At 61.6% G+C, this 69,374-nt stretch overlaps 2 protein-coding genes across 2 annotated transcripts; both read right to left on the bottom strand.

Annotated features, from left to right (window-relative positions):
• Positions 1–40,625: 40,625 nt before the first annotated feature.
• Positions 40,626–50,712, bottom strand: LOC147096414 (uncharacterized). The gene is made up of 2 exons (XM_085975182.1): positions 49,607–50,712; positions 40,626–41,348 (listed from the first exon to the last, which is right to left on the bottom strand). Exons 1-2 carry the CDS (start codon positions 50,245–50,247, stop codon positions 41,018–41,020), a joined length of 972 nt encoding a protein of 323 aa, XP_085831308.1. The 5' UTR covers positions 50,248–50,712; the 3' UTR covers positions 40,626–41,017.
• Positions 50,713–51,515: 803 nt separating this feature from the next.
• LOC147096413 (NACHT, LRR and PYD domains-containing protein 3-like) lies at positions 51,516–63,433 on the bottom strand. Its single transcript, XM_085975180.1, has 5 exons — positions 61,255–63,433; positions 53,571–53,657; positions 53,259–53,429; positions 52,950–53,117; positions 51,516–52,777 (listed from the first exon to the last, which is right to left on the bottom strand). The coding sequence occupies exons 1-5, from the start codon at positions 62,658–62,660 to the stop codon at positions 52,690–52,692; spliced, it is 1,920 nt and encodes a 639-aa protein (XP_085831306.1). The 5' UTR covers positions 62,661–63,433; the 3' UTR covers positions 51,516–52,689.
• Positions 63,434–69,374: the final 5,941 nt, after the last annotated feature.

The following is a 69,374-nucleotide window of genomic DNA, read 5'->3' as shown; positions in this document are numbered from 1 at the left end:
CAGTCTCGGCCATCAGGACTGGTCGGGGGAGGGGCGGGGACATTCTCGGCCATCAGGACTGGTCGGATCGGGGGAGGGGTGGGGACAGTCTTGGCCATCAGGACTGGTCGGGTCAGGGGAGGGGCGGGGACAGTCTCGGCCATCAGGACTGGTCGGGTTGGGGGAGGGGCGTTGACAGTCTCGGCCATCAGGACTGGACGGGTCGGGAAAGGGGTGGGGACAGTCTCGGCCATCAGCACAGGACGGGTCGGGGGAGGGGTGGGGACAGTCTCGGCCATCAGGACTGGTCGGGTCGGGGGAGGGGCGGGGACAGTCTCGGCCATCAGGACTGGTCGGGTCGGGGGAGGGGCGGGGACAGTCTCGGCCATCAGGACTGGACGGGTCGGGAGAGGGGTGGGGACAGTCTCGGCCATCAGGACTGGTCGGGTCGGGGGAGGGGCGGGGCCAGTTTCGGCCATCAGGACTGGACGGGTCGGGAGAGGGGTGGGGACAGTCTCGGCCATCAGGACTGGTCGGGTCGGGGGAGGGGCGGGGACAGTCTCGGCCATCAGGACTGGTCGGGTCGGGGGAGGGGCGGGGACAGTCTCGGCCATCAGGACTGGTCGGGTCGGGGGAGGGGCGTTGACAGTCTCGGCCATCAGGACTGGTCGGGTCGGGGGAGGGGCGGGGACAGTCTCGGCCATCAGGACTAGTCGGGTCGGCTCGGGGGAGGGTCGGGGACAGTCTTGGCCATCAGGATTGGTCAGGTCGGGCGAGTGGCGGCGACAGTCTCGGCCATCAGGACTGGTCGGGTCGGGGGAGGGGCGGGGACAGTCTCGGCCATCAGGACTGGTCGGTCGGGGGAGGGGCGGGGACAGTCTCGGCCATCAGGACTGGTCGGGTCGGGGGAGGGGCGGGGACAGTCTCGGCCATCAGGAATGGTCAGGTCGGGGGAGGTGCGGGGACAGTCTCGGCCATCAGGACTGGTCGGGTCGGGGGAGGGGCGGGGACAGTCTCGGCCATCAGGAATGGTCAGGTCGGGGGAGGGGCGGGGACAGTCTCGGCCATCAGGACTGTTCGGGTCAGGGGAGGGACAGTCTCGGCCATCAGGATTGGTCAGGTTGTGTCGGGGGAGGGGCGGCGCCAGTCTCGGCCATCAGGACTGTTCGGGTCGGGGGAGGGGCGGGGACAGTCTCGGCCATCAGGACTGTTCGGGTCGGGGGAGGGGCGGGGACAGTCTCAGCCATCAGGACTGGTCGGGTCGGGGGAGGGGCGGGGACAGTCTCGGCCATTAGGACTGGTCGGGTCGGGGACAGTCTCGGCCATCAGGACTGGTCGGGTCGGGGGAGGGGCGGGGACAGTCTCGGCCATTAGGACTGGTCGGGTCGGGGGAGGGGTGGGGACAGTCTCGGCCATCAGGACTGGTCGGGTCGGGGGAGAGGCGGGGACAGTCTCGGCCATTAGGACTGGTCGGGTCGGGGGAGGGGCGGGGACAGTTTCGGCCATCAGGACTGGTCGGGTCGGGGGAGGGGCGGGGAGAGTCTCGGCCATCAGGACTGGTCGGGTCGGGGGAGGGGCGGGGACAGTCTCGGCCATCAGGGCTGGTCGGGTCGGGGGAGGGTCGGGGACAGTCTCAGACATCAGGACTGGTCGGGTCGGGGGAGGGGAGAGTCTCGGCCATCAGGACTGGTCGGGTCGGGGGAGGGGCGGGGACAGTCTCGGCCATCAGGACTGGTCGGGTCGGGGGAGGGGAGAGTCTCGGCCATCAGGACTGGTCGGGTCGGGGGAGGTGCGGGGACAGTCTCGGACATCAGGACTGGTCGGGTCAGGGGAGGGGCGGGGACAGTCTCGGCCATCAGGACTGGTCGGGTCGGGGGAGGGGCGGGGACAGTCTCGGCCATCAGGACTGGTCGGGTCGGCGGAGGGGCGGGGACAGTCTCGGCCATCAGGACTGGTCGGGTCGGGGGAGGGGACAGTCTCGGCCATCAGGACTGGTCGGGTCGGGGGAGGGGCGGGGACAGTCTCGGCCATCAGGACTGGTCGGGTCGGGGGAGGGGACAGTCTCGGCCATCAGGACTGGTCGGGTCGGGGGAGGGGCGGGGACAGTCTCGGCCATCAGGACTGGTCGGGTTGGGGGAGGGGACAGTCTCGGCCATCAGGACTGGTCGGGTCGGGGGAGGGGCGGGGACAGTCTCGGCCATCAGGACTGGTCGGGTCGGGGGAGGGGCAGGGACAGTCTCGGCCATCAGGACTGGTCGGGTCAGGTCGGGGGAGTGGCGGGGACAGTCTCGGCCATCAGGACTGGTCGGGTCGGGGGAGGGGCGGGGACACTCTCGGCCATCAGGACTGGTCGGGTTGGGGGAGGGGCGTGGGCAGTCTCGGCCATCAGGACTGGTCGGGTCGGGGGAGGGGCGGGGACAGTCTCGGCCATCGGGACTGGTCGGGTTGGGGGAGGGGCGTGGGCAGTCTCGGCCATCAGGACTGGTCGGGTTGGGTGGGGGGAGGGGCGGGGACAGTCTCGGCCATCAGGACTGGTCGTGTCGGGGGAGGGGCGGGGCCAGTCTCGGCCATCGGGACTGGTCGGGGGAGGGGCGGGGACAGTCTCGGCCATCGGGACTGGTCGGGTCGGGGGAGGGGCGGGGACAGTCTCGGCCATCAGGACTGGTCGGGTCAGGGAAGGGGTGGGGACAGTCCCGGCCATCAGGACTGGTCGGGTCGGGGGAGGGGCGGGGACAGTCTCGGCCATCAGGACTGGTCGGGTCGGGGGAGGGGCGGGGACAGTCTCGGCCATCAGCACAGGACGGGTCGGGGGAGGGGCGGGTATAGTCTCAGCCATCAGGACTGGTCGGGGGAGGGGCGGGGACAGTCTTGGCGATCAGGACTGGTCGGGTCGGGTGAGGGGCGGGGACAGTCTTGGCCATCAGGACTGGTCGGGTCGGGGGAGGAGCGGGGACAGTCTCGGCCATCAGGACTGGTCGGGTCAGGGAAGGGGTGGGGACAGTCCCGGCCATCAGGACTGGTCGGGTCGGGGGAGGGGCGGGGACAGTCTCGGCCATCAGGACTGGTCGGGTCGGGGGAGGGGCGGGGACAGTCTTGGCCATCAGCACAGGACGGGTCGGGGGAGCGGTGGGGACAGTCTCGGCCATCAGGACTGGTCGGGTCGGGGGAGGGGCGGGGACAGTCTTGGCCATCAGCACAGGACGGGTCGGGGGAGGGGTGGGGACAGTCTCGGCCATCAGGACTGGTCGGGTCGGGGGAGGGGCGGGGACAGTCTCGGACATCAGGACTGGTCGGATCAGGGGAGGGGCGGGGACAGTCTTGGCCATCAGGACTGGTCGGGTCAGGGGAGGGGCGGGGACAGTCTTGGCCATCAGCACAGGATGGGTCGGGGGAGGGGCGTTGACAGTCTCGGCCATCAGGACTGGACGGGTCGGGAAAGGGGTGGGGACAGTCTCGGCCATCAGCACAGGACTGGTCGGGGGAGGGGCGGGGACAGTCTCGGCCATCAGGACTGGTCAGGGGAGGGGTGGGGACAGTCTCGGCCATCAGGACTGGTCGGGGGAGGGGCGGGGACATTCTCGGCCATCAGGACTGGTCGGATCGGGGGAGGGGTGGGGACAGTCTTGGCCATCAGGACTGGTCGGGTCAGGGGAGGGGCGGGGACAGTCTCGGCCATCAGGACTGGTCGGGTTGGGGGAGGGGCGTTGACAGTCTCGGCCATCAGGACTGGACGGGTCGGGAAAGGGGTGGGGACAGTCTCGGCCATCAGCACAGGACGGGTCGGGGGAGGGGTGGGGACAGTCTCGGCCATCAGGACTGGTCGGGTCGGGGGAGGGGCGGGGACAGTCTCGGCCATCAGGACTGGTCGGGTCGGGGGAGGGGCGGGGACAGTCTCGGCCATCAGGACTGGACGGGTCGGGAGAGGGGTGGGGACAGTCTCGGCCATCAGGACTGGTCGGGTCGGGGGAGGGGCGGGGACAGTTTCGGCCATCAGGACTGGACGGGTCGGGAGAGGGGTGGGGACAGTCTCGGCCATCAGGACTGGTCGGGTCGGGGGAGGGGCGGGGACAGTCTCGGCCATCAGGACTGGTCGGGTCGGGGGAGGGGCGGGGACAGTCTCGGCCATCAGGACTGGTCGGGTCGGGGGAGGGGCGTTGACAGTCTCGGCCATCAGGACTGGTCGGGTCGGGGGAGGGGCGGGGACAGTCTCGGCCATCAGGACTAGTCGGGTCGGCTCGGGGGAGGGTCGGGGACAGTCTTGGCCATCAGGATTGGTCAGGTCGGGCGAGTGGCGGCGACAGTCTCGGCCATCAGGACTGGTCGGGTCGGGGGAGGGGCGGGGACAGTCTCGGCCATCAGGACTGGTCGGTCGGGGGAGGGGCGGGGACAGTCTCGGCCATCAGGACTGGTCGGGTCGGGGGAGGGGCGGGGACAGTCTCGGCCATCAGGAATGGTCAGGTCGGGGGAGGTGCGGGGACAGTCTCGGCCATCAGGACTGGTCGGGTCGGGGGAGGGGCGGGGACAGTCTCGGCCATCAGGAATGGTCAGGTCGGGGGAGGGGCGGGGACAGTCTCGGCCATCAGGACTGTTCGGGTCGGGGGAGGGACAGTCTCGGCCATCAGGATTGGTCAGGTTGTGTCGGGGGAGGGGCGGCGCCAGTCTCGGCCATCAGGACTGTTCGGGTCGGGGGAGGGGCGGGGACAGTCTCGGCCATCAGGACTGTTCGGGTCGGGGGAGGGGCGGGGACAGTCTCGGCCATCAGGACTGGTCGGGTCGGGGGAGGGGCGGGGACAGTCTCGGCCATTAGGACTGGTCGGGTCGGGGACAGTCTCGGCCATCAGGACTGGTCGGGTCGGGGGAGGGGCGGGGACAGTCTCGGCCATTAGGACTGGTCGGGTCGGGGGAGGGGTGGGGACAGTCTCGGCCATCAGGACTGGTCGGGTCGGGGGAGAGGCGGGGACAGTCTCGGCCATTAGGACTGGTCGGGTCGGGGGAGGGGCGGGGACAGTTTCGGCCATCAGGACTGGTCGGGTCGGGGGAGGGGCGGGGAGAGTCTCGGCCATCAGGACTGGTCGGGTCGGGGGAGGGGCGGGGACAGTCTCGGCCATCAGGGCTGGTCGGGTCGGGGGAGGGTCGGGGACAGTCTCAGACATCAGGACTGGTCGGGTCGGGGGAGGGGAGAGTCTCGGCCATCAGGACTGGTCGGGTCGGGGGAGGGGCGGGGACAGTCTCGGCCATCAGGACTGGTCGGGTCGGGGGAGGGGAGAGTCTCGGCCATCAGGACTGGTCGGGTCGGGGGAGGTGCGGGGACAGTCTCGGACATCAGGACTGGTCGGGTCAGGGGAGGGGCGGGGACAGTCTCGGCCATCAGGACTGGTCGGGTCGGGGGAGGGGCGGGGACAGTCTCGGCCATCAGGACTGGTCGGGTCGGCGGAGGGGCGGGGACAGTCTCGGCCATCAGGACTGGTCGGGTCGGGGGAGGGGACAGTCTCGGCCATCAGGACTGGTCGGGTCGGGGGAGGGGCGGGGACAGTCTCGGCCATCAGGACTGGTCGGGTCGGGGGAGGGGACAGTCTCGGCCATCAGGACTGGTCGGGTCGGGGGAGGGGCGGGGACAGTCTCGGCCATCAGGACTGGTCGGGTTGGGGGAGGGGACAGTCTCGGCCATCAGGACTGGTCGGGTCGGGGGAGGGGCGGGGACAGTCTCGGCCATCAGGACTGGTCGGGTCGGGGGAGGGGCAGGGACAGTCTCGGCCATCAGGACTGGTCGGGTCAGGTCGGGGGAGGGGCGGGGACAGTCTCGGCCATCAGGACTGGTCGGGTCGGGGGAGGGGCGGGGACACTCTCGGCCATCAGGACTGGTCGGGTTGGGGGAGGGGCGTGGGCAGTCTCGGCCATCAGGACTGGTCGGGTCGGGGGAGGGGCGGGGACAGTCTCGGCCATCGGGACTGGTCGGGTTGGGGGAGGGGCGTGGGCAGTCTCGGCCATCAGGACTGGTCGGGTTGGGTGGGGGGAGGGGCGGGGACAGTCTCGGCCATCAGGACTGGTCGTGTCGGGGGAGGGGCGGGGCCAGTCTCGGCCATCGGGACTGGTCGGGGGAGGGGCGGGGACAGTCTCGGCCATCGGGACTGGTCGGGTCGGGGGAGGGGCGGGGACAGTCTCGGCCATCAGGACTGGTCGGGTTGGGTGGGGGGAGGGGCGGGGACAGTCTCGGCCATCAGGACTGGTCGGGTCAGGTCGGGGGCAGTCTCGGCCATCAGGACTGGTCGGGTCGGGGGAGGGGCGGGGACAGTCTCGGCCATCAGGACTGGTCGGGTTGGGGGAGGGGCGTTGACAGTCTCGGCCATCAGGACTGGACGGGTCGGGAGAGCGGTGGGGACAGTCTCGGCCATCAGGACTGGTCGGGTCGGGGGAGGGGCGGGGACAGTCTCGGCCATCGGGACTGGTCGGGTCGGGGGAGGGGCGGGGACAGTCTCGGCCATCAGGACTGGTCGGGTCGGGGGAGGGGCGTTGACAGTCTCGGCAATCAGGACTGATCAGGTCGGGTCGGGGGCGGGGCGGGGACAGTCTCGGCCATCAGGACTGGTCAGGTCGGGGCGGGACAGTCTCGGCCATCAGGACTAGTCGGGTCGGGTCGGGGGAGGGGCGGGGACAGTCTCGGCCATCAGGAATGGTCGGGTCGGCTCGGGGGAGGGTCGGGGACAGTCTTGGCCATCAGGATTGGTCAGGTCGGGCGAGTGGCGGCGACAGTCTCGGCCATCAGGACTGGTCGGGTCGGGTCGGGGGAGGGGCGGGGAGAGTCTCGGCCATCAGGACTGGTCGGGTCGGGCCGGGGGAGGGTCGGGGACAGTCTTGGCCATTAGGACTGGTCGGGTCGGGGACAGTTTCGGCCATCAGGACTGGTCGGGTCGGGGGAGGGGCGGGGAGAGTCTCGGCCATCAGGACTGGTCGGGTCGGGGGAGGGGCGGGGACAGTCTCGGCCATCAGGACTGGTCGGGGCGGGACAGTCTCGGCCATCAGGACTGGTCGGGGCGGGACAGTCTCGGCCATCAGGACTAGTCGGGTCGGGTCGGGGGAGGGGCGGGGACAGTCTCGGCCATCAGGACTGGGCGGGTCGGGAGAGGGGCGGGGACAGTCTCGGCCATCAGCACAGGACGGGTCGGGGGAGGGGTGGGGACAGTCTCGGCCATCAGCACAGGACGGGTCGGGGGAGGGGCGGGGACAGTCTCGGCCATCAGCACAGGACGGGTCGGGGGAGGGGCGGGGATAGTCTCAGCCATCAGGACTGGTCGGGGGAGGGGCGGGGACAGTCTTGGCCATCAGGACTGGTCGGGTCGGGTGAGGGGCGGGGACAGTCTTGGCCATCAGGACTGGTCGGGTCGGGGGAGGAGCGGGGATAGTCTCGGCCATCAGGACTGGTCGGGTCAGGGAAGGGGTCGGGACAGTCCCGGCCATCAGGACTGGTCGGGTCGGGGACAGTCTCGGCCATCAGGACTGGTCGGGTCGGGGGAGGGGCGGGGACAGTCTCGGCCATCAGCACAGGACGGGTCGGGGGAGAGGCGGGGATAGTCTCAGCCATCAGGACTGGTCGGGGGAGGGGCGGGGACAGTCTTGGCCATCAGGACTGGTCGGGTCGGGTAAGGGGCGGGGACAGTCTTGGCCATCAGGACTGGTCGGGTCGGGGGAGGGGTGGGGACAGTCCCGGCCATCAGGACTGGTCGGGTCGGGGGAGGGGCGGGGACAGTCTCGGCCATCAGGACTGGTCGGGTCGGGGGAGGGGTGGGGACAGTCTCGGCCATCAGGACTGGACGGGTCGGGGGAGGGGCGGGGACAGTCTTGGCCATCAGCACAGGACGGGTCGGGGGAGCGGTGGGGACAGTCTCGGCCATCAGGACTGGTCGGGTCGGGGGAGGGGCGGGGACAGTCTTGGCCATCAGCACAGGACGGGTCGGGGGAGGGGTGGGGACAGTCTCGGCCATCAGGACTGGTCGGGTCGGGGGAGGGGCGGGGACAGTCTCGGCCATCAGGACTGGTCGGATCAGGGGAGGGGCGGGGACAGTCTTGGCCATCAGGACTGGTCAGGTCAGGGGAGGGGCGGGGACAGTCTCGGCCATCAGGACTGGTCGGGTCGGGGGAGGGGCGGGGACAGTCTCGGCCATCAGGACTGGTCGGATCAGGGGAGGGGCGGGGACAGTCTTGGCCATCAGGACTGGTCGGGTCAGGGGAGGGGCGGGGACAGTCTCGGCCATCAGGACTGGTCGGGTCGGGGGAGGGGTGGGGACAGTCTTGGCCATCAGCACAGGACGGTTCGGGGGAGGGGTGGGGACAGTCTCGGCCATCAGGACTGGTCGGGGGAGGGGCGGGGACAGTCTCGGCCATCAGGACTGGTCGGGGGAGGGGCGGGGACAGTCTCGGCCATCAGGACTGGTCGGGGGAGGGGCGGGGACAGTCTCGGCCATCAGGACTGGTCGGGGGAGGGGTGGGGACAGTCTCGGCCATCAGGACTGGTCGGGTCAGGGGAGGGGCGGGGACAGTCTCGGCCATCAGGACTGGTCGGGTTGGGGGAGGGGCGTTGACAGTCTCGGCCATCAGGACTGGACGGGTCGGGAGAGGGGTGGGGACAGTCTCGGCCATCAGGACTGGTCGGGTCGGGAGAGGGGTGGGGACAGTCTCGGCCATCAGGACTGATCAGGTCGGGTCGGGGGCGGGGCGGGACAGTCTCGGCCATCAGGACTAGTCGGGTCGGCTCGGGGGAGGGTCGGGGACAGTCTTGGCCATCAGGATTGGTCAGGTCGGGCGAGTGGCGGCGACAGTCTCGGCCATCAGGACTGGTCGGGTCGGGGGAGGGTCGGGGACAGTCTTGGCCATCAGGATTGGTCAGGTCGGGCGAGTGGCGGCGACAGTCTCGGCCATCAGGACTGGTCGGGTCGGGTCGGGGGAGGGGCGGGGACAGTCTCGGCCATCAGGACTGGTCGGGTCGGGGGAGGGGCAGGGACAGTCTCGGCCATCAGGACTGGTCGGGTCAGGTCGGGGGAGGGGCGGGGACAGTCTCGGCCATCAGGACTGGTCGGGTCGGGGGAGGGGCGGGGACACTCTCGGCCATCAGGACTGGTCGGGTTGGGGGAGGGGCGTGGGCAGTCTCGGCCATCAGGACTGGTCGGGTCGGGGGAGGGGCGGGGACAGTCTCGGCCATCGGGACTGGTCGTGTCGGGGGAGGGGCGGGGCCAGTCTCGGCCATCGGGACTGGTCGGGGGAGGGGCGGGGACAGTCTCGGCCATCGGGACTGGTCGGGTCGGGGGAGGGGCGGGGACAGTCTCGGCCATCAGGACTGGTCGGGTTGGGTGGGGGGAGGGGCGGGGACAGTCTCGGCCATCAGGACTGGTCGGGTCAGGTCGGGGGCAGTCTCGGCCATCAGGACTGGTCGGGTCGGGGGAGGGGCGGGGACAGTCTCGGCCATCAGGACTGGTCGGGTTGGGGGAGGGGCGTTGACAGTCTCGGCCATCAGGACTGGACGGGTCGGGAGAGGGGTGGGGACAGTCTCGGCCATCAGGACTGGTCGGGTCGGGGGAGGGGCGGGGACAGTCTCGGCCATCGGGACTGGTCGGGTCGGGGGAGGGGCGGGGACAGTCTCGGCCATCAGGACTGGTCGGGTCGGGGGAGGGGCGTTGACAGTCTCGGCAATCAGGACTGATCAGGTCGGGTCGGGGGCGGGGCGGGGACAGTCTCGGCCATCAGGACTGGTCAGGTCGGGGCGGGACAGTCTCGGCCATCAGGACTAGTCGGGTCGGCTCGGGGGAGGGTCGGGGACAGTCTTGGCCATCAGGATTGGTCAGGTCGGGCGAGTGGCGGCGACAGTCTCGGCCATCAGGACTGGTCGGGTCGGGTCGGGGGAGGGGCGGGGAGAGTCTCGGCCATCAGGACTGGTCGGGTCGGGCCGGGGGAGGGTCGGGGACAGTCTTGGCCATTAGGACTGGTCGGGTCGGGGACAGTCTCGGCCATCAGGACTGGTCGGGTCGGGTCGGGGGAGCGGCGGGGAGAGTCTCGGCCATCAGGACTGGTCGGGTCGGGCCGGGGGAGGGTCGGGGACAGTCTTGGCCATTAGGACTGGTCGGGTCGGGGACAGTTTCGGCCATCAGGACTGGTCGGGTCGGGGGAGGGGCGGGGAGAGTCTCGGCCATCAGGACTGGTCGGGTCGGGGGAGGGGCGGGGACAGTCTCGGCCATCAGGACTGGTCGGGGCGGGACAGTCTCGGCCATCAGGACTGGTCGGGGCGGGTCGGGGGAGGGGCGGGGACAGTCTCGGCCATCAGGACTGGGCGGGTCGGGAGAGGGGCGTGGACAGTCTCGGCCATCAGCACAGGACGGGTCGGGGGAGGGGTGGGGACAGTCTCGGCCATCAGCACAGGACGGGTCGGGGGAGGGGCGGGGACAGTCTCGGCCATCAGCACAGGACGGGTCGGGGGAGGGGCGGGGATAGTCTCAGCCATCAGGACTGGTCGGGGGAGGGGCGGGGACAGTCTTGGCCATCAGGACTGGTCGGGTCGGGTGAGGGGCGGGGACAGTCTTGGCCATCAGGACTGGTCGGGTCGGGGGAGGAGCGGGGACAGTCTCGGCCATCAGGACTGGTCGGGTCAGGGAAGGGGTGGGGACAGTCCCGGCCATCAGGACTGGTCGGGTCGGGGACAGTCTCGGCCATCAGGACTGGTCGGGTCGGGGGAGGGGCGGGGACAGTCTCGGCCATCAGCACAGGACGGGTCGGGGGAGGGGCGGGGATAGTCTCAGCCATCAGGACTGGTCGGGGGAGGGGCGGGGACAGTCTTGGCCATCAGGACTGGTCGGGTCGGGTAAGGGGCGGGGACAGTCTTGGCCATCAGGACTGGTCGGGTCGGGGGAGGGGTGGGGACAGTCCCGGCCATCAGGACTGGTCGGGTCGGGGGAGGGGCGGGGACAATCTCGGCCATCAGGACTGGTCGGGTCGGGGGAGGGGTGGGGACAGTCTCGGCCATCAGGACTGGACGGGTCGGGGGAGGGGCGGGGACAGTCTTGGCCATCAGCACAGGACGGGTCGGGGGAGCGGAGGGGACAGTCTCGGCCATCAGGACTGGTCGGGTCGGGGGAGGGGCGGGGACAGTCTTGGCCATCAGCACAGGACGGGTCGGGGGAGGGGTGGGGACAGTCTCGGCCATCAGGACTGGTCGGGTCGGGGGAGGGGCGGGGACAGTCTCGGCCATCAGGACTGGTCGGATCAGGGGAGGGGCGGGGACAGTCTTGGCCATCAGGACTGGTCAGGTCAGGGGAGGGGCGGGGACAGTCTCGGCCATCAGGACTGGTCGGGTCGGGGGAGGGGCGGGGACAGTCTCGGCCATCAGGACTGGTCGGATCAGGGGAGGGGCGGGGACAGTCTTGGCCATCAGGACTGGTCGGGTCAGGGGAGGGGCGGGGACAGTCTCGGCCATCAGGACTGGTCGGGTCGGGGGAGGGGTGGGGACAGTCTTGGCCATCAGCACAGGACGGTTCGGGGGAGGGGTGGGGACAGTCTCGGCCATCAGGACTGGTCGGGGGAGGGGCGGGGACAGTCTCGGCCATCAGGACTGGTCGGGGGAGGGGCGGGGACAGTCTCGGCCATCAGGACTGGTCGGGGGAGGGGCGGGGACAGTCTCGGCCATCAGGACTGGTCGGGGGAGGGGTGGGGACTGTCTCGGCCATCAGGACTGGTCGGGTCAGGGGAGGGGCGGGGACAGTCTCGGCCATCAGGACTGGTCGGGTTGGGGGAGGGGCGTTGACAGTCTCGGCCATCAGGACTGGACGGGTCGGGAGAGGGGTGGGGACAGTCTCGGCCATCAGGACTGGTCGGGTCGGGAGAGGGGTGGGGACAGTCTCGGCCATCAGGACTGATCAGGTCGGGTCGGGGGCGGGGCGGGACAGTCTCGGCCATCAGGACTAGTCGGGTCGGCTCGGGGGAGGGTCGGGGAGAGTCTTGGCCATCAGGATTGGTCAGGTCGGGCGAGTGGCGGCGACAGTCTCGGCCATCAGGACTGGTCGGGTCGGGGGAGGGGCGGGGACAGTCTCGGCCATCAGGACTGGTCGGGTCGGGGGAGGGGCGGGGACAGTCTCGGCCATCAGGACTGGTCGGGTCGGGGGAGGGGCGGGGACAGTCTCGGCCATCAGGAATGGTCAGGTCGGGGGAGGTGCGGGGACAGTCTCGGCCATCAGGACTGGTCGGGTCGGGGGAGGGGCGGGGACAGTCTCGGCCATCAGGAATGGTCAGGTCGGGGGAGGGGTGGGGACAGTCTCGGCCATCAGGACTGGTCGGGTCGGGGGAGGGACAGTCTCGGCCATCAGGATTGGTCAGGTTGTGTCGGGGGAGGGGCGGCGCCAGTCTCGGCCATCAGGACTGTTCGGGTCGGGGGAGGGGCGGGGACAGTCTCGGCCATCAGGACTGTTCGGGTCGGGGGAGGGGCGGGGACAGTCTCGGCCATCAAGACTGGTCGGGTCGGGGGAGGGGCGGGGACAGTCTCGGCCATTAGGACTGGTTGGGTCGGGGGAGGGGCGGGGACAGTTTCGGCCATCAGGACTGGTCGGGTCGGGGGAGGGGCGGGGAGAGTCTCGGCCATCAGGACTGGTCGGGTCGGGGGAGGGGCGGGGACAGTCTCGGCCATCAGGGCTGGTCGGGTCGGGGGAGGGGCGGGGACAGTCTCGGCCATCAGGACTGGTCGGGTCGGGGGAGGGGCGGGGACAGTCTCGGCCATCAGGACTGGTCGGGTCGGGGGAGGGGTGGGGACAGTCTCGGCCATCAGGACTGGTCGGGTCGGGGGAGGGGCGGGGACAGTCTCGGCCATCAGGACTGGTCGGGTCGGGGGAGGGGCGGGGACATTCTCCGCCATCAGGACTGGTCGGGTCGGGGGAGGGGCGGGGACAGTCTCGGCCATCAGGACTGGTCGGGTCGGGGGAGGGGAGAGTCTCGGCCATCAGGACTGGTCGGGTCGGGGGAGGTGCGGGGACAGTCTCGGCCATCAGGACTGTTCGGGTCGGGGGAGGGGCGGGGACAGTCTCGGCCATCAAGACTGGTCGGGTCGGGGGAGGGGCGGGGACAGTCTCGGCCATTAGGACTGGTTGGGTCGGGGGAGGGGCGGGGACAGTTTCGGCCATCAGGACTGGTCGGGTCGGGGGAGGGGCGGGGAGAGTCTCGGCCATCAGGACTGGTCGGGTCGGGGGAGGGGCGGGGACAGTCTCGGCCATCAGGGCTGGTCGGGTCGGGGGAGGGGCGGGGACAGTCTCGGCCATCAGGACTGGTCGGGTCGGGGGAGGGGCGGGGACAGTCTCGGCCATCAGGACTGGTCGGGTCGGGGGAGGGGTGGGGACAGTCTCGGCCATCAGGACTGGTCGGGTCGGGGGAGGGGCGGGGACAGTCTCGGCCATCAGGACTGGTCGGGTCGGGGGAGGGGCGGGGACATTCTCAGCCATCAGGACTGGTCGGGTCGGGGGAGGGGCGGGGACAGTCTCGGCCATCAGGACTGGTCGGGTCGGGGGAGGGGAGAGTCTCGGCCATCAGGACTGGTCGGGTCGGGGGAGGTGCGGGGACAGTCTCGGACATCAGGACTGGTCGGGTCGGGGGAGGGGCGGGGACAGTCTCGGCCATCAGGACTGGTCGGGTCGGGGGAGGTGCGGGGACAGTCTCGGACATCAGGACTGGTCGGGTCGGGGGAGGGGCAGGGACAGTCTCGGCCATCAGGACTGGTCGGGTCGGGGGAGGGGACAGTCTCGGCCATCAGGACTGGTCGGGTCGGGGGAGGGGCGGGGACAGTCTCGGCCATCAGGACTGGTCGGGTCGGGGGCGGGGACAGTCTCGGCCATCAGGACTGGTCGGGTCAGGTCGGGGGCAGTCTCGGCCATCAGGACTGGTCGGGTCGGGGGAGGGGCGGGGACAGTCTCGGCCATCAGGACTGGTCGGGTCGGGGGAGGGGCGTTGACAGTCTCGGCCATCAGGACTGGACGGGTTGGGGGAGGGGCGTTGACAGTCTCGGCCATCAGGACTGGTCGGGTCGGGGGAGGGGCGGGGACAGTCTCGGCCATCGGGACTGGTCGGGTCGGGGGAGGGGCGGGGACAGTCTCGGCCATCGGGACTGGTCGGGTCGGGGGAGGGGCGGGGACAGTCTCGGCCATCGGGACTGGTCGGGTCGGGGGAGGGGCGGGGACAGTCTCGGCCATCGGGACTGGTCGGGTCGGGGGAGGGGCGTTGACAGTCTCGGCAATCAGGACTGATCAGGTCGGGTCGGGGGCGGGGACAGTCTCGGCCATCAGGACTGGTCGGGTCGGGGCGGGACAGTCTCGGCCATCAGGACTAGTCGGGTCGGGTCGGGGGAGGGGCGGGGACAGTCTCTGCCATCAGCACAGGACGGGTCGGGGGAGGGGTGGGGACAGTCTCGGCCATCAGGACTGGTCGGGTCAGGGAAGGGGTGGGGACAGTCCCGGCCATCAGGACTGGTCGGGTTGGGGGAGGGGCGGGGACAGTCTCGGCCATCAGGACTGGTCGGGTCGGGGGAGGGGCGGGGACAGTCTCGGCCATCAGCACAGGACGGGTCGGGGGAGGGGCGGGGATAGTCTCAGCCATCAGGACTGGTCGGGGGAGGGGCGGGGACAGTCTTGGCCATCAGGACTGGTCGGGTCGGGTGAGGGGCGGGGACAGTCTTGGCCATCAGGACTGGTCGGGTCGGGGGAGGAGCGGGGACAGTCTCGGCCATCAGGACTGGTCGGGTCAGGGAAGGGGCGGGGACAGTCCCGGCCATCAGGACTGGTCGGGTCGGGGGAGGGGCGGGGGACAGTCTCGGCCATCAGGACTGGTCGGGTCGGGGGAGGGGCGGGGACAGTCTTGGCCATCAGCACAGGACGGGTCGGGGGAGCGGTGGGGACAGTCTCGGCCATCAGGACTGGTCGGGTCGGGGGAGGGGCGGGGACAGTCTTGGCCATCAGCACAGGACGGGTCGGGGGAGGGGTGGGGACAGTCTCGGCCATCAGGACTGGTCGGGTCGGGGGAGGGGCGGGGACAGTCTCGGCCATCAGGACTGGTCGGATCAGGGGAGGGGCGGGGACAGTCTTGGCCATCAGGACTGGTCGGGTCAGGGGAGGGGCGGGGACAGTCTCGGCCATCAGGACTGGTCGGGTCGGGGGAGGGGCGGGGACAGTCTCGGCCATCAGGACTGGTCGGATCAGGGGAGGGGCGGGGACAGTCTTGGCCATCAGGACTGGTCGGGTCAGGGGAGGGGCGGGGACAGTCTTGGCCATCAGCACAGGACGGGTCGGGGGAGGGGTGGGGACAGTCTCGGCCATCAGGACTGGTCGGGGGAGGGGCGGGGACAGTCTCGGCCATCAGGACTGGTCGGGGGAGGGGCGGGGACAGTCTCGGCCATCAGGACTGGTCGGGGGAGGGGTGGGGACAGTCTCGGCCATCAGGACTGGTCGGGGGAGGGGCGGGGACAGTCTCGGCCATCAGGACTGGTCGGATCGGGGGAGGGGTGGGGACAGTCTTGGCCATCAGGACTGGTCGGGTCAGGGGAGGGGCGGGGACAGTCTCGGCCATCAGGACTGGTCGGGTTGGGGGAGGGGCGTTGACAGTCTCGGCCATCAGGACTGGACGGGTCGGGAGAGGGGTGGGGACAGTCTCGGCCATCAGCACAGGACGGGTCGGGGGAGGGGTGGGGACAGTCTCGGCCATCAGGACTGGTCGGGTCGGGGGAGGGGCGGGGACAGTCTCGGCCATCAGGACTGGTCGGGTCGGGGGAGGGGCGGGGACAGTCTCGGCCATCAGGACTGGACGGGTCGGGGGAGGGGCGGGGACAGTTTCGGCCATCAGGACTGGACGGGTCGGGAGAGGGGTGGGGACAGTCTCGGCCATCAGGACTGGTCGGGTCGGGGGAGGGGCGGGGACAGTCTCGGCCATCAGGACTGGTCGGGTCGGGGGAGGGGCGGGGACAGTCTCGGCCATCAGGACTGGTCGGGTCGGGGGAGGGGCGTTGACAGTCTCGGCCATCAGGACTGGTCGGGTCGGGGGAGGGGCGGGGACAGTCTCGGCCATCAGGACTAGTCGGGTCGGCTCGGGGGAGGGTCGGGGACAGTCTTGGCCATCAGGATTGGTCAGGTCGGGCGAGTGGCGGCGACAGTCTCGGCCATCAGGACTGGTCGGGTCGGGGGAGGGGCGGGGACAGTCTCGGCCATCAGGACTGGTCGGGTCGGGGGAGGGGCGGGGACAGTCTCGGCCATCAGGACTGGTCGGGTCGGGGGAGGGGCGGGGACAGTATTGGCCATCAGGAATGGTCAGGTCGGGGGAGGTGCGGGGACAGTCTCGGCCATCAGGACTGGTCGGGTCGGGGGAGGGGCGGGGACAGTCTCGGCCATCAGGAATGGTCAGGTCGGGGGAGGGGCGGGGACAGTCTCGGCCATCAGGACTGGTCGGGTCGGGGGAGGGACAGTCTCGGCCATCAGGATTGGTCAGGTTGTGTCGGGGGAGGGGCGGCGCCAGTCTCGGCCATCAGGACTGTTCGGGTCGGGGGAGGGGCGGGGACAGTCTCGGCCATCAGGACTGTTCGGGTCGGGGGAGGGGCGGGGACAGTCTCGGCCATCAGGACTGGTCGGGTCGGGGGAGGGGCGGGGACAGTCTCGGCCATTAGGACTGGTCGGGTCGGGGACAGTCTCGGCCATCAGGACTGGTCGGGTCGGGGGAGGGGCGGGGACAGTCTCGGCCATTAGGACTGGTCGGGTCGGGGGAGGGGTGGGGACAGTCTCGGCCATCAGGACTGGTCGGGTCGGGGGAGGGGCGGGGACAGTCTCGGCCATTAGGACTGGTCGGGTCGGGGACAGTTTCGGCCATCAGGACTGGTCGGGTCGGGGGAGGGGCGGGGAGAGTCTCTGCCATCAGGACTGGTCGGGTCGGGGGAGGGGCGGGGACAGTCTCGGCCATCAGGGCTGGTCGGGTCGGGGGAGGGTCGGGGACAGTCTCAGACATCAGGACTGGTCGGGTCGGGGGAGGGGAGAGTCTCGGCCATCAGGACTGGTCGGGTCGGGGGAGGGGCGGGGACATTCTCAGCCATCAGGACTGGTCGGGTCGGGGGAGGGGTGGGGACATTCTCGGCCATCAGGACTGGTCGGGTCGGGGGAGGGGCGGGGACAGTCTCGGCCATCAGGACTGGTCGGGTCGGGGGAGGGGAGAGTCTCGGCCATCAGGACTGGTCGGGTCGGGGGAGGTGCGGGGACAGTCTCGGCCATCAGGACTGGTCGGGTCGGGGGAGGGGCGGGGACAGTCTCGGCCATCAGGACTGGTCGGGTCGGGGGAGGGGACAGTCTCGGCCATCAGGACTGGTCGGGTCGGGGGAGGGGCGGGGACAGTCTCGGCCATCAGGACTGGTCGGGTCGGGGGAGGGGACAGTCTCGGCCATCAGGACTGGTCGGGTCGGGGGAGGGGCGGGGACAGTCTCGGCCATCAGGACTGGTCGGGTTGGGGGAGGGGACAGTCTCGGCCATCAGGACTGGTCGGGTCGGGGGAGGGGCGGGGACAGTCTCGGCCATCAGGACTAGTCTGGTCGGGGGAGGGGCAGGGTCAGTCTCGGCCATCAGGATTGGTCGGGTCAGGTCGGGGGAGGGGCGGGGACAGTCTCGGCCATCAGGACTGGTCAGGTCGGGGGAGGGGCGGGGACAGTCTCGGCCATCAGGACTGGTCGGGTCGGGGGAGGGGCGGGGACACTCTCGGCCATCAGGACTGGTCGGGTTGGGGGAGGGGCGTGGGCAGTCTCGGCCATCAGGACTGGTCGGGTCGGGGGAGGGGCGGGGACAGTCTCGGCCATCGGGACTGGTCGGGTTGGGGGAGGGGCGTGGGCAGTCTCGGCCATCAGGACTGGTCGGGTTGGGTGGGGGGAGGGGCGGGGACAGTCTCGGCCATCAGGACTGGTCGTGTCGGGGGAGGGGCGGGGACAGTCTCGGCCATCGGGACTGGTCGGGGGAGGGGCGGGGACAGTCTCGGCCATCGGGACTGGTCGGGTCGGGGGAGGGGCGGGGACAGTCTCGGCCATCAGGACTGGTCGGGTTGGGTGGGGGGAGGGTCGGGGACAGTCTCGGCCATCAGGACTGGTCGGGTCAGGTCGGGGGCAGTCTCGGCCATCAGGACTGGTCGGGTCGGGGGAGGGGCGGGGACAGTCTCGGCCATCAGGACTGGTCGGGTTGGGGGAGGGGCGTTGACAGTCTCGGCCATCAGGACTGGACGGGTCGGGAGAGGGGTGGGGACAGTCTCGGCCATCAGGACTGGTCGGGTCGGGGGAGGGGCGGGGACATTCTCGGCCATCGGGACTGGTCGGGTCGGGGACAGTCTCGGCCATCAGGACTGGTCGGGTCGGGGGAGGGGCGTTGACAGTCTCGGCCATCAGGACTGGACGGGTCGGGAGAGGGGTGGGGACAGTCTCGGCCATCAGGACTGGTCGGGTCGGGGGAGGGGCGGGGACAGTCTCGGCCATCGGGACTGGTCGGGTCGGGGGAGGGGCGGGGACAGTCCCGGCCATCAGGACTGGACGGGTCGGGAGAGGGGTGGGGACAGTCTCGGCCATCAGGACTGGTCGGGTCGGGGGAGGGGCGGGGACAGTCTCGGCCATCAGGACTGGTCGGGTCGGGGGAGGGGCGGGGACAGTCTCGGCCATCGGGACTGGTCGGGTCGGGGACAGTCTCGGCCATCAGGACTGGTCGGGTCGGGGGAGGGGCGTTGACAGTCTCGGCCATCAGGACTGGACGGGTCGGGAGAGGGGTGGGGACAGTCTCGGCCATCAGGACTGGTCGGGTCGGGGGAGGGGCGGGGACAGTCTCGGCCATCGGGACTGGTCGGGTCGGGGGAGGGGCGGGGACAGTCCCGGCCATCAGGACTGGACGGGTCGGGAGAGGGGTGGGGACAGTCTCGGCCATCAGGACTGGTCGGGTCGGGGGAGGGGCGGGGACAGTCTCGGCCATCAGGACTGGTCGGGTCGGGGGAGGGGCGTTGACAGTCTCGGCAATCAGGACTGATCAGGTCGGGTCGGGGGCGGGGCGGGGACAGTCTCGGCCATCAGGACTGGTCGGGTCGGGGCGGGACAGTCTCGGCCATCAGGACTAGTCGGGTCGGGTCGGGGGAGGGGCGGGGACAGTCTCGGCCATCAGGAATGGTCGGGTCGGCTCGGGGGAGGGTCGGGGACAGTCTTGGCCATCAGGATTGGTCAGGTCGGGCGAGTGGCGGCGACAGTCTCGGCCATCAGGACTGGTCGGGTCGGGTCGGGGGAGGGGCGGGGAGAGTCTCGGCCATCAGGACTGGTCGGGTCGGGCCGGGGGAGGGTCGGGGACAGTCTTGGCCATCAGGATTGGTCAGGTCGGGCGAGTGGCGTGGACAGTCTCGGCCATCAGGACTGGTCGGGTCGGGTCGGGGGAGGGACGGGGACAGTCTCGGCCATCAGGACTGGTCGGGTCGGGTCGGGGGAGGGGCGGGGACAGTCTCGGCCATCAGGACTGGTCGGGTCGGGGGAGGGGACAGTCTCGGCCATCAGGACTGGTCGGGTCGGGGACAGTCTCGGCCATCAGGACTGGTCGGGTCGGGGGAGGGGCGGGGACAGTCTCGGCCATCAGGACTGGTCAGGTCGGGGGAGGGGCGGGGACAGTCTCGGCCATCAGGACTGGTCGGGTCGGGGGAGGGGCGGGGACACTCTCGGCCATCAGGACTGGTCGGGTTGGGGGAGGGGCGTGGGCAGTCTCGGCCATCAGGACTGGTCGGGTCGGGGGAGGGGCGGGGACAGTCTCGGCCATCGGGACTGGTCGGGTTGGGGGAGGGGCGTGGGCAGTCTCGGCCATCAGGACTGGTCGGGTTGGGTGGGGGGAGGGGCGGGGACAGTTTCGGCCATCAGGACTGGTCGTGTCGGGGGAGGGGCGGGGACAGTCTCGGCCATCGGGACTGGTCGGGGGAGGGGCGGGGACAGTCTCGGCCATCGGGACTGGTCGGGTCGGGGGAGGGGCGGGGACAGTCTCGGCCATCAGGACTGGTCGGGTTGGGTGGGGGGAGGGTCGGGGACAGTCTCGGCCATCAGGACTGGTCGGGTCAGGTCGGGGGCAGTCTCGGCCATCAGGACTGGTCGGGTCGGGGGAGGGGCGGGGACAGTCTCGGCCATCAGGACTGGTCGGGTTGGGGGAGGGGCGTTGACAGTCTCGGCCATCAGGACTGGACGGGTCGGGAGAGGGGTGGGGACAGTCTCGGCCATCAGGACTGGTCGGGTCGGGGGAGGGGCGGGGACAGTCTCGGCCATCGGGACTGGTCGGGTCGGGGACAGTCTCGGCCATCAGGACTGGTCGGGTCGGGGGAGGGGCGTTGACAGTCTCGGCCATCAGGACTGGACGGGTCGGGAGAGGGGTGGGGACAGTCTCGGCCATCAGGACTGGTCGGGTCGGGGGAGGGGCGGGGACAGTCTCGGCCATCGGGACTGGTCGGGTCGGGGGAGGGGCGGGGACAGTCCCGGCCATCAGGACTGGACGGGTCGGGAGAGGGGTGGGGACAGTCTCGGCCATCAGGACTGGTCGGGTCGGGGGAGGGGCGGGGACAGTCTCGGCCATCAGGACTGGTCGGGTCGGGGGAGGGGCGTTGACAGTCTCGGCAATCAGGACTGATCAGGTCGGGTCGGGGGCGGGGCGGGGACAGTCTCGGCCATCAGGACTGGTCGGGTCGGGGCGGGACAGTCTCGGCCATCAGGACTAGTCGGGTCGGGTCGGGGGAGGGGCGGGGACAGTCTCGGCCATCAGGAATGGTCGGGTCGGCTCGGGGGAGGGTCGGGGACAGTCTTGGCCATCAGGATTGGTCAGGTCGGGCGAGTGGCGGCGACAGTCTCGGCCATCAGGACTGGTCGGGTCGGGTCGGGGGAGGGGCGGGGAGAGTCTCGGCCATCAGGACTGGTCGGGTCGGGCCGGGGGAGGGTCGGGGACAGTCTTGGCCATCAGGATTGGTCAGGTCGGGCGAGTGGCGTGGACAGTCTCGGCCATCAGGACTGGTCGGGTCGGGTCGGGGGAGGGACGGGGACAGTCTCGGCCATCAGGACTGGTCGGGTCGGGTCGGGGGAGGGGCGGGGACAGTCTCGGCCATCAGGACTGGTCGGGTCGGGGGAGGGGACAGTCTCGGCCATCAGGACTGGTCGGGTCGGGGACAGTCTCGGCCATCAGGACTGGTCGGGTCGGGGGAGGGGCGGGGACAGTCTCGGCCATCAGGACTGGTCGGGTTGGGGGAGGGGACAGTCTCGGCCATCAGGACTGGTCGGGTTGGGGGAGGGGCAGGGACAGTCTCGGCCATCAGGACTGGTCGGGTCAGGTCGGGGGAGGGGCGGGGACAGTCTCGGCCATCAGGACTGGTCAGGTCGGGGGAGGGGCGGGGACAGTCTCGGCCATCAGGACTGGTCGGGTCGGGGGAGGGGCGGGGCCACTCTCGGCCATCAGGACTGGTCGGGTTGGGGGAGGGGCGGGGACAGTCTCGGCCATCAGGACTGGTCGCGTTGGGGGAGGGGCGTGGGCAGTCTCGGCCATCAGGACTGGTCGGGTTGGGTGGGGGGAGGGGCGGGGACAGTCTCGGCCATCAGGACTGGTCGTGTCGGGGGAGGGGCGGGGACAGTCTCGGCCATCGGGACTGGTCGGGGGAGGGGCGGGTACAGTCTCGGCCATCGGGACTGGTCGGGTCGGGGGAGGGGCGGGGACAGTCTCGGCCATCAGGACTGGTCGGGTTGGGTGGGGGGAGGGGCGGGGACAGTCTCGGCCATCAGGACTGGTCGGGTCAGGTCGGGGGCAGTCTCGGCCATCAGGACTGGTCGGGTCGGGTCGGGGGAGGGGTGGGGACAGTCTCGGCCATCAGGACTGGTCGGGTCGGGGGAGGGGCGGGGACAGTCTCGGCCACCAGGACTGGTCGGGTCGGGGGAGGGGCGGGGACAGTCTCGGCCATCAGGACTGGTCGGGTCGGGGGAGGGGCGGGGACTGTCTCGGCCATCAGGACTGGTCGGGTCAGGTCGGGGGAGGGGCGGGGGCAGTCTCGGCCATCAGGACTGGTCGGGTCGGGGGAGGGGCGGGGACAGTCTCGGCCATCAGGACTGGTCGGGTCGGGGGAGGGGACAGTCTCGGCCATCAGGACTGGTCGGGTCGGTGGAGGGGCAGGGACAGTCTCGGCCATCAGGACTGGTCGGGTCGGGGGAGGGGCGAGGACAGTCTCGGCCATCAGGACTGGTCGGGTCGGGGGAGGGGCGGGGACAGTCTCGGCCATCAGGAGTGGTCGGGTCGGGGGAGGGGCGGGGACAGTCTCGGCCATCAGGACTGGTCGGGTCGGGGGAGGGGCGGGGACAGTCTCGGCCATCAGGACTGGTCGGGTCGGGGGAGGGGCGGGGACAGTCTCGGCCATCAGGACTGGTCGGGTCGGGGGAGGGGCAGGGACAGTCTCGGCCATCAGGACTGGTCGGGTCGGGGAGGGGCGGGGACAGTCTCGGCCATCAGGACTGGTCGGGTCGGGGGAGGGGCGGGGACAGTCTCGGCCATCAGGACTGGTCGGGTCGGGGGCAGTCTCGGCCATCAGGACTGGTCGGGTCGGGGGAGGGGCGGGTACAGTCTCGGCCATCAGGACTGGTCGGGTCGGGGGAGGGGCGGGGACAGTCTCGGCCATCAGGACTGGTCGGGTCGGGGGAGGGGCGGGGACCGTCTCGGCCATCAGGACTGGTCAGGTCGGGGGAGGGGCGGGGACCGTCTCGGCCATCAGGACTGGTCGGGTCGGGGGAGGGGCGGGGACAGTCTCGGCCATCAGGACTGGTCGGGTCGGGGGAGGGGCGGGGGCAGTCTTGGCCATCAGGACTGGTCAGGTCGGGGGAGGGGCGGGGACCGTCTCGGCCATCAGGACTGGTCAGGTCGGGTCGGGGGAGGAGTGGGGACAGTCTCGGCCATCAGGACTGGTCAGGTCAGGTCGGGGGAGGGGCGGGGACAGTCTCGGCCATCAGGACTGGTCGGGTCGGGGGAGGGGCGGGGACACTCTCGGCCATCAGGACTGGTCGGGTCGGGGGAGGGGCGGGGACAGTCTCAGCCATCAGGACTTGTCGGGTCAGGTCGGGGGTGGGGCGGGGGCAGTCTCGGCCATCAGGACTGGTCGGGTCGGGGGAGGGGCGGGGACAGTCTCGGCCATCAGGACTGGTCGGGTCGTGTCGAAGTCTCGACTCCCGAGTAAGACTCTTTAAACACAAAGTATTGTTGAAGACAGGCTTTATTTGCTTGCAAGGGAAGAGTTGTGTAGTCAAGGGCTACATCAGACCTCTTCAAAGTAATACAGAAGTTGTAACATATTGATACAGTACAGAAACAAAACCGGCTTTCTGTGCCACATGATATAGCATTGAATCATAGCTGATTACAAAGGCACAGACCTTGCGAATTACTGAAACAACGTATTCCGGGCTGCGTTAGAATAACGAACAGAAATACCTTGGGCTAAGATTAACTAATCCTTTATTATGGGATCCCTCTGCACTTTCTGTTCTCTCTCTGTCTCAACTGGGCCTGTGGGCCGATGTTTACCTTATCATGTCCTTGGCTATTTGTTTGGTGAATGAGGCTCTTTGTAAGCTTATTACAGATAAGGAGCACGAATGTAGCATTCTTAAATTGTCTAAATCCGGAGAGACTGGTTAGTGAATCATGCTTTCACCCATTTAAGTTTTTATTCTGTGCCCAGGAAGCCATTTTGTGTCTAAGTGAGAAACTGTACTTCCACAGTCAGGGGAGGGGTGTGGACAGTCTCGGCCATCAGGACTGGTCGGGTCGGGGGAGGGGCGGGGACAGTCTCGGCCATCAGGACTGGTCGGGTCGGGGGAGGGCGGGGACAGTCTCGGCCATCAGGACTGGTCGGGTCGGGGGAGGGGCGGGGACAGTCTCGGCCATCAGGACAGGTCGGGTCGGGTGAGGAGCGGGGACAGTCTCGGCCATCAGGACTGGTCGGGTCGGGGGAGGGGCGGGGACAGTCTCGGCCATCAGGACTGGTCGGGTCGGGGGAGGGGCGGGGACAGTCTCGGCCATCAGGACTGGTCGGGTCGGGGGAGGGGTGGGGACAGTCTCGGCCATCAGGACAGGTCGGGTCGGGTGAGGAGCGGGGACAGTCTCGGCCATCAGGACTGGTCGGGTCGGGGGAGGGGCGGGGACAGTCTCGGCCATCAGGACTGGTCGGGTCGGGGGAGGGGCGGGGACAGTCTCGGCCATCACGACTGGTCAGGTCGGGGGAGGGTCGGGGACAGTCTCGGCCATCAGGACTGGTCGGGTCGGGGGAGGAGCGGGGACAGTCTCGGCCATCAGGACAGGTCGGGTCGGGGGAGGGGCGGCGCCAGTCTCGGCCATCAGGACTGGTCGGGTCGGGGGAGGGGCGGGGACAGTCTCGGCCATCAGGACTGGTCGGGTCGGGGGAGGGGCGGGGACAGTCTCGGCCATCAGGACTGGTCGGGTCGGGGGAGGGGCGGGGACAGTCTCGGCCATCAGGACAGCTCAGGTCGGGGGAGGGGCGGGGTCATTCTCGGCCATCAGGACTGGTCGGGTCGGGTCGTGGAAAGTCTCGGCCATCAGGACTGGTCGGGTCGGGGGAGGGTCGGGGACAGTCTCGGCCATCAGGACTGGTCGGGTCGGGTCGTGGAAAGTCTCGGCCATCAGGACTGTTCGGGTCGGGGGAGGGTCGGGGACAGTCTCGGCCATCAGGACTGGTCGGGTCGGGGGAGGGTCGGGGACAGTCTCGGCCATCAGGATTGGTAGGGTCGGGGGAGGGGCGGGGACAGTCTCGGCCATCAGGACTGGTCGGGTCGGGGGAGGGGCGGGGACAGTCTCGGCCATCAGGACTGGTCGGGTCGGGGGAGGGTCGGGGACAGTCTCGGCCATCAGGACTGGTCGGGTCGGGGGAGGGGCGGGGACAGTCTCGGCCAGCAGGACTGGTCGGGGGAGGGGCGGGGACGGTCTCGGCCATCAGGATTGGTCAGGTCGGGTCGGGGGAGGGGCGGCGCCAGTCTCGGCCATCAGGACAGGTCGGGTCGGGGGAGGGGCGGCGCCAGTCTCGGCCATCAGGACTGGTCAGGTCGGGGGAGGGGCGGGGACAGTCTCGGCCATCAGGACTGTTCGGGTCGGGGGAGGGGCGGGGCAGTCTCGGCCATCAGGACTGGTCGGGTCGGGGACGGTCTCGGCGATCAGGACTGGTCGGGTCGGGGGAGGGGCGGGGACAGTCTCGGCCATCAGGACTGGTCGGGGAGGGGACAGTCTCGGCCATCAGGACTGGTCGGGGGAGGGGCGGGGACAGTCTCGGCCATCAGGACTGGTCGGGGGAGGGGCGGGTACAGTCTCGGCCATCAGGACTGGTGGGGTCAGGGGAGGGGCGGGGACAGTCTCGGCCATCAGGACTGGTCGGGGGAGGGGCGGGGACAGTCTCGGCCATCAGGACTGGTCGGGTCGCGGGAGGGGCGGGGCCAGTCTCGGCAATCAGGACGGGTTGGGGGAGGGGCGGGACCAGTCTCGGCCATCAGGACTGGTCGGGTCGGGGCCGGTCTCGGCCATCAGGACTGGTCGGGTCGGGGAGGGGACAGTCTCGGCCATCAGGACTGGTCGGGTAGGGCGGGGACAGTCTCGGCCATCAGGACTGGTCGGGTCGGGGAGGGGACAGTCTCGGCCATCAGGACTGGTCGGGTCGGGCGGGGACAGTCTCGGCCATCAGGACTGGTGGGCTCAGGGGAGGGGCGGGGACAGTCTCGGCCATCAGGACTGGTCGGGTCGGGTCGGGGGAGGGGCGTGGACAGTCTCGCCATAAGGTCTGGTCGGGTCGGGGGAGGGGCGTGGACAGTCTCGCCATCAGGTCTGGTCGGGTCGGGGGAGGGGCGGGGACAGTCTCGCCATCAGGACTGGTTGGGTCAGGTCTGGTCGGGTCGGGGACAGTCTCGCCATCAGGACTGTTCGGGTCGGTTCGGGGGAGGGGTGGGGACAGTCTCGGCCATCAGGACTGGTCGGGTCGGGTCGGGGGAGGGGCGGGGACAGTCTCGGCCATCAGGTCTGGTCGGGGGAGGGGCGGGGACAGTCTCGGCCATCAGGACTGGTCGGGTCGGGGGAGGGGCGGGTCAGTCTCGGCCATCAGGACTGGTTGGGTCGGGTCGGGGGAGGGGCGGGGACAGTCTCGGCCATCAGGACTGGTCGGGTCGGTTCGGGGGAGGGGCGGGTCAGTCTCGGCCATCAGGACTGGTCGGGTCGGGGGAGGGGCGGGTCAGACTCGGCCATCAGGACTGGTCGGTTCGGGGGAGGGGCGGGTCAGTCTCGGCCATCAGGACTGGTCGGGTCGGGTCGGGGGAGGGGCGGGTCAGTCTCGGCCATCAGGACTGGTCGGGTCGGGTCGAAGTCTCGACTCCCGAGTAAGACTCTTTAAACACAAAGTATTGTTGAAGACAGGCTTTATTTGCTTGCAAGGGAAGAGTTGTGTAGTCAAGGGCTACATCAGACCTCTTCAAAGTAATACAGAAGTTGTAACATATTGATACAGTACAGAAACAAAACCGGCTTTCTGTGCCACATGATATAGCATTGAATCATAGCTGATTACAAAGGCACAGACCTTGCGAATTACTGAAACAACGTATTCCGGGCTGCGTTAGAATAACGAACAGAAATACCTTGGGCTAAGATTAACTAATCCTTTATTATGGGATCCCTCTGCACTTTCTGTTCTCTCACTGTCTCAACTGGGCCTGTGGGCCGATGTTTACCTTATCATGTCCTTGGCTATTTGTTTGGTGAATGAGGCTCTTTGTAAGCTTATTACAGATAAGGAGCACGAATGTAGCATTCTTAAATTGTCTAAATCCGGAGAGACTGGTTAGTGAATCATGCTTTCACCCATTTAAGTTTTTATTCTGTGCCCAGGAAGCCATTTTGTGTCTAAGTGAGAAACTGTACTTCCACAGTCAGGGGAGGGGTGTGGACAGTCTCGGCCATCAGGACTGGTCGGGTCGGGGGAGGGGCGGGGACAGTCTCGGCCATCAGGACTGGTCGGGTCGGGGGAGGGCGGGGACAGTCTCGGCCATCAGGACTGGTCGGGTCGGGGGAGGGGCGGGGACAGTCTCGGCCATCAGGACAGGTCGGGTCGGGTGAGGAGCGGGGACAGTCTCGGCCATCAGGACTGGTCGGGTCGGGGGAGGGGCGGGGACAGTCTCGGCCATCAGGACTGGTCGGGTCGGGGGAGGGGCGGGGACAGTCTCGGCCATCAGGACTGGTCGGGTCGGGGGAGGGGTGGGGACAGTCTCGGCCATCAGGACAGGTCGGGTCGGGTGAGGAGCGGGGACAGTCTCGGCCATCAGGACTGGTCGGGTCGGGGGAGGGGCGGGGACAGTCTCGGCCATCAGGACTGGTCGGGTCGGGGGAGGGGCGGGGACAGTCTCGGCCATCACGACTGGTCAGGTCGGGGGAGGGTCGGGGACAGTCTCGGCCATCAGGACTGGTCGGGTCGGGGGAGGAGCGGGGACAGTCTCGGCCATCAGGACAGGTCGGGTCGGGGGAGGGGCGGCGCCAGTCTCGGCCATCAGGACTGGTCGGGTCGGGGGAGGGGCGGGGACAGTCTCGGCCATCAGGACTGGTCGGGTCGGGGGAGGGGCGGGGACAGTCTCGGCCATCAGGACTGGTCGGGTCGGGGGAGGGGCGGGGACAGTCTCGGCCATCAGGACAGCTCAGGTCGGGGGAGGGGCGGGGTCATTCTCGGCCATCAGGACTGGTCGGGTCGGGTCGTGGAAAGTCTCGGCCATCAGGACTGGTCGGGTCGGGGGAGGGTCGGGGACAGTCTCGGCCATCAGGACTGGTCGGGTCGGGTCGTGGAAAGTCTCGGCCATCAGGACTGTTCGGGTCGGGGGAGGGTCGGGGACAGTCTCGGCCATCAGGACTGGTCGGGTCGGGGGAGGGTCGGGGACAGTCTCGGCCATCAGGATTGGTCGGGTCGGGGGAGGGGCGGGGACAGTCTCGGCCATCAGGACTGGTCGGGTCGGGGGAGGGGCGGGGACAGTCTCGGCCATCAGGACTGGTCGGGTCGGGGGAGGGTCGGGGACAGTCTCGGCCATCAGGACTGGTCGGGTCGGGGGAGGGGCGGGGACAGTCTCGGCCAGCAGGACTGGTCGGGGGAGGGGCGGGGACGGTCTCGGCCATCAGGATTGGTCAGGTCGGGTCGGGGGAGGGGCGGCGCCAGTCTCGGCCATCAGGACAGGTCGGGTCGGGGGAGGGGCGGCGCCAGTCTCGGCCATCAGGACTGGTCAGGTCGGGGGAGGGGCGGGGACAGTCTCGGCCATCAGGACTGTTCGGGTCGGGGGAGGGGCGGGGCAGTCTCGGCCATCAGGACTGGTCGGGTCGGGGACGGTCTCGGCGATCAGGACTGGTCGGGTCGGGGGAGGGGCGGGGACAGTCTCGGCCATCAGGACTGGTCGGGGAGGGGACAGTCTCGGCCATCAGGACTGGTCGGGGGAGGGGCGGGGACAGTCTCGGCCATCAGGACTGGTCGGGGGAGGGGCGGGTACAGTCTCGGCCATCAGGACTGGTGGGGTCAGGGGAGGGGCGGGGACAGTCTCGGCCATCAGGACTGGTCGGGGGAGGGGCGGGGACAGTCTCGGCCATCAGGACTGGTCGGGTCGCGGGAGGGGCGGGGCCAGTCTCGGCAATCAGGACGGGTTGGGGGAGGGGCGGGACCAGTCTCGGCCATCAGGACTGGTCGGGTCGGGGCCGGTCTCGGCCATCAGGACTGGTCGGGTCGGGGAGGGGACAGTCTCGGCCATCAGGACTGGTCGGGTAGGGCGGGGACAGTCTCGGCCATCAGGACTGGTCGGGTCGGGGAGGGGACAGTCTCGGCCATCAGGACTGGTCGGGTCGGGCGGGGACAGTCTCGGCCATCAGGACTGGTGGGCTCAGGGGAGGGGCGGGGACAGTCTCGGCCATCAGGACTGGTCGGGTCGGGTCGGGGGAGGGGCGTGGACAGTCTCGCCATAAGGTCTGGTCGGGTCGGGGGAGGGGCGTGGACAGTCTCGCCATCAGGTCTGGTCGGGTCGGGGGAGGGGCGGGGACAGTCTCGCCATCAGGACTGGTTGGGTCAGGTCTGGTCGGGTCGGGGACAGTCTCGCCATCAGGACTGTTCGGGTCGGTTCGGGGGAGGGGTGGGGACAGTCTCGGCCATCAGGACTGGTCGGGTCGGGTCGGGGGAGGGGCGGGGACAGTCTCGGCCATCAGGTCTGGTCGGGGGAGGGGCGGGGACAGTCTCGGCCATCAGGACTGGTCGGGTCGGGGGAGGGGCGGGTCAGTCTCGGCCATCAGGACTGGTTGGGTCGGGTCGGGGGAGGGGCGGGGACAGTCTCGGCCATCAGGACTGGTCGGGTCGGTTCGGGGGAGGGGCGGGTCAGTCTCGGCCATCAGGACTGGTCGGGTCGGGGGAGGGGCGGGTCAGACTCGGCCATCAGGACTGGTCGGTTCGGGGGAGGGGCGGGTCAGTCTCGGCCATCAGGACTGGTCGGGTCGGGTCGGGGGAGGGGCGGGTCAGTCTCGGCCATCAGGACTGGTCGGGTCGGGGGAGGGGCGGGTCAGTCTCGGCCATCAGGACTGGTCGGGGCGGGGGAGGGGCGGGTCAGTCTCGGCCATCAGGACTGGTCGGGTCGGTTCGGGGACAGTCTCGGCCATCAGGACTGGTCGGGTCGGTTCGGGGGAGGGGCGGGGACAGTCTCGCCATCAGGACTGGTTGGGTCGGGTCGGGGGAGGGGCGGGGACAGTCTCGGCCATCAGGACTGGTCGGGGGAGGGGTGGGGACAGTCTCGCCATCAGGACTGTTCGGTCGGGTCGGGGGAGGGGTGGGGACAGTCTCGGCCATCAGGACAGGTCGGGTCGGGGTAGGGGCGGGGACAGTCTCGGCCATCAGGACTGGTTGGGTCGGGTCGGGGACAGTCTCGGCCATCAGGACTGGTCGGGTTGGGGGAGTGGCGGGGACAGTCTCGGCCATCAGGTTCGGTTGGGACGGGTCGGGGGAGGGGCGGGGACAGTCTCGGCCATCAGGACTGGTCGGGTCGGGGGAGGGGCGGGGACAGTCTCGGCCATCAGGACTGGTCGGGTCGGGGGAGGGGCGGGGACAGTCTCGGCCATCAGGACAGGTCGGGTCGGGTGAGGAGCGGGGACAGTCTCGGCCATCAGGACTGGTCGGGTCGGGGACAGTCTCGGCCATCAGGACTGGTCGGGTCGGGGGAGGGGCGGGGACAGTCTCGGCCATCAGGACAGGTCGGGTCGGGTGAGGAGCGGGGACAGTCTCGGCCATCAGGACTGGTCGGGTCGGGGACAGTCTCGGCCATCAGGACTGGTCGGGTCGGGGGAGGGGCGGGGACAGTCTCGGCCATCAGGACTGGTCGGGTCGGGGGAGGGGTGGGGACAGTCTCGGCCATCAGGACAGGTCGGGTCGGGTGAGGAGCGGGGACAGTCTCGGCCATCAGGACTGGTCGGGTCGGGGGAGGGGCGGGGACAGTCTCGGCCATCAGGACTGGTCGGGTCGGGGGAGGGGCGGGGACAGTCTCGCCCATCAGGACAGGTCGGGTTTGGTCGGGGGAGGAGCGGGGACAGTCTCGGCCATCAGGACTGGTCAGGTCGGGGGAGGGGCGGGGACAGTCTCGGCCATCAGGACTGGTCGGGTCGGGGGAGGAGCGGGGACAGTCTCGGCCATCAGGACAGGTCGGGTCGGGGGAGGGGCGGCGCCAGTCTCGGCCATCAGGACTGGTCGGGTCGGGGGAGGGGCGGGGACAGTCTCGGCCATCAGGACTGGTCGGGTCGGGGGAGGGGCGGGGACAGTCTCGGCCATCAGGACTGGTCGGGTCGGGGGAGGGGCGGGGACAGTCTCGGCCATCAGGACAGCTCGGGTCGGGGGAGGGGCGGGGTCATTCTCGGCCATCAGGACTGGTCGGGTCGGGTCGTGGAAAGTCTCGGCCATCAGGACTGGTCGGGTCGGGGACAGTCTCGGCCATCAGGACTGGTCGGGTCGGGTCGTGGAAAGTCTCGGCCATCAGGACTGGTCGGGTCGGGGGAGGGTCGGGGACAGTCTCGGCCATCAGGACTGGTCGGGTCGGGGGAGGGTCGGGGACAGTCTCGGCCATCAGGACTGGTCGGGTCGGGGGAGGGGCGGGGACAGTCTCGGCCATCAGGACTGGTCGGGTCGGGGGAGGGGCGGGGACAGTCTCGGCCATCAGGACTGGTCGGGTCGGGGGAGGGTCGGGGACAGTCTCGGCCGTCAGGACTGGTCGGGTCGGGGACAGTCTCGGCCATCAGGACTGGTCGGGTCGGGGGAGGGGCGGGGACAGTCTCGGCCATCAGGACTGGTCAGGTCGGGGGAGGGGCGGGGACAGTCTCGGCCATCAGGACTGGTCGGGTCGGGGGAGGGGCGGGGAAAGTCTCGGCCATCAGGACTGGTCAGGTCGGGGGAGGGGCGGGGACAGTCTCGGCGATCAGGACTGGTCGGGTCGGGGGAGGGGCGGGGACAGTCTCGGCCATCAGGACTGGTCGGGTCGGGTGAGGGGCGGGGACAGTCTCGGCCATCAGGACTGGTCGGGTCGGGGGAGGGGCGGGGACAGTCTCGGCCATCAGGACTGGTCGGGTCGGGGGAGGGGCGGGGACAGTCTCGGCCAGCAGGACTGGTCGGGGGAGGGGCGGGGACGGTCTCGGCCATCAGGATTGGTCAGGTCGGGTCGGGGGAGGGGCGGCGCCAGTCTCGGCCATCAGGACAGGTCGGGTCGGGGGAGGGGCGGCGCCATTCTCGGCCATCAGGACTGGTCAGGTCGGGGGAGGGGCGGGGACAGTCTCGGCCATCAGGACTGTTCGGGTCGGGGGAGGGGCGGGGCAGTCTCGGCCATCAGGACTGGTCGGGTCGGGGACGGTCTCGGCGATCAGGACTGGTCGGGTCGGGGGAGGGGCGGGGACAGTCTCAGCCATCAGGACTGGTCGGGTCGGGGGAGGGGAGAGTCTCGGCCATCAGGACTGGTCAGGTCGGGGGAGGGGCGGGGCAGTCTCGGCCATCAGGACTGGTCGGGTCGGGGACGGTCTCGGCGATCAGGACTGGTCAGGTCGGGGGAGGGGCGGGGACAGTCTCGGCCATCAGGACTGGTCGGGTCGGGGACGGTCTCGGCCATCAGGACTGGTCGGGTCGGGAGAGGGGGGGGACAGTCTCGGCCATCAGGACTGGTCGGGTCGGGGAGGGGACAGTCTCGGCCATCAGGACTGGTCGGGGGAGGAGCGGGGACAGTCTCGGCCATCAGGACTGGTCGGGGGAGGGGCGGGGACAATCTCGGCCATCAGGACTGGTCGGGGGAGGGGCGGGGACAGTCTCCGCCATCAGGACTGGTGGGGTCAGGGGAGGGGCGGGGACAGTCTCGGCCATCAGGACTGGTCGGGGGAGGGGCGGGGACGGTCTCGGCCATCAGGACTGGTCGGGTCGCGGGAGGGGCGGGGCCAGTCTCGGCAATCAGGACGGGTTGGGGGAGGGGCGGGGCCAGTCTCGGCCATCAGGACTGGTCGGGTCGGGGCCGGTCTCGGCCATCAGGACTGGTCGGGTCGGGGAGGGGACAGTCTCGGCCATCAGGACTGGTCGGGTTGGGCGGGGACAGTCTCGGCCATCAGGACTGGTCGGGTCGGGGAGGGGACAGTCTCGGCCATCAGGACTGGTCGGGTCGGGCGGGGACAGTCTCGGCCATCAGGACTGGTGGGCTCAGGGGAGGGGTGGGGACAGTCTCGGCCATCAGGACTGGTCGGGTCGGGTCGGGGGAGGGGCGTGGACAGTCTCGCCATCAGGTCTGGTCGGGTCGGGGGAGGGGCGTGGACAGTCTCGCCATCAGGTCTGGTCGGGTCGGGGGAGGGGCGGGGACAGTCTCGCCATCAGGACTGGTTGGGTCAGGTCTGGTCGGGTCGGGGACAGTCTCGCCATCAGGACTGGTCGGGTCGGTTCGGGGGAGGGGTGGGGACAGTCTTGGCCATCAGGACTGGTCGGGTCGGGTCGGGGGAGGGGCGGGGACAGTCTCGGCCATCAGGTCTGGTCGGGGGAGGGGCAGGGACAGTCTCGGCCATCAGGACTGGTCGGGTCGGGGGAGGGGCGGGTCAGTCTCGGCCATCAGGACTGGTTGGGTCGGGTCGGGGGAGGGGCGGGGACAGTCTCGGCCATCAGGACTGGTCGGGTCGGTTCGGGGGAGGGGCGGGTCAGTCTCGGCCATCAGGACTGGTCGGGTCGGGGGAGGGGCGGGTTAGTCTCGGCCATCAGGACTGGTCGGTTCGGGGGAGGGGCGGGTCAGTCTCGGCCATCAGGACTGGCCGGGTCGGGGGAGGGGCGGGTCAGTCTCGGCCATCAGGACTGGTCGGGTCGGGGGAGGGGCGGGTCAGTCTCGGCCATCAGGACTGGTCGGGGCGGGGGAGGGGCGGGTCAGTCTCGGCCATCAGGACTGGTCGGGTCGGTTCGGGGACAGTCTCGGCCATCAGGACTGGTCGGGTCGGTTCGGGGACAGTCTCGCCATCAGGACTGGTTGGGTCGGGGGAGGGGCGGGGACAGTCTCGGCCATCAGGACTGGTCGGGGGAGGGGTGGGGACAGTCTCGCCATCAGGACTGTTCGGTCGGGTCGGGGGAGGGGTGGGGACAGTCTCGGCCATCAGGACAGGTCGGGTCGGGGGAGGGGCGGGGACAGTCTCGGCCATCAGGACTGGTTGGGTCGGGTCGGGGGAGGGGCGGGGACAGTCTCGGCCATCAGGACTGGTCGGGTTGGGGGAGGGGCGGGGACAGTCTCGGCCATCAGGACTGGTTGGGACGGGTCGGGGGAGGGGCGGGGACAGTCTCGGCCATCAGGACTGGTCGGGTCGTGGGAGGGGCGGGGACAGTCTCGGCCATCAGGACTGGTCGGGTCGGGTCGGGGGAGGGGCGGGGACAGTCTCGGCCATCAGGACTGTTCGGGTCGGGTCGGGGGAGGGGCGGGGACAGTCTCGGCCATCAGGACTGGTCGGGGGAGGGGTGGGGACAGTCTCGCCATCAGGACTGGTTGGGTCGGGTCGGGGGAGGGGCGGGGACAGTCTCGGCCGTCAGGACTGGTCGGGTTGGGGGAGGGGCGGGGACAGTCTCGGCCATCAGGACTGGTCGGGTTGGGGGAGGGGCGGGGACAGTCTCGGCCATCAGGACTGGTTGGGTCGGGTCGGGGGAGGGGCGGGGACAGTCTCGGCCATCAGGACTGGTCGGGGGAGGGGCGGGGACAGTCTCGGCCATCAGGACTGGTCGGGTCAGGTTGGGGGAGGGGCGTGGAGTGTCTCGGCCATCAGGACTGGTTGGGTTGGGGGAGGGGCGGGGACAGTCTCGGCCATCAGGACTGGTTGGGTTGGGGGAGGGGTCGGGACAGTCTCGGCCATCAGGACTGGTCGGGTCGGGGGAGGGGCGTGGACAGTCTCGGACATCAGGACTGGTCGGGTCGGGTCGGGGGAGGGGCGTGGACAGTCTCGCCATCAGGACTGGTTGGGTCGGGTCGGGGGAGGGGTGGGGACAGTCTCGGCCATCAGGACTGGTTGGGTCGGTTCGGGGGAGTGGCAGGGACAGTCTCGGCCATCCGGACTGGACGGGTCGGGTCGGGGGAGGGGCGGGGACAGTCTCGGCCATCAGGACTGGTCGGGTCGGGGGAGGGGCGGGGACAATCTCGGCCATCAGGACTGGACGGGTCGGGGGAGGGGCGGGGACAGTTTCGGCCATCAGGACTGGTGGGGTCGGGTCGGGGGAGGGGTGGGGACAGTCTCGGCCATCAGGACTGGTTGGGTCGGGTCGGGGGAGGGGCGGGGACAGTCTCGGCCATCAGGACTGGTCGGGTCGGGTCGGGGGCGGGGACAGTCTCGGCCATCAGGACTGGTCGGGTCGGGGGAGGGGCAGGGACAGTCTCGGCCATCAGGACTGGTTGGGTCGGGTCGGGGGAGGGGCAGGGACAGTCTCGGCCAGCAGGACTGGTTGGGTCGGGTCGGGGAGGGGCGGGGACAGTCTCGGCCATCAGGACTGGTTGGGTCGGGTCGGGGGAGGGGTGGGGACAGTCTCGGCCATCAGGACTGGTTGGGTCGGGTCGGGGGAGGGGTGGGGACAGTCTCGGCCATCAGGACTGGTTGGGTCGGGTCGGGGGAGGGGTGGGGACAGTCTCGGCCATCAGGACTGGTCGGGTCGGGGGAGGGGTGGGGACAGTCTCGGCCATCAGGACTGGTCGTGTCGGGTCGGGGACAGTCTCGCCATCAGGACTGGTTGGGTCGGGTCGGGGACAGTCTCGGCCATCAGGACTGGTTGGGTCAGGTCTGGTCGGGTCGGGGACAGTCTCGGACATCAGGACTGGTTGGGTCGGGCCGGGGCGGGGCGGGGACAGTCTCGGCCATCAGGACTGGTTGGGTCAGGTCTGGTCGGGTCGGGGACAGTCTCGCCATCAGGACTGGTTGGGTCGGGTCGGGGACAGTCTCGGCCATCAGGACTGGTCGGGTCGTGGACAGTCTCGCCATCAGGACTGGTTGGGTTGGGTCGGGTCGGGTTGGGCCGGGGGAGGGGCGGGGACAGTCTCGGACATCAGGACTGGTTGGGTCGGGCCGGGGCGGGGCGGGGACAGTCTCGGCCATCAGGACTGGTTGGGTCAGGTCTGGTCGGGTCGGGGACAGTCTCGCCATCAGGACTGGTTGGGTCGGGGACAGTCTCGGCCATCAGGACTGGTCGGGTCGTGGACAGTCTCGCCATCAGGACTGGTTGGGTTGGGTCGGGTCGGGTTGGGCCGGGGGAGGGGCCGGGACAGTCTCGGACATCAGGACTGGTCGGGACGGGTCGGGTTGGGCCGGGACGGCCGCGAGCAGGGCCGGAGCTGGAGGAGCGGAGTGGGGACAGTCTCTAATAATAATTTTGAATACCATGCTCTCAAATTCTCCCAACAGTTTGGGGATAGTTTAGTCAGTGTCTGGTGAAATGAGATTAACCTCGCCACGGGACTAATAGGTACTTTGACGCCATTGGTTCAATGACAGTCACCTTATGCTGATTTCTGATTGGTTGTGGCCGGGCAGTTATTTTCAATCCGCTTAAGCAAATGAGGCTCCTGTTGCATCACATTACTGTTGGGAGATTTCACTTTTATCATGGGGAGATTTTTGCAGTGAGTTTGTTCCCAGTGTTATTGCATTCAATCGAAATTAAATTCATTTTTAATAGATTAAGTAAATATACTTGCTTCCCAAGAATGATTCGTTTTTCTCCCATGTAATTGAAGGTTACTTGAAATAACTTATAATTCAACAGAAATGATTTTTTTGTTTTAATTAATTCATAAATTAATTGCAGAAACAACATATAAGCACAAAGGAACATGTTTCCCTTTTTCCTACCCAGTTTTGCCTTGTAGGAATGTTCGGATTCCTAACTAAAGGACTGAGGTCGAGTCAGTCTATCAAAGAAACGATGTTTAATACTATTCAACAGAGTTTAATATGCAAGTGCAGGAGAACTTAGGTTACAGGTCTGTACAGTTCGATGGCTCCACGAGGACTGACTGGGGTGGCTTCCCAGGTCACGTTTTCCCGCCGGAGGATCACGTGATCAACGTGATGACGTCATCGCATTTTCGTCTCGCTCTTAAAGGGACCACGCTATGTACATGCAACAATATAAACAAAGATACAGATTCAGCCTGTAGCTAACAAATTGTTAAAGGGAATTATGTACAGTTGATCAAAGTCCCTTAGTGGCTCTGCCACATGCACCCCCCCAGAATTATCTTTAACAGAAAAAGTCAATCGACTAGGAGGTCTGACAAGCCTGTCGGAGCAACTTCTATATTCCTGGAGTGGAAGCTGTTGGACGGTGGGCGGGCTGGCGGGTGGAAGCATTTGGTTTGGCACGGCTGCTGCAGGCGGTCGACCACGTCGTGGCGGCTGTGCGGTCTCGACAGGACGGCCGAGGTCCGGGTGTGCCGGCTTGAGACGGTCAATGGAAACGTGGTCGGGTTTACCACCGATGTCAACGGAGAAACTTCTGTCACCTGCCTCCAGTACAAATGAAAAGGGCCTGTGTAAGGGGCCTTGAGCGGATCCCGATGGGTGTCATGTCGGATGAACACAAATTCGGCATTCTTTAGCTCTGCTGGGACGTGTGAGGTTGGGAGGCCATGATGCGACGTTGGGATTGGCGCAAAAGACTTGGCTGTTTCGCAGTGGCTGCTGAGTTGGTCGGATGCAGACCATGGCGCTGTTGGAATCGGAAGGAAGTCTCCTGGTACGCGGAATGGCTGACCGTACATGAGCTCAGCAGAAGACGATTGAAGATCTTCTTTGGGTGCCGTGCGAAAACCCAACATGACCCACGGAAGCTTATCTACCCATCCGGCGCCTTGGCGGCTGGCCCTCAGCGATGCTTTTAGCGACCTGTGAAAACGCTCGCACAAGCCGTTTGCCTGTGGATGGTAGGCCATGGTGCGGTGTAGCTTGGTGCCGAGACCCTGGGCCACAGCGTTCCAAAGCTCAGAAGAAAACTGTGGACCGCAGTCTGAAGAAATGTCTGCCGGAATGCCCAAACGGGCGACATTAGCGGAAGTGGTAGATGACAAAGGAACCGCCTCTGGCCATCTAGCAGTGCGGTCTACTATGGTGAGGAGGTGTGTGAACCCGTGATGGTGGAAGCGGCCCAACGAGATCCACGTTTACATGGTCAAACCGACGCTCTGGTACTGTAAAAGTGGCCAATGGAGCCTTGACATGAGGCTGTACCGTAGATTTTTGGCAGACAATGCAGGTGTTAGCCCAGTCGCAGATATCCTTATGCATACATTTCCAGACAAATTTAGACATTAATTTTTGGGAGGCCTTCATTCCAGGATGCGAAAGCCCGTGTATGGCATCAAAAACTTTGTCGTGCCAGGCAACCGGAACGATTGGGGGAGGGTCTCCCATGGAGATGTCACAGAGTAGTGTGGTGCCTGCTGCATGGAATTCAACATCAGCCGGTTGGAGGCTGGAGATGTCGGTGCGGTATGCCTGTGTTTCAGGATCGGATACTTGGTCGGCAGCCATGAGAGCATAGTCGATGCCCAGCTGGAGTGCTTGGACAGTCGCGCGAGAGAGGCAATCTGCTACCAAGTTGTCCTTGCCAGCTATGTGTTGGATATTTGTCGTGAATTCTGATATGAACGTTAACTGACGTTGTTATCGAGCTGACCACGGTTCGGTGGTCTTGGCCATAGCGAAGGTTAGTGGTTTGTGGTCCACAAACGCAGTAAAGGGACGTCCCTCTAACAAGAAGCAGAAATGGTGGATAGCCAGAAAGAGTGCCAGCAACTCCCGGTCGAAAGTGCTGTATTTTCGTTCGTTGCGCCGTAGTTGATGGCTGAAAAACGCCAGTGGTTGCCACGTCCCATTGACCCACTGTTCCTGTACAGCGCCGATGGCGTAGTCGGAAGCGTCGGTGGTAAGTGCGATGGTGGCACCTGGCAGTGGGTGCGCCAGCATGGTCGCGTTGGCCAAAGCGGTTTTCGTGTTGTCGAAGGCGTTGTGCATTTCGACTGTCCAGGTTACCGAATCCTTGCCAGACTTGCCTTTGAGGGCCTCGTAGAGGAGCTGCATTAGCCGTGCTGCCTTAGGTACAAAGCGGTGGTAAAAATTTACCATGCTGAGGAATTCCTGCAGGGCCTTGATGGTCTGCGGCCGTGGGAACGCCGTGACTGCCTCTACCTTCGTCTGCAACAGAATTGCACCTTCCAAAGTAATGCGGTGGCCCAAGAAATCAATCTGCTGCAGGCCGAACTGACACTTGGCTGGGTTGATGATCAGGCCGTGTTGGCTGAGGCGTCGAAAGAGGGTGCGTAAATGGCAGATGTGCTCCTCTTTGTTAGGGCTGGCGATAAGGATATCGTCGAGGTAGATGAATATAAATTTAAGGTCCCGCAGTACCGAGTCCATCAGGTGCTGGAAAGCCTGTGCAGCATTCTTCAGCCCAAATGGCATCCGTAGAAACTCGAACAGGCCAAAGGGGGTAATGACTGCAGTTTTCTGGACGTCTTGCAGGTGTACGGGGACCTGGTGGTAGCCATGGACGAGGTCGACCTTGGAGAATATAGAATTTCACAAGTGGGCAGAGAAATCTTGAATATGAGGGATCGGGTACCGATCGGGAGTAGTGGCGTCATTAAGGCATTGCTAGTCGCCGCATGGCCGCCATCCGCCGCTGGGTTTCAGGACAATGTGGAGGGGCGACTGGCGAATAATCCCTAGCCGCTCCATCGTGGCGAACTCCGCCTTCGCAGCCGCGAGCTTGCCAGGTTCCAGACGCCGAGCCCGTGCGTAGACCGGGGAGCCAGTCGTAGTGATGTGGTGTTCGACACCATGTTTAGTGGCCGAGGAGAAGGTGGGCCTGGTCAGGTCCGGGAATTCGCCTAGCAGGCGAGTGAAATCGTCCGGAGAGGGCAATGTGCAGGAGACAGTGCGCGACATGGCGGTACTGCGGAAGCAAGGGATGGAGTGGAAAGTGGCCGCATTAATTAACCGTCAGTTCCTTACATCAACCAAGAGGCTGTTGGCACATAAGAAATCCGCACCAAGGATGGCTTGCGAGACCTTGGCTGTGATGAATTCCCAATGAAACCGTTGCCCGCCGAAGCACACCTGGACCCGCCATTTGCCAAAGGTACGAATAGCCCCGCCATTAGCTGCTTCGAGGGAGAGGCCGTGCCGCCCAGCCTGTATATCCAGTGCTGACGCGGGAAGGATGCTACACTGCACCCCGGTGTCGCATAAAAACCGCCGACCAGAGAGGTAATCCGTGATAGAGGAGCTTCCCTGAAATTCCCAATCGCCATCGCGGCCGCAGGACATCCCTCAGATTCGGTCCTCCTTTGCCAGGGGTGAAGGAGCCCCACCGCTACCGGCCCCGGGCGGGGTGAAGGAGCCCCACCGCTACCGGCCCCGGGCGGGGTGAAGAAGCCCCACCGCTACCGGCCCCGGGCGGGGTGAAGAAGCCCCACCGCTACCGGCCCCGGGCGGGGTGAAGGAGCCCCACCGCTACCGGCCCCGGGCGGGGTGAAGGAGCCCCACCGCTACCGGCCCCGGGCGGGGTGAAGGAGCCCCACCGCTACCGGCCCCGGGCGGGGTGAAGAAGCCCCACCGCTACCGGCCCCGGGCGGGGTGAAGGAGCAGTGACATCACTTGGAATGGTCACACAATGGGAGCAGTGAGTTCGTCACTTGGAATGGTCACACAATGGGAGCAGTGAGGTCATCACTTGGAATGGTCACACAATGGGAACAGTGAGGTCATCACTTGGAATGGTCACACAATGGGAGCAGTGAGGTCATCACTTGGAATGGTCACACAATGGGAACAGTGAGGTCATCACTTGGAATGGTCACACAATGGGAGCAGTGAGGTCATCACTTGGAATGGTCACACAATGGGAGCAGTGACGTCATCACTTGGAATGGTCACAATGGGAGCAGTGAGGTCATCACTTGCAATGGTCACACAATGGGCGCAGTGAGGTCATCACTTGGACTGGTCACACAATGGGAGCAGTGAGGTCATCACTGATGTAACTATCAATTCATCCAATGAAAAGCGACGAGTTAGGAAAGTAACTATAGGTTTTTATTGGCTAAATAACAGAGCCCACCCTCGTGGGTGATCGGATACAAGGAGGAATGCCAGCCAGTCGACTACCTTTATACCTGGGCAGGTAGGTGGAGTCATGGGCGGAGTCAGCAGTGGTCAGCCCAGGTATATCAGCGTGACAAGAGGCGACCTTGTATAGTGATACAACAGTGTGAACAGTGATAACCATAGAGTAACGATATAACAGTGATAACTATAATGTAACGATAGTGAACGATAAAAGTGGTTTACCACATTCACCCCTTGTTTAGATTTGAGTCCGGCGGGGTGAAGTGTACTACCAGTTCTGGTATGTCAGTCTGTCCGGAGGCCTCGTAAGCCTTTCTGATCGTCGCAGCGGCGGTGTTGCATTATCCGGTGTTAATGCTGGTGTCTGCGTGGTCGGCGAAGGCTCGTGGGGTTCCGGCATGCCGTCTACCTTGGCTGGAATTGGGGGGGGTGGTGGGGGGGGGGGGCGGTGAAGGTGGTGTCTCCGGAGTGCCCGAGGGTGCGAGGTCTCGTAAGGAGACTGTGTCCTCCCGCCTGTCTGGGTATGCCACATAGGCGTACTGGGGGTTGGCGTGCAGGAGGTCCACCCTCTCGACCAGGGGGTCCGTTTTATGGGCCCTCACATGCTTTCGCAGCAAGACGGGCCCCGGAGAGGTCAGCCAGGTTGGTAGCGTGGTTCCCGTAGTCGACTTCCTGGGGAAAACAAACATTCGTTCATGGGGGGTGGCGTTGATGGCAGTGCAAAGTAGTGACCGGGTGGAATGCAGCGCTGCCGGGAGGACTTCCTGCCAGCGGGAGGTTGGGAGGCCCTTAGACTTTAAGGCTAAGAGGACGGCCTTCCATACCATCGCGTTCTCTCTTTCCACCTGGCCGTTCCCTCGGGGGTTGTAGCTGGTGGTCCTGCTTGCAGCAGTACCTCTCGCTAGTAGGAACTGACGGAGTTCCTCGCTCATGAAGAAGGAGCCCCGGTCACTATGTATATCGTTTGGGAACCCGAACAAGGCGAAGAGGTCGTTCAGGCATTTAATGACCGTGGTACTGGTCATGTCTGGGCAGGGGAAGGCAAAGGGGAAATGGGAGTACTCATCAACAATGTTGAGGAAGTACACATTACGGTCAGAGGACGGGAGGGGCCCCTTAAAGTCGATGCTCAGGCGCTCGAAGGGGCGGGTGGCCTTGATCAGGCTTGCTCTGTCCGGCCTAAAGAAGTGCGGTTTGCACTCGGCACAGGTCTGGCAGTTCCTGGTCATGGTCCTGACCTCCTCGATGGAGTAGGGCAGGTTGCGGGCCTTAATGAAGTGGTAAAGTCTGGTGACCCCGGGGTGGCAGAGGTCGTTGTGGAGGGTCTGAAGTCTATCACTTTGCGCGCTGGCGCATGTAATTCGTGACAGAGCATCGGGGGGTTTGTTCCGCTTACCTGGCCGGTACAAGATATCATAATCATAGGTGGAGAGCTCGATTTTCCACCTCAAGATCTTGTCATTCTTGATTTTGCCCCTCAGCTTGTTATTAAACATAAAAGCGACCGAACGTTGGTCGGTGAGGAGGGTAAATCGTTTGCCTGCCAGGTAGTGCCTCCAGCGTCGTACCGCCTCCACAATCGCCTGGGCCTCCTTCTCGACCGACGAGTGTCGGATCTCAGGGCCCTGTAGGGTCCTTGAGAAGAAGGCCACCGGTCTCCCCTCCTGGTTAAGAGTGGCGGCTAGGGCGAAGTCGGATGCATCGCTCTCGACTTGGAAGGGGATGGACTCATCCACTGCGTGCATTGTGGCCTTGGCAATGTCTCCCTTAATGAGGGAGAAGGCTGCGCACGCTTCCTCCGTAAGGGGGAAGGATGTGGACTTCATGAGGGGTCTGGCTTTGTCCGCATAATTGGGCACCCATTGGGCATAGTAGGCGAAGAGCCCCAGGTTTCTCTTCAGTGCCTTTGGACAGTGGGGGAGGGGTAGCTCCATGAGGGGGCGCATTCTTTCGGGGTCGGGGCTGATGACTCCGTTCTCTACTACACAGCCGAGGATGGCAAGGCGCGAGTGTTAAACACACATTTATCCTTATTGTAGGTGAGGTTGGGCCGTACGGAGGAATCTCTCCAGATTAACATCGTGGTCCTGCCGGTCGCGGCCGCAGATGGTGACGTTATCTAGATAGGGGAACGTGGCGTGCAGCCCGTTCTGGTCAACCATCCGGTCCATCTCCCTTTGGAAGACCGAAACCCCGTTGGTGACGCCGAAGGGAACCCTAAGGAAGTGGTAGAGGCGGCCGTTCGCCTCGAAGGCTGTATACTGGCGGTCCTCAGGGCGGATAGGGAGTTGGTGATAGGCCGACTTAAGGTCGATGGTGGAGAATACCCGGTACTGCGCAATCTGATTGACCATATCAGATATGTGGGGAAGGGGGTATGCGTCCAGCTGGGTGTACCTGTTTATGGTCTGGCTGTAGTCGATGCCCAGGCGGTTTTTATTGCCGGTCTTAACGACCACGACCTGGGCACGCCAGGGGCTGGTGCTCCCCTCGATGATGCCCTCCTTCAGGAGACGCTGCACCTCAGAGCTAATGAAAGCTCTGTCCCCGGCACTGTACCGCCTGCTCTTGGTAGCGACGGGTTTGCAGTCGGGGGTGAGGTTAGCGAACAGGGAAGGTGGCGGGACCTTGAGGGTGGATAGGCCGCAGGTGTTACGCGGTGGGCGGTTTAAAATCTGCTGGTTGTCGACTGAGTGGGGGGAGGGGTCCGCCGTATGCTAGCGTAACGCTTTGGAGGTGGGATTGGAAGTCTAGGCCTAGTAGGACGGCAGCGCATAGCTGGGGCAGGACGAGGAGTTTAAAATTTTTATACTCCGTACCCTTAACCGACAGGGTCACAACACAGTAGCCGCTGATGTCTGTGGCGTGTGACCTCGATGCCATCGAGATCCGGTTGCGCGTTGGCAGGACAGGGAGGGAGTAGTGGCTCACCGTGTCTGGGTGGATGAAGCTCTCCGTGCTTCCGCTGTCGAACAGGCAGGTCGTGGCGTGGCCGTTTACTTTGATGTCCATCATCGACTTGGACAGGTGATGCGGGCGGGCCTGGTCCAGTGTGACGGAGGCTAGTGTATAGCTGTGCGTGTTGTTGTAGTCTGCGGTTGAGGCGGTAGTCGGGTCTAGAGGCACGGTGGCGGTCGGGGGTGGTGGGTAAAATGGCGTCTCCCACGAGTCGGGACCAGCGGGAGCAGAGAGGAGGAGCTCGGGAGAAAACCCGGCGACCAGCGAGGCCCGAGACCAGTCGGGACCAGCGGGAGCAGTGAGTCGGAGCCCGGTATAAAAACCGGAGAGAGGCGAGGCCCGAGACCAGTCGGGACCAGCGGGAGCAGCGAGGAGGAGCTCGGGAGAAAACCCGGCGACCAGCGAGGCCCGAGACCAGTCGGGACCAGCGGGAGCAGTGTGGTGAGACCGGTATAAAAACCGGAGAGAGGCGAGGCCCGAGACCAGTCGGGACCAGCGGGAGCAGCGAGGAGGAGCTCGGGAGAAAACCCGGCGACCAGCGAGGCCCGAGACCAGTCGGGACCAGCGGGAGCAGTGTGGTGAGACCGGTATAAAAACCGGAGAGAGGCGAGGCCCGAGACCAGTCGGGACCAGCGAGGAGGAGCTCGGGAGAAAACCCGGCGACCAGCGAGGCCAGAGACCAGTCGGGAGCAGTGTGGTGAGACCGGTATAAAAACCGGAGAGAGGCGAGGCCCGAGACCAGTCGGGACCAGCGGGAGCAGCGAGGAGGAGCTCGGGAGAAAACCCGGCGACCAGCGAGGCCCGAGACCAGTCGGGAGCAGTGTGGTGAGACCGGTATAAAAACCGGAGAGAGGCGAGGCCCGAGACCAGTCGGGACCAGCGAGGAGGAGCTCGGGAGAAAACCCGGCGACCAGCGAGGCCCGAGACCAGTCGGGACCAGCGGGAGCAGTGTGGTGAGACCGGTATAAAAACCGGAGAGAGGCGAGGCCCGAGACCAGTCGGGACCAGCGGGAGCAGCGAGGAGGAGCTCGGGAGAAAACCCAGCGACCAGCGAGGCCCGAGACCAGTCGGGACCAGCGGGAGCAGTGAGTCAGAGCCCGGTATAAAAACCGGAGAGAGGCGAGGCCCGAGACCAGTCAGGACCAGCGGGAGCAGCGAGGAGGAGCTCGGGAGAAAACCCGGCGACCAGCGAGGCCCGAGACCAGTCGGGACCAGCGGGAGCAGTGAGTCGGAGCCCGGTATAAAAACCGGAGAGAGGCGAGGCCCGAGACCAGTCAGGACCAGCGGGAGCAGTGAGTCGGAGCCCGGTATAAAAACCGGAGAGAGGCGAGGCCCGACCAACTCAGCAGCGGGGAGAGAGGTAAAAAGTAATCAGTGTGTGACGTCACCAGGGAGCAGGTAGGTGATTGGTTGGTGAGTATTTCTCTTTTTTCAATACAAGCTTGAATTCTGTGGTGTAGTGGGGATAGTTGGTAAATAAAGCGCCCTAGAGCATACCTGTAACTGGGGTATTGAATAAATTTTTTAAGTAATTAAAGGGGTAAGTCATGGCAGGAGAGTTCAGACCCGTGCTCTGCTCCTCCTGCTCCATGTGGGAAGTCAGGGATGCTGCCAGTGTCCCTGATGACCATGTGTGCGGGAAATGCATCCAGCTGCAGCTACTTGTAGACCGCATTGCGGCGCTCAAGCTGCGGGTGGATGAATTTTGGAGCATGCGCGATGCTGAAAGGCTCGTGGATAACACGTTTAGCGAGTTGTGCACGCCTCAGGGTAGGGCAGCACAGGGGGTGACCATCAGGCGGAGCAACAAAGGCAGGCAGGTAGTGCGGGGAACCCCTGCGGACATCCCCCTTTCAAACAAGTATACCGCTTTGGATACTGTTGAGGGGGATGACTCACCAGGGGAAGGCAGCAGCGGCCAACTTCCTGGCACTGGGGGTGCTCCTGCTGCCCAGGAAGGGGGGAAAAAGAGTGGGAGAGCAATAGTGGTAGGGGATTCTATAGTAAGGGGAACAGATAGGCGTTTCTGTGGCCGTAGACGTGAATCCAGGATGGTTTGTTGCCTCCCTGGTGCCAGGGTCAAGGATGTCACTGAGCGGCTGCAGGGCATTCTGGAGGGGGAGGGAGAACAGCCAGTGGTCGTGGTCCACATTGGTACCAACGACATAGGTAAAAAGAGGGATGAGGTCCTGCAGCAAGAATTTAGGGAGCTAGGTGAAGGATTAAGGCGCAGGACCTCAAAGGTTGTAATCTCTGGATTACTCCCGGTGCCACGTGCTAGTAAGTATAGGAATAGGAAGATAGAACAGATGAATGCGTGGCTAAAGGGATGGTGCAGCGGGGAGGGCTTTAGTTTCCTGGATCACTGGGTCTGCTTCTGGGAAAGGTGGGACTTGTACAAGTCGGACGGTTTACACCTGAACCAGGGGGGAACCAATATCCTTGCGGGGAGGTTTGCTAGCACTGCTGGGGAGGGTTTAAACTAACTTGGCAGGGGGTTGGGGTACAGAGTGGAGCTATAGTAGGGGGTGATTTACAGCCAAATACAGAGGGAAAAACAAGTCAGCTGGGAAGGCAGAGCAAATATGTGAAGGCAAAAGAGAATATGGCAGGGCTGGAAGGCATTTATTTTAATGCAAGGAGTCTTGCAAATAAGGTGGATGAACTGAAGTTGTTGTTGAACACATGGGAGTACGATATTGTTGCTATCACGGAGACATGGTTGAGGGAGGGTCAGGACTGGCAGCTCAATATTCCGGGGTATAGAATCTTCAGGCGAGACAGAGGGGGGTGTAAAAGGGGAGGGGGTGTTGCAATATTAATTAAGGAGTCAATTACTGCTGTAAGGAGGGATGATATATTAGCGGGTTCCTCTAATGAGGCCATATGGGTAGAACTTAAAAACAAAAAGGGGGCAAGCACTTTGCTGGGAGTGTACTATAGGCCCCCAAACAGTCAGGGGGAGATAGAGGAACAGATATGTAGGCAAATCTCAGAGAAGTGCGAAAATAATAGGGTAATAATAGTGGGGGATTTCAACTTCCCCAATATAAATTGGGACAGTCAGAGTGTGAAAGGCTTAGAGGGTGCAGAATTCTTAAAGTGCATCCAGGAGAGCTTTTTGAGCCAACATGTAGAAAGTCCTACAAGAGAGGGGGCGGTACTGGACCTAATTCTGGGGAATGTAGCCGGGCAAGTGGTGGAAGTGTCAGTAGGAGAGCATTTTGGCGACAGTGACCATAATTCGGTGAGATTTAAGGTGGTCATGGAAAAAGACAAAGACGGCCCAGAAATAAGGGTTCTAAATTGGGGGAAGGCCGATTTTAATATGATAAGGCAGGATCTGGCCAAAGTGGACTGGGAGCAGCTACTTATAGGAAAATCCACATCAAAACAGTGGGAGACTTTCAGAAGGGAAATAGAGAGAGTACAACGCCAACATGTTCCTGTAAAGGTCAAGGGTGGGACCAACAAGCAAAGGGAACCTTGGATGACAAGGGATATACAAAAATGCATTAGAAATAAAAGGGGGGCTTTTGGCAGTTACAAAAGACTAAAGACAGAAGAAGCCCTACAGGAGTATAAAAAGTGCAGGGGCATACTTAAAAAAGAAATTAGGAGGGCGAGGAGGGGCCATGAAATAACACTGGCGAGCAAAATAAAGGAAAATCCTAAGATGTTTTATAAGTATATTAAGGGCAAGAGGATAACCAGGGAAAGGGTAGGGCCCATTAGGGACCAAAGTGGCAATCTGTGTGTAGAGCCAGAGGATGTAGGCAGGGTTTTAAATGAATTTTTTGCATCTGTGTTCACTATGGAGAAAGACGATGCAGACATAGAAATCGGGCAAGGGGACTGTGACATACTTGAACATATTAGCATCGAGAGGGAGGAGGTGCTAGCGGTTTTAGCGGGCCAAAAAGTGGATAAATCCCCAGGCCCGGACGAGATGTATCCCAGGCTGCTGTGGGAGGCAAGGGAGGAGATTGCAGGGGCTCTGACACAAATTTTCAGAACCTCTCTGGCCACAGGGGATGTACCAGAGGACTGGAGAACAGCTAACGTAGTACCATTATTCAAGAAGGGTAGCAGGGATAAACCAGGGAATTACAGGCCAGTGAGTCTAACATCTGTGGTGGGGAAATTATTGGAAAAAATTCTGAGGGACAAAATTAATCTCCACTTGGAGAGGCAAGGATTAATCGGGAACAGTCAGCATGGCTTTGTCAAGGGTAAATCATGTCTAACAAATCTGATCGAATTTTTCGAGGGGGTGACTAGTGGGGTGGATGAGGGAAATGCTGTGGATGTGGTTTACATGGACTTCAGTAAAGCTTTTGACAAAGTCCCGCATAGGAGACTGGTCAAGAAGGTAAGAGCCCATGGGATCCAGGGTGCCTTGGCGCGTTGGATCCTAAACTGGCTGAGTGGCAGGAGGCAGAGGGTGATGGTCGAAGGTTGCTTTTGTGACTGGAAGCCTGTGTCCAGTGGGGTACCTCAGGGATCGGTGCTGGGTCCCTTGCTGTTTGTGATCTACATTAATGATTTGGATGAAAATGTAAAAGGTATGATTAGTAAGTTCGCAGATGACACGAAAATTGGTGGGGTGGTAAATTGCGAGGAGGAAAGCCTCCGGCTACAGGACGATATAAACGGGTTGGTCAGATGGGCGGAGAAGTGGCAAATGGAATTTAACCCTGAAAAGTGCGAGGTGATGCATTTTGGACGGACAAATAAGGCAAGGGAATACACAATGAGTGGTAGGACCCTAGGAAGTACAGAGGGTCAGAGGGACCTTGGTGTACATGTACATAGATCCCTGAAGGCAGCGGAGCAGGTAGATAAGGTGGTTAAAAAGGCATATGGGATACTTGCCTTCATTAGCCGAGGCATAGAATATAAGAGCAGGGAGGTTATGATGGAGCTGTACAAAACGCTGGTGAGGCCACAGCTGGAGTACTGTGTGCAGTTCTGGTCGCCTCACTATAGGAAGGATGTGATTGCTTTGGAGAGGGTGCAGAGAAGATTCACCAGGATGTTACCTGGGATGGAGCGCCTCAGCTATGAAGAGAGGCTGGACAGGCTGGAGTTGTTTTCCTTGGAGCAGAGAAGGCTGAGGGGGGACCTGATTGAGGTGTACAAAATAATGAGGGGCATAGATAGGGTAGATAAAGAGGAACTTTTCCCCTTAGTGGGGGGGTCAATAACAAGGGGGCATAGATTCAGGGTAAGGGGCAGGAGATTTAGAGGGGATTTGAGGAGGAACTTTTTCACCCAGAGGGTGGTTGGAATGTGGAACTCAATGCCTGAAAGGGTGGTGGAGGCAGGAACCCTCACAACATTCAAGAAGCATTTGGATGAGCACTTGAAATGCCATTGCATACAAGGCTATGGACCAAATGCTGGAAAATGGGATTAGACTGGACAGGGATGGATGGGCGGCGCAGACACGATGGGCCGAAGGGCCTCTTTCTGTGCTGTAAAACTCTATGACTCTATGAGGTTGGACAAAATGGCGGAGAAGATGGCTGCCCCCATAACTCACATGAGGCACTGCTGGTGTCGGTTGCCTGGATCAAAGATGGCCGCCCCCATGACTCACGTGTGGGGATGCTGGCCTCTGTGGCCTTGATGGAAGATGGCCGCCCCCACAGCTCGCATGAGGCACTGCTGGCCTCTGATGATCCACCTCTGCAGGCCTTGGCGAAGTGGCCTTTCTTCATGCAGTTTGAGCAGGTAGAGTTCCTGGCTGGGCAGCGCGCCCTCGGGTGTTTCGCCTGGCCGCAGAAGAAGCAGCCGGCGGCCCGATCGCGGGGGTCAGAGGTCGCAGCCGGTACCGGGGGTGGCGGTCCCGATCGGCTCCGGGACGCCGACACTGAGGTAGGTCCCGGGGGGGGGGGGGGGGGGGGGGGGGGTGTGCTGCGGTGGGTATTGGGGTCGGTCCCGAGTCCCAGGGTCGCAGGTTACAGTACCTTGAGTATGCCTCGAGGTCCCGATGGGCCACTTCTAGGGAGCGAGCGAGGGCTGCAGCTTTGTCCAGGTCGAGGTCGTTTGCTTCCAGTAGTCTTTGCCGTGAGTAGTCGGACCGCAGGCCTTTCACGAAGGCATCGCGGACATGGTCTTCAGTATTTTCTGCCGCCGTTACCGCTTTAAAGTTACAGTCTCTGCCGAGTGCTTGCAGCACCTGTAAAAATTCATCCACGGTCTCTCCTGGCTGTTGCGGGTGGGATCTTAGGAGGTGTCTGGCATACATGGAATTTACCAGGCTCAGGTACTGTCGTTTCAGCCGGTTGATGGTGTCCTCGTATGTTTTAAGGTCCCGGATGAGTGCGAATACTTTAGGGCTCACTTGGGCGGTCAGAACTCTTAGCTTGGATCTCTGAGGCACGCCGGATTCTCCCAGGTTGGACTCGAAACAGCTCAGCCAGTGTTCGAAGTCGAGGGCTGAGTTTGCAGCCTGTGGGTTTAGATCCAGGTACGGTGGTCTGAGGGCTCGCAGCCAGGCCGGCTGCTGTGGCTGTTGTAGCTCGGCGTCTGACGGCTGCTGTGGCTGTTGTAGCTGGGCGTCTGGCTGGTCGTTTGACTGCTCGCTTTGCTGCTCAGGGAACGACATTTTAAAATTTAGCCAATAAAATTGATATAAGTATCAATTCAGCCAATGAAAAGCGACGAGTTAGGAAAGTAACTATAGGTTTTTATTGGCTAAATAACAGAGCCCACCCTCGTGGGTGATCGGATACAAGGAGGAATGCCAGCCAGTCGACTACCTTTATACCTGGGCAGGTAGGTGGAGTCATGGGCGGAGTCAGCAGTGGTCAGCCCAGGTATATCAGCGTGACAAGAGGCGACCTCGTATAGTGATACAACAGTGTGACCAGTGATAACCATAGAGTAACGATATAACAGTGATAACTATAGTGTAACGATAGTGAACGATAAAAGTGGTTTACCACAATCACTTGGAATGGTCACACAATGGGAGCAGTGAGGTCATCACTTGGACTGGTCACACAATGGGAGCAGTGAGGTCATCACTTGGAATGGTCACACAATGGGAGCAGTGAGGTCATCACTTGGAATGGTCACACAATGGGAGCAGTGAGGTCATCACTTGGAATGGTCACACAATGGGAGCAGTGAGGTCATCACTTGGAATGGTCACACAATGGGAGCAGTGAGGTCATCACTTGGAATGGTCACACAATGGGAGCAGTGAGGTCATCACTTGGAATGGTCACACAATGGGAGCAGTGAGGTCATCACTTGGAATGGTCACACAATGGGAGCAGTGAGGTCATCACTTGGACTGTTCACACAATGGGAGCAGTGAGGTCATCACTTGGACTGTTCACACAATGGGAGCAGTGAGGTCATCACTTGGACTGTTCACACAATGGGAGCAGTGAGGTCATCACTTGGAATGGTCACACAATGGGAGCAGTGAGGTCATCACTTGGCATGGTCACACAATGGGAGCAGTGAGGTCATCACTTGGAATGGTCACACAATGGGAGCAGTGAGGTCATCACTTGGACTGGTCACACAATGGGAGCAGTGAGGTCATCACTTGGAATGGTCACACAATGGGAGCAGTGAGGTCATCACTTGGAATGGTCACACAATGGGAGCAGTGAGGTCATCACTTGGAATGGTCACACAATGGGAGCAGTGAGGTCATCACTTGGAATGGTCACACAATGGGAGCAGTGACATCATCACTTGGAATGGTCACACAATGGGAGCAGTGAGGTCATCACTTGGACTGTTCACACAATGGGAGCAGTGAGGTCATCACTTGGAATGGTCACACAATGGGAGCAGTGAGGTCATCACTTGGAATGGTCACACAATGGGAGCAGTGAGGTCATCACTTGGAATGGTCACACAATGGGAGCAGTGAGGTCATCACTTGGAATGGTCACACAATGGGAGCAGTGAGGTCATCACTTGGAATGTTCACACAATGGGAGCAGTGAGGTCATCACTTGGCATGGTCACACAATGGGAGCAGTGAGGTCATCACTTGGAATGGTCACACAATGGGAGCAGTGAGGTCATCACTTGGAATGGTCACACAATGGGAGCAGTGAGGTCATCACTTGGAATGGTTACACAATGGGAGCAGTGAGGTCATCACTTGGAATGGTCACACAATGGGAGCAGTGACATCACTCGGACTGTTCACACAATGGGAGCAGTGAGGTCATCACTTGGAATGGTCACACAATGGGAGCAGTGAGGTCATCACTTGACATGGTCACACAATGGGAGCAGTGAGGTCATCACTTGGACTGTTCACACAATGGGAGCAGTGAGGTCATCACTTGGAATGGTCACACAATGGGAGCAGTGAGGTCATCACTTGAACTGTTCACACAATGGGAGCAGGGAGGTCATCACTTGGAATGGTCACACAATGGGAGCAGTGAGGTCATCACTTGGCATGGTCACACAATGGGAGCAGTGAGGTCATCACTTGGAATGGTCACACAATGGGAGCAGTGAGGTCATCACTTGGACTGGTCACACAATGGGAGCAGTGAGGTCAACACTTGGAATGGTCACACAATGGGAGCAGTGAGGTCATCACTTGGAATGGTCACACAATGGGAGCAGTGAGGTCATCACTTGGAATGGTCACACAATGGGAGCAGTGAGGTCATCACTTGGAATGGTCACACAATGGGAGCAGTGAGGTCATCACTTGGAATGGTCACACAATGGGAGCAGTGAGGTCATCACTTGGAATGGTCACACAATGGGAGCAGTGAGGTCATCACTTGGAATGGTCACACAATGGGAGCAGTGAGGTCATCACTTGGAATGGTCACACAATGGGAGCAGTGAGGTCAACACTTGGAATGGTCACACAATGGGAGCAGTGAGGTCATCACTTGGAATGGTCACACAATGGGAGCAGTGAGGTCATCACTTGGACTGTTCACACAATGGGAGCAGTGAGGTCATCACTTGGAATGGTCACACAATGGGAGCAGTGATGTCATCACTTCGAATGGTCACACAATGGGAGCAGTGAGGTCATCACTTGGACTGTTCACACTTCCACACTCAGTCCGCGTCTTGTTCCCCGAAGTAACTCCAGCTGTTTTTTTCCGGATGAACTGAACTGATTCCCCCTCAGCCTGAAACAGATTAAAGATTAAACAGGAAATAAACAGATTGAACAACAGTGTAAATAACCGCCAGACTGGGGGTAATATTTCAATAATAATTACAGACAAATATTCCCCAGAAAAGTGACTGAATCCCACTGATATTTTATTTATTACATTAAACATTAACACAAACACTCACATGATCCGCTCCAGACTCCTGCAGGTCAGTATGAGGCGGCGGAGAGCGGGGACAGATTGGTCTGTGAAGGAGTTTGATCCCAGGGTCAGAATCCTCAGTGAGCGGATTGTACTGAGAGCGGAGGCGAGATCCTTGGCACAAGAATCTGTGAGACCGACTTCTTCCAGCCTGGGGATCAGAGAGAGAAATAACCGGAATCAGAGTCAATCCCCAGAGTTTATTAATAACACTATTGCTGATACTAATAATAATGTTCAGTGTCAGACATCCAGTTATTATAAACACAATCTCACACAGTCTGGTACTTACCGCAGTTTCTGTATTTTACAGTCCGGGATCCTCAGAGCCGCAGACAGTAGTTTCACTCCTGAATCTCCCAGTTTATTATCACTCAGGTTCAGATCCGTCAGTGAGCGGTTTGTACTGAGAGCGGAGGCGAGATCCTCGGTACAAGAATCTGTGAGACCGACCATACACAGACTGGGGATCAGAGAGAGAAATAACAGGAATCAGAGTAACTCCCCAGAGTTTATTAATAACATTATTACTGATACTAATAATAATGTCCAGTGTCAGACATCCAGTTATTATAAACACAATCTCACACAGTCTGGTACTTACTGCAGTCTCTGTATTTTACAGTCCGGGTTCCTCAGAGCCACAGACAGTAGTTTCACTCCTGAATCTCCCAGTTTATTGCCATTCAGACTAAAAAGAAACAGAGAGAGAGAAACAAACTGAATCAAAGTCCGGATCTGATATACTTTTCTCTCTGGGATATTACAGCAATCACTGAAAGTACTTCAGGAAATTAATAACCCGCTTTTCCCCGTCGGCAACGGTCGGCGGGGCTGGGGCTGGTGGAGGGTCGGGCGGGGGCCTGGGTCGGGGGAGGGTCGGGCGGGGGCCGGGGGTCAGGGTGGGGTTGGTGTTGGGTGCGGCGGGGGTCAGGGTGGGGTTGGTGTTGGGTGCGGCGGGGGTCAGGGTGGGGTTGGTGTTGGGTGCGGCCGGGGTCGGGGGAGGGTTGGGAGTTTCGGGGCCGGGGTCGGCAGAGGATCAGGTGGGTCCAGGGTCGGGCGGAGGGTCGGGCGGGGCCGGGGTCGGGCGGGGGCAGGGTCGGGCCGGGGCCGGCAGAGGGTCGGGAGGGGCCGGGCTGGGGCAGGGTCAGGCGGGGCCGGCGGAGGGTCGGCAGAGGGTTGGGCGGGGCCCGGGGCAGGGTCGGGCGGAGGGTCGGGCCGGCGGTGGGACGGGCAGGGCCGGGGTTGGGCGGGGCCAGGGTCGGGCCGGGGACAGCGGAGGGTCGGGCGGGGCCGGGGCAGGGTCGGGCGGAGGGTCGGGCAGGGCCGGGGTCGGGCCGGCGGAGGGTCGGGCAGGGCCGGGGTTGGGCCGGCGGAGGGTCGGGCGGGGCCGGGGTTGGGCCGGCGGAGGGTCGGGCGGGGCCGGGTCAGGTCGCCGGAGGGTCGGGCGGGGTCGGCGGAGGATCGGGTGGGGCCGGCGGAGGGTCGGGGGTCGGTGGAGGGTCGGTTGAGGTCGGTGGAGGGTCGGGGGCGGGTCGGGTGCGTCCGGGGTCGGGGGTCGCGGCCTCACTCTGGGGAATTGGGGGAAGCGGGTTTGATGACACACATTGACTTTGCCCATTGTGCTCTGTGTTCTACAGTATTGAGGTTCGACAAACACTGACATCAGCACAGAGGAGCTCGGCTGCACCCAGGCTCTCCCAGAACTCCCTCTAGATGATTATGGAGGGAGCCACAGCCCGCAGGGAGGTTCTCGTCTCTTCCAAGGAGCGGAAGAGACCAACACAGCCTGGGTGCACATTGCACCGTGGGGCTCAAGAAGGGATGTCATCGGGAGGACCAGCCTGCAGTGACACAAACCTTTCAATGATCTCAGTAGATCACAAAACGTTACTGCAAAGCCTCACTTAACCTCATCCGGCTGTGCCTCTCATCACATCCCCATCACTCTGCCTTCCCCACCCTACTCCTGAACATCCTTACTCTCACCAACTTACCCTGTACCTCCACCCATCTCTCTCTATATTATCACATCCCCATCACTCTGCCTTCCCCACCCTACTCCTGAACATCCTTACTCTCACCAACTTACCCTGCACCTCCACCCATCTCTCTCTATATCACATCCCCATCACTCTGCCTTCCCCACCCTACTCCTGAACATCCTTACTCTCACCAACTTACCCTGCACCTCCACCCATCTCTCTCTATATTATCACATCCCCATCACTCTGCCTTCCCCACCCTACTCCTGAACATCCTTACTCTCACCAACTTACCCTGCACCTCCACCCATCTCTCTCTATATTATCACATCCCCATCACTCTGCCTTCCCCACCCTACTCCTGAACATCCTTACTCTCACCAACTTACCCTGCACCTCCACCCATCTCTCTCTATATTATCACATCCCCATCACTCTGCCTTCCCCACCCTACTCCTGAACATCCTTACTCTCACCAACTTACCCTGCACCTCCACCCATCTCTCTCTATATTATCACATCCCCATCACTCTGCCTTCCCCACCCTACTCCTGAACATCCTTACTCTCACCAACTTACCCTGCACCTCCACCCATCTCTCTCTATATTATCACATCCCCATCACTCTGCCTTCCCCACCCTACTCCTGAACATCCTTACTCTCACCAACTTACCCTGCACCTCCACCCATCTCTCTCTATATTATCACATCCCCATCACTCTGCCTTCCCCACCCTACTCCTGAACATCCTTACTCTCACCAACTTACCCTGCACCTCCACCCATCTCTCTCTATATTATCACATCCCCATCACTCTGCCTTCCCCACCCTACTCCTGAACATCCTTACTCTCACCAACTTACCCTGCACCTCCACCCATCTCTCTCTATATTATCACATCCCCATCACTCTGCCTTCCCCACCCTACTCCTGAACATCCTTACTCTCACCAACTTACCCTGCACCTCCCCCCATCTCTCTCTATATTATCACATCCCCATCACTCTGCCTTCCCCACCCTACTCCTGAACATCCTTACTCTCACCAACTTACCCTGCACCTCCCCCCATCTCTCTCTATATTATCACATCCCCATCACTCTGCCTTCCCCACCCTACTCCTGAACACCCTTACTCTCACCAACTTACCCTGCACCTCCACCCATCTCTCGCTATATTATCACATCCCCATCACTCTGCCTTCCCCACCCTACTCCTGAACATCCTTACTCTCACCAACTTACCCTGCACCTCCACCCATCTCTCTCTATATTATCACATCCCCATCACTCTGCCTTCCCCACCCTACTCCTCAACATCCTTACTCTCACCAACTTACCTTGCACCTCCACCCATCTCTCTCTATATTATCACATCCCCATCTCACGAGCCACCCCTCACACTCACCCTCATCCTAGTCCAATCATACCAACTAACACACAAGGATAGGCAATTGTGTGTTTTAGCCAATGTTCATGTGAAGTTTCTGTTAATGTGGTGTCAAACATTGAAATCTTTATTTTCAACACTTTCCGTTCTTCGAAAGATTTGTGTCCATGTTTGGAAGTGGCTTAGTGAGTTGCAGTGAATGGTGAGACATAACGGTAGCCCCCGCAATGCTGATGAGTGTGACAGGAATGGTTTGGGCATTGTCGGGATGCTTTGTGTTGTTGGTGTGGGCTGGTGTTAACCTGGCACATCATGTGTCATCCAGGGCGAGCAGCACCAAGTGAAGAAATTCTGGCCATGGTGAGGCCATCTCTGGTGACCCGGTCAGCAATGTGGCCGGGTGTTGATGCCCTCTGTGCGGTGCAGCATCAGGAGTTGTGAAGAAGGTTGGTGTTGCTGTTGGTGCTGCTGGTGTCCCTGGTGCTGCTGGTGTTGGGGCTGATCGTGGTGAGACTCTGAGGCCCAAGGTGAGACAGTATAAACCAGACCCATGCTGGTGTAATAGATGGCAGGTGAACTTGAGATGTCAGAAGCAATCTGTTAATGGTGAGAGAGGTTGTTCCAATGAGGTGACACTGGATAGAGAGTTTGCTCCAAACACTTGCAACCTGCATAAAGCTCAATCTGTCTTCCAAATGCAGTAAGCAACAGCTTCTGAGCTTGGAAAGTGAACAGCTGTGAGATGGGAGCTTTTATAGCACATTTCCAGCTGTCAAGTAATGAAATGATTCCATGGCCTTTCAACTCCCGCCCTGGTTACCTGACGTGATCCCCGAGCAGCGTGGACCACAGGAACATAGGGTCTGATGAAAGGGAGGAACTGAAAGAAATCAGTATTTGTAGGGAAATGGTGTTAGGGAAATTGATGGGATTGAAGGCCGATAAATCCCCAGGGCCTGATAATCTACATCCTAGGGTACTTAAGGAAGTGGCCCCAGAAATAGTAGATGCATTGCTGATCATCTGCCAACATTTGATGGAATCTGGAACAGTACCCATGGATTGGAGGGTAGCTAATGTTACCCCACTGTTCAAAAAAGGTGGTAGAGAGAAAACAGGGAATTACAGACCGGTAAGCCTGACATCGGTAGTGAGGAAAATGCTGGAGTCCATTATAAAAGATGTAATAGCAGAGCACTTGGAAAATAGTGACAGGATCGGACAAAGTCAACATGGATTTACAAAAGGTAAATCGTGCTTGAATAATCTACTGGAATTTTTTGAGGATGTAACTAGTAAAATAGATAAGGGAGAACCAGTGGATGTGGTGTATTTGGACTTTCAGAAGGCTTTCGATAAGGTCCCACATAAGAGATTAGCGTATAAAGTTAAGGCACATGGGATTGGGGGGCAAGGTATTGACTTGGATAGAGAACTGGTTGGTAGATAGAAAGCAAAGAGTTGGAATAAACGGGTCTTTTTCCGAGTGGCAGGCAGTGACTAGTGGGGTACCGCAGGGATCGGTCCTTGGACCCCAGCTATTCACAATATATATTAATGATCTAGACAAGGGAACTAGATGTAATATCTCCAAATTTGCAGGTGAAACAAAGCATGGGTGGGCGTGTGTGTTGTGAGGAGGATGCCGAGAAACTACAGGATGATTTGGACAGGTTGGGTGATTGGGCAGAAGCATGGCAGATGCAATACAACGTGGATAAATGTGAGGTTATCCACTTTGGTGTCAAAAACAGGAAGGCAGATTATTATCTGAATGGCAATAGATTGGGAGAAGGGGAAGTGCAATGAGACCTGGGTGTCCTTGTGCACCAGTCGCTGAAGGTAAGCATGCAGGTACAGCAGGCGGTTAAGGCGGCAAATGGTATGTTGGCCTTCGTAGCGAGAGGGTTTGAGTACAGGAACAAGGAGGTCTTGCTGCAGTTGTACAGGGCCTTGGTGAGGCCGCACCTTGAGTATTGTGTGCAGTTTTGGTCGCCTTATCTGAGGAAGGATTTTCTTGCCATGGAAGGAGTGCAGCGAAGATTCACCAGGCTGATACCTGGGATGGCAGGAATGACGTATGAAGAGAGATTGGGTCGATTGGGCTTGTACTCGCTGGAGTTTAGAAGAATGAGAGGGGATCTCATTGAAACTTATAAAATTCTAACCGGACTAGACAGACTAGATGCAGGAAGGATGTTCCCGATGGCGGGGGAGTCCAGAACCAGGGGTCACAGTCTAAAGGATAAGGGGTAGACCTTTTAGGACAGAAATGAGGAGGAATTTCTTCACCCAGAGAGTGGTGAACCTGTGGAATTCTCCACCACAGAGGGCAGCAGAGGCCAATAAACGGTGGCATAGTGGTTAGCACTGTTGCCTCACAGCGCCAGGGACCCGGGTTCGAATCCGGCCTCGGGCGACTGTCTGTGTGGAGTTTGCACATTCTCCCCGTGTTTGCGTGGGTTTCCTCCGGGTGCTCCGGTTTCCTCCCACAGTCCAAAGATGCGCGAGTTAGGTTGATTGGCTATGATAAATTGACCCTTAGTGTTAGGGGGATTAAATACGTGGGGTTACAGGGATAGGGTGGGATATGTGTTGGTGTAGGGATTACGGGGATCGGGTGGGATATGTGTCGGTGCAGGCTCGATGGGCCGAAATGGCCTCTATCTGCACTGTGGGGTTTCTGTGATTTCTGTGATATTCAAGGAGGAGTTGGATATATTTCTTAAGGCTAAAGGGATCAAGGGGTATGGGGAGAAAGCAGGGACCGGGTACTGAATTTGGATGATCAGCCATGATCGCATTGAATGGCGGAGCAGGCTCGAGGGGCCGATTGGCCTACTCCTGCTCCTATCTTCCATGTTTCTATGTAAACTCTGAAGGCGAGCTGAAAATAGTTGTTACTGTAATCCTCTGTTAACAAGGTTATAATGACCTGAATTGCCTCCCCCGCCGCAACGTGTCGGGTCTGCTCTGCTCTGACAGACCTGACATTTGGGAAAGGCACGTGGTGGCGGGTTGACAGCGAGGTCCCGACCCACTGGGGAAAAATCCATTTTCCCACCCGACCCGCCACTGATCGCGCCCGCTGACCCCTGCGAAATTCCCCCCTCACTGGGAATGTATCTCACTCTGTCCAACTGCCCATATATTCAGGGACTGTCCGTTAATGTATTTATTAAATAAAGTGCTGTCTGTGTGGAGCCTTTAAATGTCCCTCAGTCCGGTCTCATTCCCTGATGATGAGAATTACCCTCCTGGAGCTCAGTGACCGGCCTCGTCATGTTTGGAGAAACTTGTCTCAGTTCTGCTGCTCCTTAAATCCCGGATTTTATGGGAATCGGTCGAATTTCCCAGAATTAAATGATAAAGCGGTGATTCCCTGTGCTTTCTACTCTGTGCATTATATTAATCTGTACAATAACTCTGGGTGAGTTATATTGTGAAACGCTCACTGCTGCTGTAAAATCCGCCCCCCAGGATTTTATATAACAAGGAGAATTAATTCTGAAATAAAAACAGGAAATGCTGGAAATACCCAGCAGGTCAGGCAGCATCTAGAGAGAGAGAAACAGAGTTAATGTTTCAGGACAAGGACCCCTCGTTAGAACTGGAACAAGTTACAGATGTTTAAGCAAGTGTCGGGGCCGGGAAAGGTGGGGGGAGCGGAGGACAGAACAAAAGGGAAGGTCTGTGATAGGGTGGAAGACAGGAGAGATTAAATGTGGAGGCTGGTGGGGTGAAAGGTGAAGACAAGGGGAACCTATCGTGGTTCTGGGAGGGAGGGGCAGGGGTGAGAGCAGAAGTGTGGGAAACAGAACAGACACGGTCAAGAGCCGCGTCAACCACGGTAGAGGGGAATCCTCGGTTGAGGGAAAAGGAAGACATGTCGGAAGCACTGGATGGAACGTGGCATCATCAGAAAAACTGGGAGAATGGGCCAGCGTCCTTACAGGAAGTGAGGTGGGAGGAAGTGTATTCCAGGTAGCTGTGGGAGTCAGAGGGCTTATAGTGAATGTTTGTCAATAGCAGCAAGAGAGTTTATTCTGTCCCGTTACAAGTTTTAAATGTCCCTGTGCTCCTAGTTTATAGGGGAGGGGAGTCTCTCACTTTATTCCCATTATTAAACTGGCTCTACATTTATTTCGGGGTAACTGGCCCGACAGTTTTTGGGGAATTTTCGGAAGTTCCCTCCCCGAGCGGGGCCTCACACACAGGGGGTGGATTATGGGGAATTCCCGGGTTCACTGCCCCCGGTTTACCCAGGAGCCGCCCGCTGTGTGCGAGGCCCCACCGCTGGCCGGTGTGTGTCTGTACTCCGGTTAGATTGGAACCTTTTCACCAGCAGGTTTAAGATCCTGAATATCAACCTTTACTCAATGTTCAGGACTGTGAATAATTGTAAACATTTACAGCTGAAAGAATTCCCGATTCCCCAATATTCCCAATCCAGGAAACTACCCCCTCGACAGGACACACCCTGCACGGTATTGGAGTAAATATCGAACTGTTAGTGATTTAAACTCGGGTTTCTCTCCTGTTTCTAGTTGAAATGGTGGATGTGGAAAACATTTTAAATTAATTTTATCTTTACTGCCGGATTATATTTTATATGTTTACCTGTCCAGCCTTATTAAACGTGATTTATTGTAATTAAATTATCAGACTCTCAGTGACCTGTATCTGCTGATCCGATAAAGACTGTAAAATCCCTACTTGTTCACAAGGATCCATTTTAGATTCTCCAGTCCTTAGGGAATTACTGACCGATCCTCTTATTATTGGTCATATTTGTGTTGAATCCGCTTCTCCCTGGTTTAACTGAACTGTTTGTTTCCCTACATTACGGAGCAACAACACAATCCGTGACTGTTCTACAATTCACCCAACAGTTAGAGACAAATAAACAGTTACCTCAACACCTGGCATTTGTGCAGTACGGGTCCCAGCCGCTGGAGTCCTTCACACTGAATGGAGCAGCCTCCTAGATCGAGGCCTTTTATTGAATCACAGAGTCCAATGATGTGAGACAGGACCGCACAGTCAATCGGGGTCAATGTCAATTCACGAAATGTAAGTGTTTCCACAGATCCCACTGTGGTCTGAGCCAGTGCTTTATTCTGAGACTCAAACAGGTAGTGGAATGTGTTCAGGAGGTTCCTTTTATCAGTTTCACTCCCTGTGTCTCCAATCTGTCCTTCAATCTTCTCCTTCACCCAGTCAATCACTCGGCAGGTGGTTTGATGAAGAAATGGACCCAGAAACTCCTCCAGGGGCCGAGCTGCCCGTGGGGAGGAGAGACCAGCAACAAAACGGAGAAATATCTCAAATCGCCCATCTTCCTTGCTGTGGGATTCTCCGAGGAGTTTCAGGATGTCCCCAGAATCTGGAGTCAGGAATTGTGCGAGTGCGGCTACAAACTCTTGGATGGTGAGGTGTGGGAATGTGTACACCACGCTCTGGACAGAATCATCTCTCTCCAAAAGTTCCATCATGAATCCAGACAGGAACTGGGAAGGTTGTAGATTGTACTTGATCAAATCTCCATTTCCAAACACAATCTTCTTCTCGGAGACTCCTGTGAAGGCCATCTCACCAAGCTTCAGTAACACATCACGGGGGCTTTCAATCTCTCGGCCATGGTTTTTCAGAATGTTGTAAATATAGTAGGAATATAGTTGGGTGATGGTCTTGGGAACTCGCAGCTGATTCCTGTCTCTTTGTGTAAAGAAGGGGCCCAGTGACAGACCGAGGATCCAGCAGTAGGAAGGGTTGTAGCACATTGTGTACAGGATCTCGTTCTCTTCCACATGTTTGAAAACAGCTGCTGCCACCGCCTGATCTTCAAAAAACTTGTTGAAATATTCCTTCCGTTCTTCACCAACAAATCCCAGGATTTCAGCCCAGACACTGATCTCAGCCTTTTCCAATAAATGTAATGCAGTGGGGCGGCTGGTCACTAGCACTGAACATCCTGGGAGCAGCTTGTGCTGTATTAAACTGTACACAATGTCAGACACTCTACATCGGCATTCGGGATCCGTGCACCTGTGCTGAGGTTCAGTATTTCTCCGATTGTCAGCAAAATCGATCCTGTCCTTGAATTCATCCAAACCATCAAATATAAACAGCAATCCCTCTGGGTTCTTCCAGAGCTCTCCCAGAATATTCCTCAAGTAAGGATAGAAAATGAGTATCAGATTCCACAGGTTTATTTTACAGTTAATAGCGTTCAAATCCCGGAATTTAAAACTGAAAACAAATTGAAAGTTTGGGTATATTTTCCCAGTGGCCCAGTCATGAACAATCTTTTGTACCATTGTTGTTTTTCCAATCCCAGGGACTCCGCTCACTGCTCCTGAACTCCCAGATTTGGATTCTCTCTGGGAAAAACTGCTGTGGAACAATTGATCAGTTCGTATTTTTTCCAGCTCTCCCCAGAGATGTTGTTTTCTCCACTCTTCATGGTCTCGGCCTCTTGCCAGCAGTTCATGTTCTACAAGTGTCCGATCTCGAACAGTCGAAATGATCGTTAGTTCAGCGTATCGATCAACCAGCTGGAAAATCTTAACCTTCTCCTTTATTAGGATCGTGTTCAGTCTCAGTGTTTCAGTTTGTACCCGGAGTGTTTCCTTGTGTTTCTGCTGAACATCTTCAATTAGAACAGACAGAAAGTGGTTTCAATGTTAGTTGTATTGACAAAAACAACTTCTCAATAACATTGAATGTTCAGTAAAATATTGCACGGTTTAATTCACAGCTTCAATAGACGTGCGTGTAGAAATTAAATCTCAGTTAATGGAAACCTCGTTTGAAAGCGAACAATGGTCGAGAAAAGTTTCAAATCCTCACTTGATTCTAATATTCACTGAACATGGAGGTTTCAATGAAGGTGATATTTTCCCTCTGATGGTTAATACTCTCCGGCCTGTGCTGTGCTTTAGAAATCACATTACAAATCCACACATGATCCTGTTTATATGACAGTAGAAGTTCTAGTGGATCAAACTCTGAAACCGTCAGTGGTGATTCCCTTCTGAAGCAATGGAAAACGGGATTGATCGCTCACCGAGAGGGACAATGTGCAGAAGACCCGCCGTTAGTGTATCAGACCGTGGGCTGGTTATCTGGGTTAGTGTGTACACTGGGAGAGGGACAGACTGTGAATGGACAGAACTTGCACTGTTACTGTATCAGGCCGTGGGCAGGTTATCTGGGTTAGTGTGTACACTGGGAGAGGGACAGACTGTGAATGGACAGAACTTGCACTGTTACTGTATCAGACCGTGGGCAGGTTATCTGGGTTAGTGTGTACACTGGGAGAGGGACAGACTGTGAATGGACAGAACTTGCACTGTTACTGTATCAGACCGTGGGCAGGTTATCTGTGTTAGTGTGAACACTGGGAGAGGGACAGACTGTGAATGGACAGAACTTGCACTGTTACTGTATCAGACCGTGGGCAGGTTATCTGGGTTAGTGTGTACACTGGGAGAGGGACAGACTGTGAATGGACAGAACTTGCACTGTTACTGTATCAGACCGTGGGCAGGTTATCTGGGTTAGTGTGTACACTGGGAGAGGGACAGACTGTGAATGGACAGAACTTGCACTGCTCCTGTATCAGACCGTGGGCTGGTTATCTGGGTTAGTGTGTACACTGGGAGAGGGACAGACTGTGAATGGACAGAACTTGCACTGTTACTGTATCAGACCGTGGGCAGGTTATCTGGGTTAGTGTGTACACTGGGAGAGGGACAGACTGTGAATGGACAGAACTTGCACTGTTACTGTATCAGACCGTGGGCAGGTTATCTGGGTTAGTGTGTACACTGGGAGAGGGACAGACTGTGAATGGACAGAACTTGCACTGTTACTGTATCAGACCGTGGGCAGGTTATCTGGGTTAGTGTGTACACTGGGAGAGGGACAGACTGTGAATGGACAGAACTAGCACTGTTACTGTATCAGACCGTGGGCAGGTTATCTGGGTTAGTGTGTACACTGGGAGAGGGACAGACTGTGAATGGACAGAACTTGCACTGTTACTGTATCAGACCGCGGGCAGGTTATCTGGGTTAGTGTGTACACTGGGAGAGGGACAGACTGTGAATGGACAGAACTAGCACTGTTACTGTATCAGACCGTGGGCAGGTTATCTGGGTCAGTGTGTACACTGGGAGAGGGACAGATTGTGAATGGACAGAACTAGCACTGTTACTGTATCAGACCGTGGGCAGGTTATCTGGGTTAGTGTGTACACTGGGAGAGGGACACACTGTGAATGGACAGATCTTGCACTGTTACTGTATCAGACCGTGGGCAGGTTATCTGGGTTAGTGTGTACACTGGGAGAGGGACAGACTGTGAATGGACAGAACTTGCACTGTTACTGTATCAGACCGTGGGCAGGTTATCTGGGTTAGTGTGTACACTGGGAGAGGGACAGACTGTGAATGGACAGAACTAGCACTGTTACTGTATCAGACCGTGGGCAGGTTATCTGGGTTAGTGTGTACACTGGGAGAGGGACAGACTGTGAATGGACAGAACTTGCACTGTTACTGTATCAGACCGTGGGCAGGTTATCTGGGTCAGTGTGTACACTGGGAGAGGGACAGATTGTGAATGGACAGAACTAGCACTGTTACTGTATCAGACCGTGGGCAGGTTATCTGGGTTAGTGTGTACACTGGGAGAGGGACACACTGTGAATGGACAGATCTTGCACTGTTACTGTATCAGACCGTGGGCAGGTTATCTGGGTTAGTGTGTACACTGGGAGAGGGACAGACTGTGAATGGACAGAACTTGCACTGTTACTGTATCAGACCGTGGGCAGGTTATCTGTGTTAGTGTGTACACTGGGGGAGGGACAGACTGTGAATGGACAGAACTTGCACTGTTACTGTATCAGACCGTGGGCAGGTTATCTGGGTTAGTGTGTACACTGGGGGAGGGACAGACTGTGAATGGACAGAACTTGCACTGTTACTGTATCAGACCGTGGGCAGGTTATCTGTGTTAGTGTGTACACTGGGAGAGGGACAGACTGTGAATGGATAGGACTTGCACTGCTCCTGTATCAGGCCGTGGGCAGGTTATCTGGGTTAGTGTGTACACTGGGAGAGGGACACACTGTGAATGGACAGAACTTGCACTGTTACTGTATCAGACCGTGGGCAGGTTATCTGGGTTAGTGTGTGATATACCTATCAATTCCTCCAATAAAAGGCGAAGAGTTACGAAGGTGACTAAAGGTTTTTATTGACTAAATAACAGAGCCCACTCTCGTGGGTGATCCGATCCAAGCAGGAGGAATACCAGTCAGTCGCTCACCTTTATACCTGGCCTGGTGGGTGGAGCCAAGGCGGAGTCGGCGGTGGTCATCCCAGGTATAGCAGTGTGGCAAGAGGCGACCTCGTACCGTGATACAATAGTGGTCAGTGATACAGTTATAACGAACAGTGGTGAACAGTGCTAACTACTAACAGTGATACGATAGTGAACGTGGTTTACCACATTCACCCCTTGTTTAGAATTAAGTCCGGCGGGGTGAAGTGTACTACCAATTCTGGTAGGTCAGTCTGTCCGGAGGCTTCGTAAGCCTCTCCGATCGCCGCAGCGGTGGTGTTGCCTTATCCGGTGCTGGTGCCTTATCCGGTGTTGATGCTGGTGTTTGCGTGGTCGGCGAGGGCTCGTGGGGTTCCGGCATGCCGTCTACCTGGGCTGGGGTTGGGGGGGGTGGTGGCGGTGTTTCCGGATCGGCTGAGGGTGCGAGGTCTCGTAGGGAGACAGTGTCCTCCCGCCCGTCTGGGTACGCCACGTAGGCGTACTGGGGGTTGGCGTGCAGGAGGTTCACCCTCTCGACCAGGGGGTCCGTTTTATGGGCCCTCACGTGTTTCCGCAGCCAGACCGGCCCCGGGGCGGTCAGCCAGGTTGGTAGAGTGGTTCCCGTAGTCGACTTCCTGGGGAAAACGAACATTCGTTCATGGGGGGTGGTGTTAGTGGCCGTGCAAAGTAATGACCGGATGGAGTGCAGCGCTGTCGGGAGGACTTCTTGCCAGCGGGAGGTTGGGAGGCCCTTAGACTTTAAGGCTAAGAGGACGGCCTTCCATACCGTCGCGTTCTCTCTTTCCACCTGACCGTTACCTCTGGGGTTGTAGCTGGTGGTCCTGCTTGCTGCAATACCTCTCTCTAGGAGGAATTGCCGGAGTTCCTCGCTCATGAAGGAGGAGCCCCGGTCGCTGTGTATATAGTTCGGGAACCCGAACAAGGCGAAGAGGGCATTCAGGCACTTGATGACCGTGCTACTGGTCATGTCGGGGCAGGGGAAGGCAAAGGGGAAACGGGAGTACTCATCAACGATGTTGAGGAAGTACACATTACGGTCAGAGGACGGGAGGGGCCCCTTAAAGTCGATGCTCAGGCGCTCGAAGGGGCGGGTGGCCTTGATCAGGCTTGCTCGGTCCGGCCTATAGAAGTGCGGTTTGCACTCCGCACAGGTCTGGCAGTTCCTGGTCATGGTCCTGACCTCCTCGATGGAGTAGGTCAGGTTGCGGGCCTTAATGAAATGGTAGAGTCTGGTGACTCCGGGGTGGCAGAGCTGGTCGTGGAGGGTCTGAAGCCTATCGATATGCGCGCTGGCGCATGTCATTCGTGAAAGGGCATCAGGGGATTCGTTCAGCTTGCCTGGCCGGTACAAGATCTCATAATCGTAGGTGGAGAGCTCGATTCTCCATCTCAAAATCTTGTCATTCTTGATTTTGCCCTTCAGCTTGTTATTAAACATGAAAGCCACCGAACGCTGGTCGGTGAGGAGGGTAAATCGTTTGCCTGCCAGGTAGTGCCTCCAGCGCCGTACTGCCTCCACGATCGCCTGGGCCTCTTTCTCGACCGACGAATGTCGGATCTCGGGGCCCTGTAGGGTCCTTGAGAAGAAGGCCACTGGCCTCCCCTCCTGGTTTAGGGTGGCGGCTAAGGCGAAGTCGGATGCGTCGCTCTCCACCTGGAAGGGGATGGACTCGTCCACTGCGTGCATCGTGGCCTTGGCTATGTCTCCCTTAATGAGGGAGAAGGCCGCGCACGCCTCCTCCGTGAGGGGGAAGGAAGTGGCTTTCAGGAGGGGTCTGGCTTTGTCCGCGTAATTGGGTACCCATTGGGCATAGTAGGCGAAAAGCCCCAGGGTTCTCCTAAGTGCTTTAGGGCAGTGGGGGAGGGGTAGCTCCATGAGGGGGCGCATTCTTTCTGGGTCGGGGCCGATGATTCCGTTCTCCACTACGCAGCCGAGGATGGCAAGGCGTGTGGTGTTAAACACGCATTTCTCCTTATTGTAGGTGAGGTTCAGCCGTTGGGCCGTACGGAGGAATTTCTCCAGATTCGCGTCATGTTCCTGCCGGTCGCGGCCGCAGATAGTGACGTTATCTAGGTAGGGGAATGTAGCCTGCAGTTCGTTCTGGTCAACCATCTGGTCCATCTCCCTTTGGAAGACCGAGACCCCATTAGTGACACCGAAGGGGACCCTAAGGAAGTGGTATAGGCGCCCATTCGCCTCGAAGGCGGTATACTGGCGGTCCTCAGGGTGGATAGGGAGTTGGTGGTAGGCCGACTTCAGGTCGATGGTCGAGAATACTTTATACTGTGCAATCTGATTGACCATGTCAGATATGCGGGGGAGGGGGTATGCGTCCAGCTGGGTATATCTGTTTATGGTCTGGCTGTAGTCGATGACCAGGCGGTTTTTATCGCCGGTCTTTACGACTACGACCTGGGCACGCCAGGGGCTGCTGCTCCCCTCGATAATGCCCTCTTTCAGGAGGCGCCGCACCTCAGAGCTAATGAAGGCTCTGTCCCCGGCGCTATACCGCCTGCTCTTGGTAGCGACGGGTTTGCAGTCAGGGGTAAGGTTAGCAAACAGAGAGGGTGGCGGGACCTTGAGGGTGGAGAGGCTGCAGGTGTTACGCGGTGGGCGGTTTAACGTTTGCTGGTTGTTGACTGTGAGTGGGGGGAGGGGTCCACCGTATGCTAGGGTTACGCTTTGGAGGTGGGATTGGAAGTCCAGCCCTAGTAGGACGGCAGCGCAGAGATGGGGGAGGACGAGGAGTTTAAAGTTTTTATACTCCGTGCCCTTAACCGACAGGGTCACGACACAGTAGCCGCTGATGTCCGTGGCGTGGGACCTCGATGCCATCGAGATTCGGCTGCGCGTTGGTAGGACAGAGAGGGAGTAGTGGCTCACCGTGTCTGGGTGGATGAAGCTCTCCGTGCTTCCGCTGTCGAACAGGCAGGTCATGGCGTGGCCGTTCACTTTGATGTCCATCATTGACTTGGACAGATGGTGCGGGCGGGCTTGGTCCAGGGTGACGGAAGCTAGTGTGTAGCTGAGCGAGTCGTTGTCATCTGCGGGCGAGGCGGTCGGGCGTGGTGAGTAAAATGGCGTCTCCCACGAGGTAGGGCAAAATGACGGAGAAGATGGCTGCCCCCGTAGCTCACATGAGGCACTATTGGGGTCGGTTGCCTTAATCAAAGATGGCCGCCCCCATGACTCATGTGTGGGGATGCTGGCCTCAGTTGCCCTAAACAAAGATGGCCACCCCCATGACTCATGTGTGGGGATGCTGGCCTCAGTTGCCCTAAACGAAGATGGCCGCCCCCATAGTTCGCATGCGGCACTGCTGGCCTCTGAGGATCCGCTCCTGCAGGCCTTGGAGAAGTGGCCTTTCTTCAGGCAGGTTCTGCATGTGGAGTTCTTGGCTGGGCAGCGCGACCTCGGGTGCTTCTCCTGGCCACAAAAAAAACAGCCGGCGGCCCGATCGCGGATGCCCGATGTCGGGGCCGGTGCCGGGGGTGGCGGGGCCGGTCGGGTCCGGGACGCCGACGCAGAGGTAGGTCCCGGGGGCGGCGCTGGGAAGGGTGCTGTGGTAGGGGTCGGGCCCGAGTCCCAGGGTCGCGAGCAGTACCTGGTGAATGCTTCCTGATCTTGGTGGGCCACTTCCAGGGAGATAGCGAGGGCTTCAGCTTTTTCCATGCTGAGG

This window comes from Somniosus microcephalus, unplaced genomic scaffold (genome assembly GCF_052327205.1).
Source record: "Somniosus microcephalus isolate GS21.2 unplaced genomic scaffold, FLI_Smic_1.0 unresolved_chr1, whole genome shotgun sequence".
Classification (NCBI taxonomy): Eukaryota; Metazoa; Chordata; class Chondrichthyes; order Squaliformes; family Somniosidae; genus Somniosus; species Somniosus microcephalus.
Note: the sequence above shows the minus strand (reverse complement) of the source record. Positions and strands in the feature narration are given on the sequence as shown.

Excerpts from the sequence above, each read along its gene's own strand:
- LOC147096414 (XM_085975182.1), bottom strand. The coding sequence starts at position 50,247 with ATGTCGTTCCCTGAGCAGCAAAGCGAGCAGTCAAACGACCAGCCAGAC. Across the intron at positions 41,349-49,606 it reads GACCTCGAGGCATACTCAAG|GAAGTCGACTACGGGAACCA; the intron begins GTACTGTAACCT and ends TGTTTTCCCCAG.
- LOC147096413 (XM_085975180.1), bottom strand. The coding sequence starts at position 62,660 with ATGGTACAAAAGATTGTTCATGACTGGGCCACTGGGAAAATATACCCA. Across the intron at positions 53,118-53,258 it reads TGTAAAATACAGAAACTGCG|GCTGGAAGAAGTCGGTCTCA; the intron begins GTAAGTACCAGA and ends TCTGATCCCCAG. Across the intron at positions 52,778-52,949 it reads AGGAGTCTGGAGCGGATCAT|GCTGAGGGGGAATCAGTTCA; the intron begins GTGAGTGTTTGT and ends AATCTGTTTCAG.